Raw genomic sequence first — 72,089 nt, 5'->3', positions numbered from 1 at the left:
CCGGAATTCAGTCGACAAACATAACTGTACTTCTCACAACTATTGAACGATCCCCGGCCGCGTCATAGCAAAAGACGTTAAAATATGGTACTTGTTGGTCCCTGCCTGGCGCTCGGCATTAATTGGTACAACAAGGACTGGTCGACTCGGAGTCAGTATAATGTTTCTGAGTGGGGTATTCATGCTTTACTGCGGCATGGTATCTCAGTTGGCTAGCACTATAAAACCAGCTTAGTCTGGGCTAGTACAAGCAGCCGCACATACATACACATGCATGCACGTCGTCATATGAGCGAATTAATCTTAAGTGCGACGTTAAACCCCATTTCACCTCACCTCGCCTCTAACTGTTGAAAAGAAAGAAGAAATTGTCAGACACACACACTAACATTTTTTTAAAAATCCCAAAACATTGTTGGAAGCTAATGCTTTGGAAATATATACTCAGGCCCATAGTGTTCATTAACAAAATATGTTTTTGCAGATGGAACTGAAATATAGCTTATCTCCAGTGATGCATGGATATGGGTGACGTTTTTTTCCCTGTGGTCTCTATATGACAGATCCTACATATTGCACCCCCATACATTTGTGCATGGCACCCCCTCCCTCAACTGCACTTAGACTCAACATGTCTTTGGTACGTCTGGCAGTTTGATAACTTTTACACTAGCAGGGTTGATTTCACTTTAGAATAAGAAAGGTGTACTCTGGAAAGCTTAAGATTTATTGGTGCTACTTTGCCATAATCTAAGTATGGGAGTATATGTCAGCTATTTATTAGCGATTTTCAAGCAAAGTTTCAGACCAACTGCAGGACCACTGCAAACACCTCTCTCTGAAACAGAAGGCTCTTGATTAAGATGCAAAAAGAGGACTAACAGCAAATCGTATCTTTACCACTGATAGAATTTTCCCCAACAATGCTTTTCGCAGTACTTGAGCCTTTAAGCTAATCTGACAAATTTTAATCTATTTTTATAGCGCTGAAGGCTTAGTATATCTGTTCACAAGCGAACAAGTGTACACATAATTTATATGATGGGCACTGCCAGTTCAGTTAAGCAGTTTAGAACGGTAACTCTCTATAAAATGATGCTGGCCTTCCTGATTGTTTGATGCAGCTACTAGTTTCATGTTTCATATCGGAAACTAGGTTGGCTCATATTTGTTTGGTAAATTTGCAGAAGCTCTTTATCTTTTGAACACAGTAATGTGTTTGGTTTGGAGGCTTAACTTGAGCCTTAAGATAGATATGTTAAGATTTTGTGTTGATTCCGTGTGTGGAATAGAATCTTGAAAGTTGTCCAGATCTATACTTAAAGCCAATATGAACACGCTTGAAAATTGGAGCCATATGTTGTTTGCGCGTCCCAATCTATTATTCCAAAGGTTGGGATATTTAAAGATTCAGATAGCTACATTCTGTTATCTTTCAAGTTATAACTAGTTGCCCCTAGTTGACATTACGACCAGTTATATTCAAAACTGAAAACAAACAATGATTTGTTATTTGCCATTTGCCATGACTTCACTCATCAACAACAATGTATCGAGTTCGAATTATATTTCGTTATATTTCTTTTCCATTTCATGACACGTTAGATATTCATGAAAATGAGATCTGTGCTAGTTTTTGGAGCATAACTCCAGAGCCTTGAAATACTTCTTGCTTATACAAACCAGTCTATAGAGATGCCTGCCTGAGTTTGGTTTTACGCCGCTTTTAGCAATATTCCAGCAACATCACGGCGGGGGACTCCAGAAATGGGCTCCACACATTGCTATAGAGATGATTTGTTGCCTTTTGATAACTTGAACAATAATAACAATAACTGAACTGCACTTTTTTTTTCTTCACTGCAGTTCTAAGCTTGTAATAATTGAACCAGTAGTGGAGTATACGTAGCCAAAACTCCATTTCCGATTTACATCTAGGGTGACGGCAGCAGGCGTTGGTGTGGAGCCGTGTGCGGAGCAGCGTTTCCAAATACTTTCCTGAAGAGTTCTTCCAAGGATTACAAAACTTATAAAGACAACTTTATAAAATAACTGATTTTAAAAATTGTAATAAAACCTAATTTTGAATGCTGTTATTTACTTCGTTTTACTTTTAAATGAAAGTAAAATATACGATTTCCTCGAACCAAAAAGCGAGCATATTGTATTAAAACAAAACAGTGTTCACTAATAGTCTATATCACAACGTCTCGGCGCTTCACCAGAAGCGAGACGGCGATATTCGTGATGGGATGTGCGGTAATTGAACTCATAAACATGTATATATCAATATTGGTCAAAATCTGTGTACATGATTAGCACATTCCACACGCAGTATTACATTAGAGAACATAAGTAGGTCCTATGTCCAGTTTTCCGTATATCAACGTCACTGCACTCAGACATATGATACGCTCCTATCTAATCATGCCTAGGTTACATCATCTCGAACTACAAAAAGTTCAAAATCGGAATACACTCCAGTATGGTTACTAAATATATCTTGAAGCCTGTTTACGTGATGATTATAGTACCATTTTGGAACTGAAACGAAACGGGTTTAAGAGTTGTGGAGAATCTGTAGATCAAGGGAGGTAACTCTAAATATCTTCCCTCCGATAACATCCAGTGACATGGTTTTCTCAAGACGATTGCTTGGCTTTGGAACCCAGTTTTTGAGGGTAAAAAGAAGGACATAGGCATTTCTAAATTGCATTGGGTCTGGGTAATCACTCCAAAATTACAGAATAAGATATTACACGGACTAAACGATGCGAAAAGTGACACGGTGTCCGCCAGGTTACTAACACGTGCGCGTAATTTTGCCGGGGGTTTATGTAAATGTCTGTGATACATTTCAAATGATACTACGTTTTGGAGAGCTCCTGAAAACGATATTTGCGAACTAATGTTTGAGACTTTAACCTCCAGACACAAATATAGTTGGAACATTTGAATAATGGTTCTTTGAAGTGATGTCAGCATTGATTAAACTTGTTTTTGATATCACTTTTATCAGCTCCTTATTTGTGAATAATGTAAAAAATAAAATAATAAATAAAGAAGTTAATATCCCAAAACGTCTTTGACTTATTTGGATAAAAAAAATCAATAATAGACATATTTAGATCTCCATCTCACGTTAACATGTTTTTTGAAATGGGTAGTATACTTTAACTTTTTGTGTGCGAACACTGTCAGTTGTTTTAAGGTTTGATACTCTGATTGGATGAAATAGTTTGTGCTTGGTTCAAGTCATTCATGTTTACCGTTCATGTTTCAGTTCAGCCAATGTCGGGCTCAAAGCACAAAGAATCCTCAAGTGTTCTTTGATGTAAGTATTGACAACAAGGATGCTGGGCGTATAGTGATGGAACTCCGGGCTGATGTAGCCCCCAGAACAGCAGGTATGTAGTACTGACCTATGACTATGCTTGTCGTGAGAGGCAACAAACAGAGTCTGGTGGTCAGACTCGCTGACTTGGTTGACACATCTCACCGGTTCCCAATTGCGCAGATCGATGCTCATGTTGTTGATCACTGGATTGTCTGGTCCAGACTTTACAGATCGCCGTCATATAGCTGGTATATTGCTGAGTGTGGCGTAAAACTAAACTCACTGACCTATGAGTGATTGTATATCAACATTTCCATGTTTATTGTGGAATGTTATCTGATATGCTTTTTTATTGTGATGTTCAGTCATAATTAATTCTTTATATATACAATTATCAATTGATAATTTCTTTAAAGCCAGTTTAGACAGTTTGTTCGATGAATAAGGTCACAGCATGATACAGAATATTACCGGTAGTTACAAGTTTTGATTGATGGTAGATATGCTGGAGCATACTTGCCAGGACTAGTTGTTGATGGTGACAATCTCTAAACAGGGCTCCAGATAATTTTTTAACACCAGGAGTACGTACTCCTTATTTTGTCAATATAGGAGTACTCGAAAACTTTAAGCCTACATTTAGAGTACTGAATGGAATTTAATGATGTATCAGTAATCTTGTGTTTCGTTTCATATATGCACCACAACATTGCTAGTCTTGTGTAAACAGGTCAATATACAATAAAACAATACTTTTTCAGATAAATACGTCTGTAAATGATTCTAAGACCGTACACCATTGCCGTGGTGTGTATCTGCTACGTTTTGTAAATTATTACCTACCGTATCGTGCAATTTTTTTATCCGTGCATATGCCGATACGGCCCTTATCTGGAGCCCTGGGTGTAAGGTGTAGGCATTTTCTTCAGGACATATATTATCTCATATATTCATCAGGATAAAGAACCTTTGTTTGTTCAAGTAGAGCAATAAAAACACTATGTAAGCTTCAGATCGATATTCCTCAAACTTTCTAAAAACAGGTTTGAAATGAATTTTGTTTGCTTTTTTAAATGATGTTTTCTTTTTTTCCAGAAAATTTCCGAGCTCTGTGTACACACGAGAAAGGGTTTGGCTACAAGGGAAGCTCCTTTCATAGAATAATCCCCACTTTTGTATCCTTATTTAATTTTGATCATGTTGTTTGTTCATGTTCACACCCCACCCAGTGTTGGATACATGACTGCTACCTTGAAATGTCAAGTCAGGACAAGACAAACCGAGACTGGTGTTATGAGCAGTGCCTCAAGTTGCTGGAAAGAAAGTCATGCAGTTGCCTAACCTGACCACCCATGCCTTATACCAGTGTATAAAATAAGGCCCGTCCGACCGCCTGAAACGGGGCTAGATTTCTGACGGACAGTCTAAATTTACAGCTAGCCAGCCCGATGGTCTGGTAAAAAGTTTAGATAATATGTCGGAATTCTCTGAAAATGACTGTTGTGAATAGACTGTTAAAGAGTAGATGCATGTCTCAGGCTCATTATTCATTGTAACTGAAAACTGAGTTATTTTCTTTGGATTGTCTGGTCTGATCCGTTTTGGCTTCACTGCACTAAGGAGGCGGATGGGTAGTCTAGTGGTTGAAGCATCCATTTGTCACTAAGGAGGCAGAAGACCTAGTGGTTCGCCCAATCCACACATGGATACAATGTGTGATATTGCTGGAATATTGCTAAAAGCGACGTAAAACCAAACTCACTCCCTGCACTAAGGCCTTACAAAAGAGATGACTAAAGCTATGTTGCACAGCTGTCATCAATATTAGCAGGGATGTATTGGCAGGGGACACCAGAAGTACTCAGCAAACGTACCATATGGGGAGTCTAACCTCGGCCTTGGCTGTGACAAGCACAATCTTGGCTACTCCAACACCCCAAGGGACTATGATGGGGACCTGGAAGTAACGATGTGTGAATTTGTGTTTGTGTTCCCAAAAAAAGGAAATGGTAGAGGAACCCACACATCACCAAGCTATCATCTGATGAATACATGCCAGAGTTTTAATACAATGGATATGTCATGATTTTGTTTATGTTTTTAGATTTGCATGCACTTGTAGTCAACTGATTTTTTTTCATTTTAATTGCATAAAGCATGCCAACTGTCAAGGTTTTCAGATCCCCAGATCCTTATTTGTTTATTAGTTGTGCCTCTGTGTCTTGAATGTTCCCCTGTATTGCTTTGATCCTTAGCCTTTTGTAGGATGTACACCTGCCTTTGTGATCCTTACCTGTGTGTTAGACACCTGTCTGCCTGTTGTTGATCTGTCTTTTATCTATCTGTGTGTTAGCTGTACACCTGTCTTTGTGATCCTTATCTGTGTGTTAGCTGTACACCTGTCTTTGTGATCCTTATCTGTGTGTTAGATGTACACCTGTGCCCCTTGTATCCTTATTTGTGTGTCTGATGTGCCTCTGTGTCTGATCCTTATTTGTGTGTGTGCACCTGTCTTTGTAATGTGCACATGACTGATCCTTGTGTCTGCCTGGAGTGTGTCTGTGTCTGACCCGTATTTGTTCGCTCGTCACGCCGAAGACCCGGGTTCGATTCTCCACATGGGCATAATGTGTGAAGCCCAACTCACTCACTCACTCACTGACCCGTATTTGTGTGTCTGATGTGCCTCTGTGTCTGATCCTTATCTGCGTGTCAGATGTGCCAGGGAGGAGACTTTACCAGACATAATGGTACTGGTGGGAAGTCTATCTACGGGGAAAAGTTTGCTGACGAGAACTTTGACCTGAAGCACACTGGACCAGGTGAGACGGGAACCCAGTACTAGTTGTCTTGTAAGCAGGGTTTCACTGGATGCAAAATATTGCATCTTACAGACATAAGACCTGAAAATGGATGCAAATATTAACCTTGTAGCATCCCACCTGATGCAATAGAGAGAACTGCTGGATTACATTACATAAGATTCATCCATTATTTATTTTTGGATCAGAGGTAAAATTTTCCTGACCTTACGATTTGGTCAGGAACATCCAAATCTACACAAAGTAAACATAAGGTATTCTTCATGTATAAGTAGCTATGTTGATAAGCAAGAGTCACTTGAAGTCGTGTATGTATAGTCTACACACAAAGGTAACCCCCTGCTAAAGTATGTTAGTCATTCCTGACAAATATACAGTTGCAGAATTAAATACAAACTCCCCTCTCCTCTTCAAACAATTTCAGAATATACTGAATTATGTGCATGCAATGTTTACAGAGGCATATAGTAATGAATAGTGGAGAACAGAAAGTCCACTTGAAATGATTTGTAATCATGTGTAATAGCTGGTCATGATTCGTTGCAGGGATTCTCTCCATGGCTAATGCTGGACCGAACACAAATGGCTCTCAGTTCTTTATTTGCACAGAAAAAACAGAATGGTATGATACCACCAATTTTATGTCATATGCATTTTGTATTCATTAACAGAGCAGATGTTCATTAACATTTACAAAGTATCCCATGTACTGTATACCTGTTCATCAATCTCATGCTAGGTAACCCTGGGTTACTGCTGAACGAAACTTCGCACCCTCACAGCAGGTCATGTGACCTAAGTACAGACTGAGACATTTAGCATCATGCATTTATTGTGTTATAAGGGATTTATCTAGGTCTGCTTAGAGCTTGTTCTTCAGCCACAATTCTGCAGCAAATATCAGTAACAATTACCAAATTGGAATTATAACACAAATGCTTAGACTTATATTATGGACTGTAATGCAGATGTTAAAAGATTTCTGAATGGATGTTTTTGCAATTTTGAATAAAATAAATGAAGTTTTGCAAGGGGTCTTGTTTTTGCAACTTAGATAAATCCCTGGTCATGTTACTGTGTTGCAGGCTAGATGGGAAGCATGTTGTGTTTGGTCAGGTCACTGATGGCATGGACACTGTCAAGAAGATGGAGGTAAGACATTCTATTTTGATCGGTCTCACCAGTTCTAAGCTTGTAATAACAAAATGTTTAGATATCAATACACACTGAATTTGTTCTACCATTTCACTTGGAGATTCCTGAGTAAATGTGTTCTGTTTTTTCAAGTCAAACTGGTATGATCAACTGACTTCACAGTTGACTCAGTATCCAGGAATATATCTCCAGACTGTTCAATATATCTCATTGGCAAAAGGTATCCAAGGAGATATATCATTGTCTGATGGATGTTTTGTTGCCATTCTAATAATCTGGGTTTGAGCAGGTAGAGAACATATGGAAAAATATTTTGATGCTTCCTGTTGACATTTAATGTAGCTGGAATATTTCTGAACTCTGCAATGACCCCAACACTTGCTGATTCAAGACATGCTCCTTTAGACTGATTTAGTAAACTACCCGGTAGATATTTTTTCACAATTACTTCTTCAGGCTTGTGGTTCCCGAAATGGCACTCCAGCTAAGAGAGTTTCTATAGAAGACTGTGGGGAGGTGAAGGAGGAGTAGCAGGAAGTGACTCTAGGTGGGAATGAGTTTGTTAGATCTGGCAGCAGCAGCAGCAGCAGCAACAGCAGTAGCTTCTGGGCCTGGTCACAACGCTTGGCCCTGGAAGTAGGCCATAACAGCTTAACAGCTTGCTGTGGAAGTAACCCAGGACCAACAGCATGCTGTCACAATGCTGTAGTTGAACCAGATCGCTCGTGGAGAACGAACCTAAATACACTTCCAATGTAATCTGCAATTAACTGATGTGTTATTGAGTGAATTGTGATGATTGATCACCCTGGGAGCAAGTAATAATAGTGCTAGTGCAATCTCAGTCAAAGCTAGAGAGTATTTGTGTTTGGATCCTGTATGTGTGAATGTGCAACAGTAATCTAAAGGACTGTTCATAATTTATGGCAAGGGGGGTGATGATGATTTTATCAATGTGCATATACAATGTGACCCCCCCCCATAAAAATTAAGGTACAAAGCAAGTGACCCTCCTTGCATATCATGTACAAAATCAATGACCCCTCCCCTTCCCATATTTTTAAAGCATAATGTTGTAGTATTTTTATGTACAAAATTGCTGATCCCCCTAGTACATGTGTACAAAATTGCTGACCCCCTCCTTCCTCCCCAGAACAAACTGGTGCCCCCTTAAAATCATCATCGCCACCAAACACACACACCCACCCCAAAGCCATAAATTATGAAATTATGAACTAACTGAGTTTAGTGATTACAGCTCTGTGGTTGAGAGAAAAAAAGAATATATTTGGAATCAGTATTTGTCTTTTGTTGATGCATTTACTTGGATTGATTTGAATACAAGACATTTCTTGTACTGTCAAATATTTTCCAAAACAAGGAGTATGTGTAGGAAACTTCCTTAAAGTTGAATAAATATGCTTTATACAAGTTTGCATGCAGTAATTGGAAAATACAGGAAATTACTTTACTACAATTCAACTTAGAATGCATAACGGGAGAATTGCACTTGATCATTACAAACAAGGTAAAGAAGCGTTATCAGGGGTGGAAATAACCCATTGCCCGACGCCCGAGTCCAGTGTTTTTTTTGGTTGGGCAAGCAAATTTGTATATCACACTGTACCGGTGTCCAGTTGACTTTCCAATATTAATTATGTTGTTTATTTAAAAAATCAACAATCAGTATAGTGGAAAAATTATCAGTGCAAGTGATTTTACATGTGCCAATGTACCGGAGCTCACTAGCAATTTTAAAGTTATTTCCACCCCTGGTTATATGGAGCATGGTGTACACAGTCTTGCAGAAACAGCACTTAGATATGAATATTGATAAATGTTAATCTGCTGAAAATGTGGAGACATACTTTGTGTTTGTGAGGAGGAAAACATTGCACTTGTGGTCAAAATGTCTCTGTAATTTCATTTAATATGATGGAGTTTGGTGTGCTGGTGCTATGATTTCTTTCTCTTGAGGAGGGTCTTTTCCAGCCCCATCATCGGAGCCTCAAATGCAAGAGATGTCACATATGCTATGATGTAGGTAGCTGTCAGGTTGCCAAAGAACGTCCATATCTGAAACAAAGTAATTTAATATTAATTTTACGTCACTTCAGTCAAAGATTTTTTTATGTTGGAACCCGAGTCATTGTTGTTTTATTTCCATGCTAAGACATTGTATTGATTACTTTTTTACCATATTTTGTCCCCCCAAAATAGGTTTATTTGTCGAAGTATGTGAAATGAAATCATGTTTGTTTAAGCAATTTCTGAATGAAACTTGTGATTCTTTCCTTAGTTACACATTGCTGCCTACAGTGATCCATTTCGAAGGTCTTTTTAAGGGGTGTCGTTTACATGTTTTCGGTCCAATGATCAGGATACTGAATTGTTTCAGCTAAAGGTATTGTTCGCTGAAATAAATGCCCCCTTCACAATGTTCTTAAGTGAACACTACTTCATTCTGGGTTGGACAGGCAGCTAACCTTCATGGCAAGGTGTCTGAAAGAGAGCCTAGCACGGCTATATACCATTAAAAAAAAGTAGGAGATGCTCCATTTTGCGAGCATACCACTAGCCAATGCCAATGCATGTGAGAACAGTAACAAATATCCATACAGATGAAACATTTCCAAATGGAATGGAATAAATTGTCACATTTTCCCTTAATTTCTCTTCATCATCTGTTTCCTCCTTGGCTTCATCACTTGCATTTTATCAATCTTGTAAATCTAGTATCCCCTACTTTTTGTGGATGGTATATGAAAAACAGATAATATCCGGGTATCTACAGCACAAGAAGATTTAGAACAACTGAAGTGTTTCCCACAACTGTCACAAGAAGCTTCACACATATGCCACTTACCACATCTAATGTAGAGAAGGAATAGAGCTGCTGTCGACCGTAGTAGTAGATGTACATCATGACGGGGTGGACAAGGTAGCAGGTGTAGGTGAGACGACTCAAGGGGATGAGGGCACGCCAGGACAGCAGGGTGTTCACGAAGCCTGAAAGACAAGTGTACAAATAAGCCAGACTGTTGTCTATTTAACGTAACGATTTGCTGATCAGCAGAATGGCCTATATCCTATGAATTTGTGTCCCGAATCTTCCTTTTGCCACATTGCCATAACATGACGGGGTTTGAGATTACTTGCTTCTCTCCACACATAGATACTTGGACATGAATGATGTTACCAACAAGAAGGGGCAGGCAAAGTTCACGTTTAGAGGTTTTGATACATTCATTGAGAACGATCCCAAGCTCAGTTAAACACAGGCAGAGTATTTGTTGTTTAACGGCACACACACGACTACTGGTTTATGGTGGGGGACTGAGTAAATAAGTTTGGACCAGACCATCCAGAGAGAAACAATTAGACCAGACAATCCAATGAAAAACAATCGACAGCACCAGGGTGCATTGACACGCTATCATCCAAGTCCCAATGTCTGCCTTCTACCAAAGGTTGCTGGGGACATTCTAACCGTAGCGTTTACAGCCATGGTTGTCCTGTCGCTGTTTAACATTTGACAAGGCTGTCCTTGAACAACACCAGTGAGAGATCCCTACCTCCATTCCCAGTTGCACATGCAAACACCACCCACGCTACACATCCTCCCCAAGCAGTCCTGTGCATGGCGTTGTAGAATGCGGCTTCGTCGACGGTGAGAGGGTGTCCATTGGTATCGTTGTAAAGGCCATACAACACCGCAAGGGAGACGGCCGTCGCTGTGGCCCATCCTAACAAATTTACAGCCTGTAACAACGGTAATGACGTTACTGAATACCACTGTGAACTCCATTTTGGTCGGTACAAAATATTGTAAATCTAAAACACAATCCCACAATACAAAACCAAAACGTCCTCAAGACGACTTCATTGATCTAATACAAGGAACGTCTGCGTGAAGAATAGAAGACTGATGGTTCCACCCACGTCCAAACGTGGGACGTAGAAGAGATAGCAGAGCAAGCATACGCACGCACACATGTATCTGTCAAAGTGCAATAAGTTTTAAGGCTAGGTGTTCCCTTGATGAACGGCGAATACATCAAACAACATGTGTACAAGCCGACAAAGCATGGCTTACAACATGGTCATTACATACAGGTTTAAGACAACATACACAACTACAGCCCACAGCAACATCTACGACAAAAACCGTATAACGAGACCGCCTCCGTGGTGTAGTGGTTAGAGCGTCCGCCCGGAGAGCAGAAGGTTGCGGGTTCGATCCCCGACCGCGTCATACCAAAAGACGTTAAAATATGGTACTTGTTGGTCCCTGCCTGGCGCTCGGCATTAATCGGTACAACAAGGACTGATCGGCTCGGAGTCAGTATAATGTGTCTGAGTAGGGTATCCATGCTTCACTGCGGCATGGTATCTCAGGGGGGCTAGCACTATAAAACCAGCTTCAGTCTGGGCTAGTACAAGCAGCCGCACATACACACACACACACGCATGTACGTCGTCATATGAGCGAAATATTCTCAAGCACAGCGTTAAATCCAATTTGACCTCACCTCACCATATAACGAACAACACGTGTGCAACAAATAACGCACAGGCGCAGACCAACACGGACAACCATTACCTATGAAAAATAGCACATGTACTTCACTTAATAAGTGTTCGATCTCTTGTTTCGAGAACGGTGATGGAATCTTGCTTAAATATGTCGCACAAATATAACCAAATGTATTTCATTACTTAAAGCCGGCGAAAGCGTGAATATGTGAGGATGGGAAGGGACAAAGTACAGGGTTGATAAGTGTGAGACTAGTCAAGGATTGTATCCTCTGATGAGTGTAGATATGTAATCTTTTCACCTGATGGCCGTCAACGTGTATACAGACATGAAGGAGAGATTGTCATACGAGTGAGTTAAGTTTTACGCCGATTTTAGCAATATTCCAGCAATATCACGTCACCAGAAATGGGCTTCGCCCGTGAACATTTTCTGCCTTGTTTTAGTGTATTTTTTACCCGCCTAAACACATCTCTCATTATTTTAATATCTTGAGCCGGAAAAATGTGTTGTTGTTTTCTTCACCAGTTTCATGCAGTATCGTACAGTTCCGTGGGCCTTACAGACTACTTTGACTCACCTTGGACATTTTATACTTGCAGTCGGTCTTGTAGAGCAGGTAGCCAACCCACAGACCCACGATGTAGGGCCCGATACGGGTGTAGGGTTTGAAGTAGTATTTGTCCATATACACCAGAGTCTTACTGCGTGGAAATAACATTATATGTAGTATATGTCTGTATCAGTTTGACCAATGAGTTGAATGACGTACGCTTGGTCAATATATATCATTATCACACAGACCAGAGACAATTAACACTATTCTGTATATGTCTTATCTTTTTGACCAACGTCATATATCGTTGTTCTGAATATATCTTTATTATTTTTACCAACGACAAATATATTTGGTCCGAATACATCTATCAGTTTGAGCAATGACAAAAAGCATTAGCCAGTAGATGGCTGTATCACTTTGACGGACGACACATATCATTGTTTTGTTCACACCTTTAACAAAAACATCTACAAAGTAATCAACATTAAATCATTGTTTTCACTTCTATTAAATATATTTATTAAGGTACATAGTAGGGGTGCATTTTGTATTTTATATCAGTGTTATCTAGTTTCGGCCCATCGTCCTGTAAACCAGCAGTAATTACAAACCGGTACAAATCGCATTCAGCTATTATAGGAATGACTTCGGAATGCTACCCACCCAGGGTTGGTTAACATGCTGGCAGGGAGGCCGTAATGTTTGGAGGTGATGCCGGAGGTGATGAACGTCGTCAGCAGGAACGTCATTGCCGACGCAGTCCCTGCCGTCCAGGAACTAGAACACGCAGTTTGGTGTTTACTATACTGATGTTTGGGATGATGTTAGTTGATGAAAACTTAAATCATATTCGGGCGATATAATGGTTTCAAAATGTTGGCTCGTCTTAATGCCTACATTGGTATAACGCGTAAACCCAGTTGTTTGTAAGTCCCATGTGTCTGGAAGGGTTATACATAGTTAAGTTCCACTAGACACTTGACACAGGGTTATATGTGACTTACTGGAAGAACGGCATGAAGACGAGGGGGCTGAGGATGTAGAACTGCATGTCGTTCGACAGGTACCAGGACCAACCCATGCACTGGAACAACACAGCAGGCATAACAGAAATAACGCTACACACGGGTACCCAGAATACGACGAGGTCATACGCTGAAAGAAAACGTAGCTAAAACATAACCGAAGCATCACGTGACACAAGTCAGTTTCAGCTCATACACTGAAACATCGCCAGACGCACGTCAGTACAAATTCATGCACTGAAACACGAAACACGTACCGGGACTGCACGCCTTTAAACCCAGGGCTTAATTACCAATTTTTGCCTGTTTTAACAAGGTAACATTTGACTTGAACTTAAGCCCAGGGCTTAAAAACGAAAAAAAAACCTTCAAGAAGGTTTGAAGTAGACACAGTGTGTTTGCCATAATGGTTAAGATGATCGCACTGAGATTAAAATTTGGCTGTCCAAAAATTCACCTATTTTAGATGTCTAACGTGTTTTGTAAATATGAAATCCCCTAGTAGCACTAAGTGTGCAATATTGATTGAAACTTTCCATGTAAACACGTTTCAGTAATCATCCGGTAAGGGAGATCACTCCATTTTCATAATCGTATTTACGCCCATGGGCTTAAAAACGTTATGTGTTTTGTTGATAAGCCCACGGGCTAAATAAATACGAGCAGTCCCGGTATGTCGTAACCAGTTAATGCACTGAAACATCTGCATCAGCAGACGCCAGTCAGTACTAGTTCATGCACTGAAATAGCACCAGACGCACGTCAGTACTAGTTCATGCACTGATATATGAGCAGACGCACGTCAGTACTAGTTCATGCACTGAAATATCACCAGACGCACGGCAGTACTAGTTCATGCACTGAAATATCACCAGACGCAGGTCAGGACTAGTTCATGCACTGAAATATCAGCAGACGCACGTCAGTACTAGTTCATGCACTGAAATATCACCAGACGCACGGCAGTACTAGTTCATGCATTGAAATATCAGCAGACGCACGTCAGTACTAGTTCATGCATTGAAATATCAGCAGACGCACGTCAGTACTAGTTCATGCACTGAAATATCAGCAGACGCACGTCAGTACTAGTTCATGCACTGAAATATCACCAGACGCAGGTCAGGACTAGTTCATGCACTGAATTATCACCAGACGCACGTCAGTACTAGTTCATGCATTGAAATATCAGCAGACGCACGTCAGTACTAGTTCATGCACTGAAATATCACCAGACGCACATCAGTACTAGTTCATGCATTGAAATATCATCAGACGCACGTCAGTACTAGTTCATGCACTGAAATATCAGCAGACGCACGTCAGTACTAGTTCATGCACTGAAATAGCACCAGACGCACGGCAGTACTAGTTCATGCATTGAAATATCAGCAGACGCACGCCAGTACTAGTTCGTGCACTGAAATAGCACCAGACGCACGTCAGTACTAGATCATGCGCTGAAATATTACCAGACGCACGTCAGTACTAGTTCATGCACTGAAACATCACCAGACGCACGTCAGTACTAGTTCATGCACTGAAATATCACCAGACGCACGTCATTACTAGTTCATGCACTGAAACATCACCAGACGCACGTCAGTACTAGTTCATGTACTGAAACATCACCAGACGCACGTCAGTACTAGTTCATGCACTGAAACATCACCAGACGCACGTCAGTACTAGTTCATGTACTGAAACATCACCAGACGCACGTCAGTACTAGTTCATGCACTGAAACATCACCAGACGCACGTCAGTACTAGTTCATGCACTGAAACATCACCAGACGCCGGCTCAAGCCAGTTCAAACAACGCAATAAGCATGTAAGTACAATTCCACTACAAAATGGAAAATACTAATTTTTCAAATCGATGTTCAAGTATTTCTATTAAGATGAGCAGTAAACACCCACTGAGATATCCTTACCAGATTCTCTATGTCGAGGATATTGTTGATGTAGAGGAGGTTGCCCCACCATTGTTTGCAGTTGGTAGGTTCAATGCCGGCCTGAGGCCACAGTGGTCCTTCTCCCCAGTGATTGAACAGTGGGACGTACACCATGATGACCAGCATATACGCAGGGGTCAGCCTGCCACCAAGGACATAGGTCAACATGTTGCCTGAACACTAATCTAACAGTCTATGGGGTGGAATAACTTGGATTAAAAGCCTTCGGTTCCATACCTTGGTACAATGTATAAACCCATTTCTGGAGTCCACTGCCGCGCTATTGCCGAAATATTTCTAAAGCTGTGTAAAATCGTATTGGTTCACGTGTTGTATAGTACAGTGCTTACCTCCAGAATCTGTGGAAGTAGAACATGAACCAGTTGATTTTGCCCTTGTTGCGGGACAGCTCCTTCAGCACCAGGTAAGCTACCAGAAGACCGCTGCCAGAATACAGCATGGAACAATTACTGTTATACTATTAAAGACTGACATGATAAGACCTTTTGATGCAAAGCTAACATAATATACCTTTTGATGTGTTCAACAATACAGTCTCACTCACCCTGTGAAATGGTGGACCGTCTGTTGTATCATGCCATCAGTCAAAGAGCAACGCGTCATGATACCATAGGTTTACCGCACGCTCGTTACGTTAACCAGGCTTCATATGAAAGGGTGGGATATCCTATTATACGATAAATAGATGAAGGAGCTTCTACCTCTTAAAGTCTTCCAAACTATCGTAATACTCAAGTAGGTGGCAGCGTTTATTGCCACGCACCATGAGATACAGTAACAATCACGTGCTTAGAAAGGCAAGGCCTGCGTTTTTCCAGGTTATGGAAGTTTATGAACCGCGCCGAGGACATTTCGAGCTACATAGCGATGTTTGTCTATTCTCTGTTTCTATCAGTATTTATTAGCTATATGAAGATATACTGACAGTATGTAATTATGTTTTTATCGGTTGTTAAGTGCAGTGGGAACTGAAATGAGGAAGGTGCTTTGGAGCTCGAAGTGTCTTACTTGTTGACATATGATGTGACTTACCTGGGATATGATGTGACTTACCTGCGTTATGATGTGACTTACCTGGGATATGATGTGACTTACCTGGGATATGATGTGACTTACTTGAGATATGATGTAACTTACCTGACATATGACGTGACTTAAGTGGGATATCATGTGACCTTCCTGAGGTATGATGTGACTTAAGTGGGAAATGATGTGACTTAAGTGGGATATGCAGATAGCTGTCCAACTTAACAACCCCGAGTGAGCCCGTTCTGATCTAAGATCTGATCTAAGCAGGGCTTACCTGAGAGTGAAGAAAGTGTCTACAGCCACGGTGGCGTTGGCAATGGCTTGGAACGACCAGTGCTTTAAAGCCCTTGGAAGGTAGGAAGCCGCATTTTCTAAAACAGGAAGACAAAAGTTACATATGATATATAAGGCGCAATGTGCACGCACGCACGCACGCACGCACGCACGCACACACGCACACACACACACACACACACACACGTCACGCCACACATATACAGAGATGCCAATGTTCAGCGATGTTTCCTTGACACCAGCTTGAGCCGACAAACCAAGGATCATGTTTTGCTCGATCTGGGATTCGAACCTCCGACCAGCAGATACAGAAGTTAAAGGAGGGCACAACAAATGATATCAACATAACAACTATAAAGTAAAAGAGTTGGACGCACGTGAGGCTCCAGTAGCGAAAGCCAAGGAGTGTCCGAGGATGACCCAGGTCATGCTGAAGAACCTGATCCCGTGGATGCTGGAGATGGATCCCGGGGGCTGGGACAGGGACAACAGTTTGACGGTGTTGGTGTACACAGAGAAGGACAGCAACATCTGAGCGGCAACACCTACAACACAATCACCGTTTTTAGCAGCTTTTAGCAATATCAGTAATATCAATTTAAATAGTATGACGGTGGGCACACCAAAAATGAGTTTCACATTTTCGACGGATATTGAGAAACCAGCTTTGGCGGGTCGAGCGAATGCTTTCCCCACTAGGCTACCCCACCGCAACAGACATTTATAAGTAATATTATCACCGTGACATTATAACTTGATTCTTTAACCGTAACATTCTTTTGCATTATGATGACCATAACAGTATGATGTAATAATATTACCGTAACATTATGGCGTTCATTATCACCGTAGCATTAACATGTAATTCTGTAAGCGTTACATTCCTAAGATATACTATGACTGAGTACAATCTTCATCCTTTACCTTAATGCAATACAACTGAATAAAACATAACATTCGCAAACATTATCGACAGCTGTAATAGGTGAACAGTGAACGCACACACACGAAGCAAAGATTTCATCTTCTCTGGGCCTACCTGTTGTCCGAGACAGTTGCTGCGACGCTGTTTGTCCTTCAACAGAGGTGTCGTCTCTATGGACTGCGATGTGTCCTTGATGTTGACCGTGGTCCCCACATCTCCTGCTGCTTGTTGTTTCTCCATCTCCCATTTCGGCATCTGCACCCACACGATGTCGTACATCGTGGCCGTTACCATCACCGTCACAAACAGTGACAGGACCAACCTGTAGGGAAATGATTGTGACGAGCTTTACGAGGGTATGTGTTACTTCCGGTATACAAAACAGAAACCAAACTGGGAGATTCCCGATATGACGTATTTCCTGTTTACGCTACAGGAGATTCTGCAGCCCACTGATGGTGTCACGTCCAGATGTCTGGGATTTCACCCTGTGCTGTCAACCATTGGTGTACGAAGCTAGATTACATATATATATATGGTTGGAATATGCACCGTAACATAACATTAAGTCAGGATTCAGCGTACTCACAGTACAATGATGGCGTTGGCGTTGTAGTCTTGTGTCTTCTTCTGGCAGACGGTGGATCCCACCCTGAGGCTGGTATTGGCTGTCTCCAGCACTGGGGACAGATCACCATGATATTGTACAGACAACTCGCCATACAGAATTACAAGCGACTCACAATATGTACAGTTTTACAGTGAATTACTATACAACACTGAAGGCTCTCAGCTTGAGGCTGGTATTGACTCTATCCAGCACTGGGGACAGAACGCCATGGTATTGTACAGGCGACTCACCATATCGCCCTTAAAGGCCAATCACTACACAGTCCTAAAGACGACTCACTAAACATGAAAAAAAACTTGCAGGTAGCTCACTATACAGCCTTACAAGCATCTCAACAAGACAGGTTTACGTGATCTGAGAGAGAACGAAGTTGACATTCCTACCTGCATTGAGAAGGGCAGTGACATCAGCTTCTGAGCAAGTGCTAGGAAAACAGACGCCGATCTTGATTCCAGGACTTGTTCCTCCAAACCCCGCGGTCTGGAGAAGATGTTAAAGGTTTTTGTATACAGTGAATATCTGGGTAGTCATAAAAGTGATTCATTACACAGCCCTTGGGCAAATAACTACATCTTGACAGCAAATTAGTTATACAGCCCAAGCGGGATAACTAAACGGCCTAAGGCAAATTACTATGCCGCTTTACTGGAGACTCAGTATACAGCTTTACTGGAGACTCAGTAAACAGCCTTACTGGAGACTCAGTATACAGCTTTACTGGAGACTCAGTATACAGCCTTACTGGAGACTCAGTATACAGCTTTACTGGAGACTCAGTAAACAGCTTTACTGGAGACTCAGTATACAGCTTTACTGGAGACTCAGTATACAGCCTTACTGGAGACTCAGTATACAGCTTTACTGGAGACTCAGTATACAGCCTCACTGGAGACTCAGTATACAGCTGTACTGGAGACTCAGTATACAGCCTCACTGGAGACTCAGTATACAGCCTTACTGGAGACTCAGTAAACAGCCTCGCTGGAGACTCAGTATACAGCCTCGCTGGAGACTCAGTATACAGCCTTACTGGAGACTCAGTAAACAGCCTCGCTGGAGACTCAGTATACAGCCTTACTGGAGACTCAGTAAACAGCCTCGCTGGAGACTCAGTATACAGCTTTACTGGAGACTCAGTAAACAGCCTCACTGGAGACTCAGTAAACAGCCTTACTGGAGACTCAGTATACAGCTTTACTGGAGACTCAGTAAACAGCCTCACTGGAGACTCAGTATACAGCTTTACTGGAGACTCAGTAAACAGCCTCCTGGAGACTCAGTAAACAGCCTTACTGGAGACTCAGTATACAGCTTTACTGGAGACTCAGTAAACAGCCTCACTGGAGACTCAGTATACAGCTTTACTGGAGACTCAGTATACAGCCTCACTGGAGACTCAGTATACAGCTTTACTGGAGACTCAGTATACAGCCTCGCTGGAGACTCAGTATACAGCCTCACTGGAGACTCAGTAAACAGCCTTACTGGAGACTCAGTATACAGCTTTACTGGAGACTCAGTATACAGCCTCGCTGGAGACTCAGTATACAGCCTCCCTTGAGACTCAGTAAACAGCCTCGCCGGAGACTCAGTATACAGCCTTACTGGAGACTCAGTATACAGCCTCACTGGAGACTCAGTATACAGCCTCCCTTGAGACTCAGTAAACAGCCTCGCCGGAGACTCAGTATACAGCCTTACTGGAGACTCAGTATACAGCCTCGCTGGAGACTCAGTATACAGCCTCACTGGAGACTCAGTATACAGCCTCACTGGAGACTCAGTATACAGCCTCACTGGAGACTCAGTATACAGCCTCACTGGAGACTCAGTATACAGCCTCACTGGAGACTCAGAATACAGCCTCGCTGGAGACTCAGTATACAGCCTCGCTGGAGACTCAGTATACAGCCTCACTGGAGACTCAGTATACAGCCTTACTCGAGACTCAGTAAACAGCCTCGCTGGAGACTCAGTATACAGCCTCACTGGAGACTCAGTATACAGCCTCCCTTGAGACTCAGTAAACAGCCTCGCCGGAGACTCAGTATACAGCCTCACTGGAGACTCAGTATACAGCCTCACTGGAGACTCAGTATACAGCCTTACTGGAGACTCAGTATACAGCCTCGCTGGAGACTCAGTATACAGCCTCACTGGAGACTCAGTATACAGCCTCACTGGAGACTCAGTATACAGCCTCACTGGAGACTCAGTATACAGCCTCACTGGAGACTCAGTATACAGCCTCGCTGGAGACTCAGTATACAGCCTCGCTGGAGACTCAGTATACAGCCTCGCTGGAGACTCAGTATACAGCCTCACTGGAGACTCAGTATACAGCCTTACTGGAGACTCAGTAAACAGCCTCGCTGGAGACTCAGTATACAGCCTCACTGGAGACTCAGTATACAGCCTCCCTTGAGACTCAGTAAACAGCCTCGCCGGAGACTCAGTATACAGCCTCACTGGAGACTCAGTATACAGCCTCACTGGAGACTCAGTATACAGCCTTACTGGAGACTCAGTATACAGCCTCGCTGGAGACTCAGTATACAGCCTTACTGGAGACTCAGTATACAGAAGGTTGTGGGGAAGGGGGTAAGGGAAGGTCAGATTGTTGTTGCGTAGTCTCAACAGTACTGGGCAGGGGGTAAGGGAAGGTCAGATGTGTAACGGCATACTCTCACCTGTGGTGTGCCGGGTGTTAGGGGCAGCGCTGAGGTGCAGTATTGACCTTCATACAGCACCTCCGGTTCAGTCTCATTTTCGGGCCCGGGGTAGACCGTAGCTCGTGTCTCAATGCATTCCCAGTAGGATCCTACCCACATCACCTGACCTCCAAGTATGTTGCTGTCGGGCTTACCCGCAGCGTCTAGCACTGGTGTAAGAGCATTCAGTTAGGAGACAGACAAATAGACAAATTCGGCCTTACGAGAACGGACAGACAGTCTGGCAAAGAAAGGACCAGCCAGACGCATTCAGCTGAGCTGTAGCAGGTTCCCGTGGGAGACATATCACTGTGTCAGGAATTTAAATCAATGTATGACAGAGTGAATCATTTCAGTACATAGGCTTTAAACGTTTCTAAAGTATGTTCTAACATGTTTAAACACTGAGATTCGAAATTATAAACAGCGGATCCTGGTGTATCTAAGGGATGCCATGCATGCGACAAGCAGAGTACGAAAGAATAAAACGCCTTCACAACGTTCGCACATTCAGAATTTCTGAATTGTATGGAGGTTCGATGATAATTTTATCCATAGATTTTACACAGTCAATACGGGTAACACAATTGGATGTTACTGCGAGGCCCGACGTGATTCGTCTCCATTCAGTCAAGACACAACTAACCCATTCCGTTTAGACACATCTAACCCACTCCATCTAGACACTAACCCATTCCATCTAGATACATATACCCTATTCCGTCTAGACACATACAACACATTCCGTCTAGACACAACTAATCCATTCCATATAGACATAACTAACCCATTCCTTCTAGACACAACTAACCCATCCGTCTAGACACAATAACCAATTCCGTCCAGACACAACCAACCCATTCCGTCTAGACACATATAACCCATTCCATCTAGACACACATAACATATTTCGTCTAGAAACAACTTACTAATTCCGTCTAGACACATATAACCCATATTACAACTAACCTATCCCGTCTAGACACAAATAACCTATTCCGTCGAGACACATATAACCTATTTCGTTTAGACACAACTTACCCATTCTGTCAAGACACATCTCACCTATTCCTTCTAGACACATGTAACCCATTCCGACTAGACACAACTAACCCATTTCGAATAGACACAAATACCTCATCCCGTACTATACGTGCTCTTGTAATCTCTGCCCATTTCTGGTGTCCCCCGCCGTGATATTGCTGGAATATTGCTAAAAGCGGCGTAAAACTAAACTCAGTCTGTCAGTCAGTCTTGTAATCTCTACTCTAATAGAATATCAAACACTGCAGGTTTCTGTAAACAAATTAACTTAACTGGTTCTCCCAAACATACCGCCCACATAGTCTAACATATTAAGTTATTCTGTGGAGACTCACTGCATCTCCCTGAGAGATGACGTTTACCAAACAAAAACACGATCCATTCACAACGGTTCGAATCCCGACATACGGACCTTGGTTTATTAGAGTGCCCGTGGGTAAACGCCGACTGGAGCCCCTACCAAACCAGAGTAGAGCAGAAATAGTTTGTGATCTGGCGTAAAACTAATTCCCCACTCTCTCAAAATAGTCGAACATGAAGCTTCACATACTGGCTAGTGCCCATCGATCTCCCGCGGCCGCCTGGGTCAGGATGAGCCCAGTATTGTTAGAACACAAGTCAGAGGGCACCTTCTCTGTCTCGTTCTCTGGGTCAGCATCCAACTGAAGCAGATTCATCACAGACACGTCCTCATCTTGAAGGTATTGGCCAAGGTGTAGAAGTCGATCAGGCTTTATCGAACGAACTAGTTCCTCTACTGTCGTACGGTAGAGATCACTGTTGACGATCTTCTCTCTGGAGGGAGAGTGAGCTCTTACCAGAACCTCTGTGTAGCCGAGCGGACGGCTGTTGTCACCATATACTGATGTTACAACACTCAAGCATATACACAATAGTAGAAGCATTGTGGAAGTGATCAGCAAATATCCTGAAACCCCACAGGAGCTCTCATCAACTGATGAAACTTTGCCGACGTTCGTCCTTATTTAGAAGATGAGACAGCGAAGTGTGGCTTGAGATAACACGATGATAACGTTTACATGCCCGTATGAGGACAATACGCACATATGTTCAGATAGCAGCCTCGTGTCACTCGAGTACACACGAACGTCACCAATGTGAGGTCACTCATATAATTGGTGTATTTTTCATGTACATTTGCAACTTTATAGAAAGTATGTCCGAGAAATAAAATAAAATAATTATTTAAAATATTTTTTTTATGCAATAAAATAAAATGAATAAGGCAGAAAAATAGACAAACGTTCCTTCTGTAGCTCTGTATGCTGATGACCACATGACACACATTACATGCACTTTTGTTTTCATATCACTTACCGTACACTCTACACACATGCATCACACCACAACATCGACCACGACCACGACTCCTTTTGTTGACGACCAAGTGGGACTCACCGCCATCTATTAAAAAGATTTTTCTTCAACTGTTTTGATTATATCAGTGAACAGATGTGTATTGAATAATAGGACAAGGAAAAGGAATGTGTTGGAGATGTTTACTCGGTGAAAATAATGTCAGTGAACTGGGAATCGAACTTGGACCAAAGTACCGGAATGTTTTGAAAGTCATCACCCTCAAAAATTATAATCCGGGTACTTCGACCCGCCATTACTTACGTTCACGGGACTGTGCAGTCTTCGCGCCAATAGTGTCTACAATCAACTGTGCAGAACGTACCCCTCCCACGGCCAGTATAGGAGTATTGATGGACAGAACACACACAGGTAGAACTATTTTCCTAACAACATAATCGATTCCAAATTTACGAAATGATTTGGCTTAATCTTGGATCTGTCAAGCTTGAAGTTTCAGTCTTAACGTCTGTTGCCAGCAGACTGACCAAGTTTATATCTAGCTATCCCTTATAGTTTTTATCATCCTTTAACAACATGTAAATTGAGACTGAAGGCTTAAAAGATATGATGATTACTGAATTCATAATGAAATGCATCAAGGTAGAATAAAATGACGTCATCTCTAGCATGTGCCCATATTTGGGTTGATGGCCGTTTAGAGTGACCTCCCTTTACGTTCAAGGTCTGTATCACGCAACCCAAACTCTCATGTTACCAAACCAACACGAATGCAACTTTGATTTATTTCACAACTGAATAGAGTGGCGGATCCAGATTTTGTGTGTGTGTGTGTGTGTGTGTGTGTGTGTGTGTGTGTGAGAGAGAGAGAGAGAGAGAGAGAGAGAGAGAGAGAGAGAGAGAGAGAGAGAGAGTGAGAACCCCACCCCCGCCCCCCTTTGAATTTCTGGATTCGCCTATGGTATACCGTAGCCTCTATGAATTATCGATACAACAAACACGTCATTTATCCGCAATTGTGTCATTTCCCAATACAAATACGTAATTTCCGGTAGATTCCTATTTAACAAAAACATGTATATAAACTGGCGATCAAAAGAAACTATACCCATAATTATTTTCAAATTTTCGAAAAAGTACAAACACGAGCTTAATAGAATCAGTTTATTCTTGGAGCGCAAACATTTAGTCAATATTATCAGTTACGAAAAATAAGCTTACTGGTAAGATTTGGCCACTACGCTCATCACAAGTCAAGTAACAGTTCACATCAATCAACACACAATAACTGTGGTAAATGTCATACACTGGGTAAGCAAATTCAATATCGAGTATGTCCACCATGTGCGTTTATGCAGGCATGCACTCGACGACGTACTGACGTCAGACGTCTGATGACACTATTGGGAATTGCTCTCCATTCCTCTCTCAATGCCTGTACTAGTGTTTTCCTGTTGACTGCATGCTGAACTTCGCATGTGCTATGCTTATACCATGAATTGCACGTGCATCACAATTTTCTCAAACAAATTAGTGTTTTTCCATTTAAGTCATTTTCACGTCGCCATTAAGCTAAGATTTGCATTTTATGCTATTTTTGTCAAACATTTTGTTTAGTTTAACAGTTGTATATGTATCTTGCATTATAGCAAGGCAATTAAGATGACTATTTTCGCAAAAATCATCGGTATAGTTTCTTTTGATCGTCAGTTTAGATCAGGGGTTGATGTTTTTGTCCAAACTCCACTGGACACAGGTCCTGTAAACTTTCAAATCCACTTGACCAAATATTAATTTCACTTGACCACAATTAACAATTTGGTTTCTTTTGCAAATAATCTTTATCAATTGTGGCAATATTGCATTATTATTTCACCATCAAAATACATATATCAACACATTTCAGTAGTTTGGCACTATTGTACCCACCCGGCGTCCTGCAGTGGTATGTTTCAACCCTGTAAATGCTTACACCCTTATCAAGCACTTACTGTGTTAGGGTCAACACAAACACGTCGCATCCATTGCAATGAAAAAGTTGTCAATCCATAAAGAAATGTTCCTGTTTTAGCTTGTCAGTGTGGTGGGGTAGCCTAGTGGTTAAAGCGTTGGCTCGTCATGCCAAAGGCCCGGGTTCGATTCCCCACATGGGCACAATGTGTTAAGCCCATTTCTGGTGTCCCCCGCCGTGATATTGCTGGAATATTGCTAAAAGCGGCGTAAAACTAAACTCAGTCAGTTTAGGTTGTCAGTGTGGTATGATAGGGTGCATATCCATGACATATCAGCTACATTGTGTTGTTCGCAGAGACGTTCATTCAAGTGTAAAGATAAAGTGTTCGCGAATCTATGTAAGGACAAGCTATGTTTGGGTATACTTTGCTATCTGGCCACCCCATTTTGCGTCCATACGTACGCAATGGTACATTACTAGGGTCTGAGGGTTCGAACTCAGACGGGATTCTTGGGTCATTAGTTATTCATGCTTGTCGCAGGAGTCGACTCGAGCGGATCGAACTCTGACATGACTTGTAGTAGGTTATCGTAGTCAGTGTCCCTGCTGTCAACTACGCTAAAGGCCAAAAGAAACGCTACCCTCCTTTCTTAATGAATTTCTTAAAATCTACTTAAGTGATGGTGAAACTTTCTGCTGCATTGTGATGCGTGGACGTCCACTACTTGGTCTGTCTACGGTGAGTCCCGTCTGTCTGTAGCTCTGAACAAGTCCTATAACCGTGATACGGTGGCACCCGGTGACGTTGGCAACAGTATTGTAGTCGACCCCATCTGCGCCATCCCTTCTCTTTCTCTCTCTTCAGCTGTTAATCGTGGTATATTTCATGTACTTATCATGCATTCCAGGCTATCTTCATTCCCGATAGAATAATTCTACACGTGAAATTGATGCAAATACTGCAGGAATATTGCTACGATTGATATTGCCATGTGTAAACAGAAACTGGAAAAAAATGTTACTTTGCAAGTAAAAATGTTAACAAAGTTAAGTTAAGGTGTTCCTAAACACTTTTTCACAACATGCTTTCACCAATGCAAATCAGCAGAAAATGTTTTAACAGACTGAAGTCATAGGAATGATTCTTTTACAATTTTACACACTCTACAACAGTTGTTTCTTGTTTTAATAGTTGAAAAATGGTGACTTTAAATGGTTTATCTTTGTCTTAAAGCAGAATTTTATTTCAACCTTTCTTTTGGACATCTAAATCACAGTTGTTGCAACTTATTGGTTTATTTCAGCATGGTCGAAAATAGGACATTTTCACTCTTCTGAAAAAGATGCTTTTCACCTAAATATGAATGCATTTGAGAATTCTTTTTCGTGATTTGCATTAAGCTATGTTGTTACGCTTTCTCGTAAACCTTTTAAGAAATTCATAAATTTAGGAGGGTAACTTATCTTTTGGCGTTTAGTGTATTTCCTTACATCGCTCGTGTACAACCGGACGACTCAAAGCGTCATCGAACCAACTCAGTCAAGTATGATTAAGCGCGTACAGGCATGGGCAGAACAAACTTTATGGCTTTTCAAGCCGTAAGACAAAGGCATATGAAGATCACAATGATTTTATACATTTTGGTGACGGGGCCGGTAGACTGAATATAAGACATATAACACAGACATGACAAGTAGTAGTACATAGTAGTTTCTATTACACAGAGGGCAAACAGACAAACAAGCAGTCCGTGATTACTTTGTTCCCATTCCCAAGGAAAACCAAATAAAGTAATCTAACACACCGTGTCATTTGTATGTTTATGTGTCAAGTTGCTGTCTGTAAGAATTGACGTACATGTATAATATTTTTGTTATGTTGCAGACATGAACCCTTTGCCACAAGTTATGTTCAACGACCAGCTGTGTCCTGTTGACGTCAGAACAAACTCTGTTATTGTTCCCATGAGAATACCTCTAGAATCTATCTCCCTGCCAAGCCGACAGCAGCCAACAGTCAGTCCTCGCTATGTATCTGACAATCCCGTCTACCAGCTTCCTTGGTCGAAGAAGCCCCAGCAGGCGTGCAAGGACAGAAAGAAGAAGAATGAAGTGAATCCTTTCCGGTTGTTTGAACCCTCTCAGCCCACGAGGCCCAGGAACACTCGAATCAGCCGAAAATCTACGAGGATCAGCCAGACGATCAGTCCAGGGATACATGTCGCATCACCGATGGGTATGCTGAAACATCTGCATTTAGCTGATCCCCCAGCTTCCGTTCCACCAACCGTAGCCACAAGCATCAATAATCCGGTACAGACTGCATTGCCACCTAGGAGGGGTTTCCGGAGGCTAAAACCCTACCAGAAGTCAGATCCCTTCACCATTCACAAACTTTCATCGAATCAACAAATAATCTCTCACCAGGGACAGCTGGTGGTTAGTCCAAATCGGATCTTTAACCAGATTCCACATACCAGACCCACCGTGCCGACCTTTGTACCAGTAAACCAGCAAGGGGCAGCCATTCAGTTTTTCGAGGGACGAAACAAGGCCTCAACATATCACCCTATTCAAACACACCAGGAAAAGGCAGTTGAGTTCGAAAATAGAAACGTGTTTTCAGTAAAGTCAGGCTACGGCTCCGACACATGTGGTTTTGAGAGGAATTTTCTCCCTGTCAAAGTACAGCCATACTATCATGGAATTTCTCCTGGAGAAGATGCTCTTGTTCTTCCCCTGACACCCCAACAGCCTACTGAAGGCACCACTATTAGTCAGCAATGGAAGGCTCCACCCGTTTACCCGTCTTCTGGGTGGGAGCGCATGGCTCCATCCATTTACCCTTCTGAACGGGAGCGTATGGCTCCACCCATATACCCTACTCCCGCCTGCCCACCCACCGAGGGGGAGAGTGTGGCTCCATGCATCTACCCTTTTACAAAGTGGGAATGTGCGGCTCCACCAGGCTGCTCTGCTAATGATTGGAAGCAACTAGTTCCATCTGTCTACCTTCCTGATGAATACAAGCCTGTGGCTCTGACCTGTTCATCTGCTGAGTGGGGAGGTTTTTCTGTGTCAGATGCAACTCACCGGACAACAACTGAGCACATGTGCGTTCAGGATCAACTTATCGATGTAATTACCGAGGTGAGAAAGGACACTTTGGCAAGCTCTTCTGATTGCTCTCGACCCGTCCCTTGTCCTATTGAGCAGTTGTCGCGTGACCTTGACCTCGCCGAGGCCACATCAATGGCTCTAATTGTAGTTACCATGGGTAACGGATCCTTCATTGCAGACGACATGTTCCCGGATGAGTACAGATCAGTGATATGTGAACTGGATTCAATTGTGGAAGAGTCTCGACTAATGGAAGCATTCTCTGTAGATGAACACGACGTTAATGAGAATGACGTTGTGGTGGTCCATGACGATACTGAGTCGCCATCTGAATCGAGCATCGACAGTGATGTGGATGTGGATTCAGATAATCGCTCTGATACATGTTCCACAAGCAGGCCATGGCCTCGTAACGTAGCTGGATCACTGAGGTGGGTAAAGGGGCAACAGCATGACCCGGTTGCTTTTGGAAGGAAATGTTACATGGGTACCCGTGGGGACTTGAATGTTCCCCTCACTAGTGTGGACCACACCGTGGATTACATACTCGGACTCGACTGCCCACTGCCGCAGTTCGTGGAAACATGACTTCACGACAGTACTGCTTGACCCTACAAGAATGAATGACGGAATGAGTCGTCCATTATTCTTGGTTTACCATTTCCTATGATGCAACTACTTGCGTGTGTAATGAACACCTTCCAAATAACAACTCTCAATAAAGGTCGTTTCAAACAGGTGTATTATTTTATGTATATCTGCTTTCATAACGGTTTTCGTGGATACCTGCATAAATGTCAGTGATAGCTATTGCAAGCATGTGCTTCAGAGTGGTTCACAGAACGCTACGCACGTCACGCCGAAGACACGGGTTCGATTGTGTGAAGCGCATTTCTGGTGTCCCCAGCCGTGATATTGTGGAATATTGCTAAAATATCACACTCACTCACAGAACGCTACGGTTCTGATCCCCGCTGAGGTAAATTATGGAAGGTGTATATTAGCACATGATGTGAACACAAGTTATGGATAGTGTATCCATGCTGTCGAATGTTGTGTATGTAGACGTTTTTGGTGATCCCTAGGCAATGTGTCATATGTAGCCACGTTGTCATGTGCTGACAAACAGAAGATTGTGTTATGAGTGGTGTACTGACAAACAGAAGATTGTGTTATGAGTGGTGTGCTGATAGACAGAAGATTGTGTTATGAGTGGTGTGCTGATAGACAGAAGATTGTGTTATGAGTGGTGTGCTGATAGACAGAAGATTGTGTTATGAGTGGTGTGCTGATAGACAGACGATTGTGTTATGAGTGGTGTGCTGACAGACAGAAGATTGTGTTATGAGTGGTGTGCTGATAGACAGACGATTGTGTTATGAGTGGTGTGCTGATAGACAGACGATTGTGTTATGAGTGGTGTGCTGATAGACAGAAGATTGTGTTATGAGTGGTGTGCTGACAGACAGAAGATTGTGTTATGAGTGGTGTGCTGATAGACAGAAGATTGTGTTATGTGTTACAGAAGATTGTGTTATGCTGATAGACAGACAGAAGATTGTGTTATGAGTGGTGTGCTGACAGACAGAAGATTGTGTTATGAGTGGTGTGCTGATAGACAGAAGATTGTGTTATGAGTGGTGTGCTGACAGACAGAAGATTGTGTTATGAGTGGTGTGCTGCTGACAGACGATTGTGTTATGAGTGGTATGCTGATAGATAGAAGATTGTGTTATGAGTGGTGTGCTGATAGAAGATTGTGATATGAGTGGTGTGCTGACAGAAGATTGTGTTATGAGTGGTGTGCTGATAGAAGATTGTGTTATGAGTGATGTGCTGATAGACAGACGATTGTGTTATGAGTGGTATGCTGATAGACAGAAGATTGTGTTATGAGTGGTGTGCTGACAGACAGAAGATTGTGTTATGACTGGTATACTGACAGACAGAAGATGGTGTTATGAGTGGTGTGCTGATAGACAGAAGGTTGTGTTATGAGTGGTGTGCTGACAGACAGACGATTGTGTTATGAGTGGTGTGCTGACAGACAGACGATTGTGTTATGAGTGATGTTCTGATAGACAGAAGATTGTGTTATGAGTGATGTGCTGATAGAAGATTGTGTTATGAGTGGTGTGCTGACAGACAGAAGATTGTGTTATGAGTGGTGTACTGATAGAAGATTGTGTTATGAGTGGTGTGCTGACAGACAGACGATTGTGTTATGAGTGTGTGTGCTGACAGACAGAAGATTGTGTTATGAGTGGTATGCTGATAGACAGAAGATTGTGTTATGAGTGATGTGCTGACAGACAGAAGATTGTGTTATGAGTGGTGTGCTGATAGACAGAAGATTGTGTTATGAGTGGTGTGCTGCACAGTTTTGTGGATGGTGTAGGAACGTTATGTGGAATGTAGGCAGGTTATGGGCGGTGTAAACCTTCACGTTGTGGTTGAGCGGCTGTTTTCATGCTAGCATATAATTAATGCGATTAGCATTGAAATAAATGTATTGTGCAAATAATTTACAACGGAATATGTGTGAACTCTTCCACTAGTTCTCTACACGCACTCATGTGCCTGTTCGAGATCGTATCTGTTACTACAGCACCAGTCTAAGTTTATTCAGCACCAAACAATCAGTGACTTTTAGCGATCATACCCGTTCCCTGGTTGCCTATTGGTGGGTAGTTACCTGGGCAAGACTACTTCTGATTGGTGGATCTGGCCATGCAAAAGGGTTTAAAATGCAAGTCGATCAAGTCGTACCACCTACTGGTGGAGAGATCGCTGACGAAGACGTCCCTTTTGCCACCAAGAGCTGGTTTTCACGATGAGAGTCGTACTCCTGCTGTGTGTTCTCTGCGCCGTGACTGACGGTAAGACCTACACCCTTGCTGCATTTGCTCAGATTAAATCACAGCATGCCATCATGATGTGGGAAGGACGAACATTGGTAAAGACCCCAGAACATGGGTAAACAAACCGAGAAACAATATTGAGAATCTGGCTTCCATACGCAAAGATGAGTTTCGTATCAGCGCGATATGTGTGTAGGTGCTATCCGTGACGCTTTAATTGTTTTATTGAGATTTAAGATATAGGTCCATGGATTGGGAATTAGGCTTACGGGCGCACAACGCATGAGAATCTTTGACAGATAAGGTAGTGAGCACTAGGGTTGTGAGAAGGTCGGGAAATAGGGTCGTGGACAGTTTTGGCGAAAGGGTATTCGGCAGATCGGGCACTGGGATAAGCAAGAGATCGGGCTCTAGGTTAGTGGCAGAGATCGGGCTTGAGGGCAGTGCAGAGATCGGGCTTGAGGATACACCATAGATCGGTAGTCAACAGATCGGATTTGAAGGTAGTGCAGTGATCGGACTCGAGGATAGTGTGAAGATCGGACTCCAGAGTAGTGCACGGATCGAGCTTAGGGGTCGTGCAGAGATCGGGCTCTTGGGTACTGATGAGTTTTAGCTTTAGGGCAGTGCAGAGATCGGGCTCTTGGGTCATCGGTGAGAGTACAGATATTGGGCTCTAGGGAAGTGCAGAGATTGGGCTCTTGGGTCATCGGTGAGAGTAGGCTTAGAGGGTAGGTGCATGAAGGGACGAACGTTTTTTTAAACACATGTCTCTATTTCTAGCTAGTAAGAGAGTAGTGAAAATACTCAACTAAAGCGTTACACATTGTGTAGAAGGCATATACACTATAAACGCCAAAAGAAACGTTACCCTCCTTCCTAATGACGGAGGAACATAGCTTCAGATGGCGTTGTGATGCGTGGACATCCACTTCTTGTTCTGTCTACACTGACCCCAGTCTGTCTTTAGCGCTCAATAAGTCCTATAACCGTGATATAGTTGCATCCGAGGGCGTTGCCAACAGCATTGTAAGTCGACCCCATCTGCAACATCCCAATGGCTCTTTCTCTCTCTTCAGCTGTTAAGTGTGGCATATGTGTCGTACTTGTGTATCATATCATGCATTATTGGCTCTCTCTATACCCTATAGAAAAATTCTACACGTGAAATTGATGCAAATACTGCATGCATATTGCTCCGTTTTGGCGATTGATATTACTATGTGTAAACAGAAAATGGAAAAAATATTACTTTACAAGCAAAAATAATTTTAGGTGTTCCTAAACACTTTTTTCACAATATTCTATCACTAATGCAAATCAGCAGAAAATGTTTTAAAAGACTGAAATCATAGGAATGATTCTTTTACAATTTTACACACTCTACAACAGTTATTTCTTGTTTTAATAGTTGAAAATGGTGACTGTAATGTTTTAACTTTGTCTTAAAGCAGAATTTTATTTTAACCTTTCTTTTGGACATCTAAATCACAGTTATTGCAACTTATTGGTTTATTTCGGTATGGATAATTTTATAGGTTCCTAAACACTTTTTCACAGTATCAAAGACACGTTTTACTTGTTTTCACTAGTGCAAATCAGCAGGAAATGTTTTAAAACACTGAAATCATAGGAATGATTCTTTTACAATTTTATACTCTTTACAACAGTTGTTTCTTGTTTTAGAGGTTGAAAAGGGGTGGCGACTCTTTGTCTCAAAGCAGAATTGTATTTCAACTTTTCTTTTGGACATCTAAATCATTGTTATTGGTTTATTTTGGCATGGTCGGAAATAGGACAATTTAACTCTTCTGAAAACGATGCATTTCATCTAAATATGAACGCATTTGAGAATTTGTGTTCGTGATTTGCATAAAGCTGTGTTGTTAAGCTTTCTTGTAAACTAATACCGACTAACATATCTCTGATATGATGATAAGTATTTCATAAAGGTAGGAGGGTAACGTTTCTTTTGGCGTGTAGTGTTTGTTAGAGAATTTACAACTAACATGCCACAATATGTTAAAACGTTCTGCACAGACTATACGTTAGAAGGTATACTACTAACACGTCAGAATGTGTCAGAGAGATCTGTACGGAACTGGATGTTTCATATTCAGCTTAAGAAAGTACTATACACTGAGATACCGCACCATTGGTTGAACGAAATTGCTGATTCAGTCAATGTTAAGACACAGTAGTTGAAGTTCTCTATTTGTTTCTTTGTCCGCAAATTATAAAAGATTGGCAATTTAACCTCACATTTTGAAATTAATCTGCAATTATTAACCAAATATTAGGAAAGTTAGTACTGGAAAGGTTGTGTGAAATAATCGTCATAAAGTTCATACCGGAAAATGTGTGTAAACTTGATCAGACTGCCGAGGAGACAGGTTTATGTGTCACATTGTATTGTATAATACAGTTCTTGACAATTGCGCGTCTGAAGTAGGTGCCAGTGAACTGAGCGTAATGCGTTCATGTCAGTTTCATACAGTAGGGCACAGTGTTAACCCTATACATATTGGTTATACGGTTTATGGAAATTCATCGAGTCGTGTGAGATGCCCCACTTTGCACCTCTGACATTTGCTTAGCGCCTCTTTGAGGTGTCAATCACCTAAACGGTAATACATATTAGGTAAATGTGCCGTGCGAATCACATTTACATCGTTCTTTGCAATATGTCTGTAGTGCCCCAGTTATGATATTAATAAATGTTTCGAAAGCACTTTCACAATTGTATTCCTGAAAGTTCCACAAGGTCGTCCCTATCATACTGTAATTACACCAACAGTGCTCGGTACCGTCCCGCCTCGTATTGTGTCACTGGGAGGAGAATGTGTATCGTCGTTTTGTCAACAACAAAGATGATTGATTAGTTTCCAGGAATACATTTTGAAATGACAGTTGCAATATTAATATGGTCAATATATTCTTTTGAGATCCATTCGAAATTATATTAGAAGTTCAGGTACTTGTGTCAATGTTGATTTGACAGACTTGTCGAACGACGGATCGTACAACAGTAGAATGCCGTGAGTTGGTTACTCTTAGTTATTTTGACGACTCGAGTGAGTCGGCGCATATTCATTTGTAATTTAAACGGTCGTTTTAGTGATGATAAGTCTGGTTGTATCCGAGACCCAATGTACTTATTTGTCGGAAAACAGTATCTCAACACACACTAATGGCGGCCTACATGTCAATCGCATGTCTCGTTTTTATTAGACTATCAAAGCTTGGTGATCCCTGTATAAACTACATCATCATTGTGCAGCTACATTACTATAGTCATTAGCCATCATAGTTCTTAATTGTCACCGCGGTGGATAGGAAAGGTCATCAATATGGCAGCTTTATTCCAGCTTCCACTATTACAACAGTAACCCTAAAAAGTCCTTCAATTTTAAGAGACATTGTTGCGATACTCTTGAAATATTACATCGTGACTTAAACTGTATTTCATACATGCATACCGGTTAAGCAGACCCGAAATTAAAGGCAACATGATATTATAAAAGAACCGAAAGCCCGTAGCTCTTCTTTGATTGAAGATCTCCCTGATCTGTTTTGAATACACAATATATACTGAGTCAAAAAAGAAACTTCACAAAATGTAATTTGAAAAATAATGAATAATCTTTCTCTGATAATACATCTATGTATCCGAAATGGGATCCCTATCTTTCGACTCTAGAAAAACGTTAGCAAAACCCACTCAAACCCATCCATTCGTCGTGCAAATGATGTTAGTGCCAAATCAGGTTTTGCACGTGCAGTCGATCACGTGATCTTCGCATCGAAGTTTTCTTCATATGCACGTGTTTGCATTGGCCTCAAGAATTGAAAAAAAACACTTTTAAACCACAGTTCTAACGGTACTTGAAATTCCACGATTATCAAATTTGCAACGTGAACGTGCCGTTGGCATGTTGCAAGCGGGAAGATCAGTTATTGACGTCGCAAGAGCAATGGGGTGTAGCCGTCGTACTGTGTATGACTTGCGAGGTCGTCTACAACAAACTGGCACCACTTCTGATCTCCCAAGGTCCGGTCGTCCACGTGTGACGTCACGAGCAGAAGACCGTCAAATCGTCCTACGTCACCTACGTAGGGCTGAGATGTTTAGAGGTCGACTGTCCTCACAGACCATTCAAAATCGGTTGCGGGCTGCCAATCTCCATTATCGACGTCCATATCGTGGGCCAATATTGACGCCGTTTCATCAACGTCAACGTCTGCTGTGGGTCCAACGTCACCTCCGATGGACCCCGAGAGACTGGAATCGAGTCGTCTTTAGCGATGAATCCAGGTTTACCCTCAGATTCGCTGACGGCAGGCATAGAGTCTGGAGACGACGTCGTGAACGGTATGCCCAATGTAGTGTACAGGAAGTCGACAGATTCGGGGGCGGAAGTTGCATGGTGTGGGGGGGCTTTCTGTGGGAACAACCGTTCCCGACTTCTGGTCATCCGTGGAAACCCCACAGCTGCTGCTTACCGCGACCAGGTGCTCACCCCTGAACTCGTATCTTTCATGACGGCTCATGGCCCAGGTCTACAGTTCCAGCATACCGCGATGTTGACACGAAATTTCCTTCAAAACGCTGGAATCAACGTCATGGACTGGCCTTCGAGGTCCCCTGACCTTAATCCAATAGAGCACGTTTGGGATGCACTTGGGAGAAGGCTGCGGTCTTAGGAACCAGCCTCAGAATTTGCAGGAACTTGGCGCTGCCTTGCAAGAGCACTGACGCAGAATCCCCAACCACGTGTTCACAAGCATCAGGCAGTCGAGGAGGAGACGGTGTTTGGCAGTGGTCGATGCGCGGGGCGGCCATACACGATATTGAACTGAGAACTTTCGCATTTTTATTCTTGTGACTTGACATTCCCCATGTTGTATACCCATGTCGTATACCCATGTTTTGGAACGGCGGTGTAGCCTAATGAAACTGATTATGGCACTGTCAGTGTATCGAGTACATCACACAGATCTCAGCAATGAAATAATAACAATTTAACCATCTTACCATCTCTTGTTCTTTTATAGTGCCCCGAAGAAAGAATGTGAAGTTTTTTTGACTCAGTATATAGATTGATATTACGTCACTTGCTTGTTGACCCTGTTTGCACTTCGACAGTGAATTCTATGTCGACCACAAGGGAAACTTGTTGTTTACCGTTAGGGCTAGTAATTTAATATCCGACGTCATAACATCGTATGTGCAACAGATATCACTTTTACACACACCAGTATATATTGTGTACGTCATCAGGACGTAGGCGTCATTGTTAACGTCAATCAAATCTTATTGTGACGTAAGTTTTGAATTACATCACACCAGAAATGGAGAGAGTGTGTGTGCGTGCGCTTGCGCGTCTCTGTATGAATAAAGTAGATGGGTTCTTATTAGAGCTACTTCACGAAATCAATGGGAGGGTGTTGTTTTACGGCTAGCCCGCAATAATACCGCTTTATCGGAACAATACCGCAATAATACCGCTTTATCGGAACAATCATTATTAACCAAGCTAAACAGTTGAACTTAACATGATTGTATTTCACTTATGGGAAACACTGTGTCTTTGAAATATTGCATTGTGAAAGTTGCCTATTTTTCAGAAATACATAACGGTGTTAAACCCATCCTCGATAATCTCCAGGGTATAGTGCAGAGTGATCGTAACGTATACCCTGGAGATTATCGAGGATGTGTTAAACCCAGGCCGACGTTAAATGCAAAACGATATAAGGGAAACGAAGATCAATTAACGAGTTCAGTGTCTTCTTTGATCGATAGCAGAGTTTTAGTTTTCATAAATCATTGACCCGTGAAGATGCCGGGGTAGAATAGATCTTCAGCAACCCATGTGCTTGCCATAAAAGGCGACTATGCTTGTCGTAAGAGGCGACTAACGGGATCGGGTGGTCAGGCTCGCTGACTTGGTTGACACATGTCATCGGTTCCCAATTGCGCAGATCGATGCTCATGCTGTTGATCACTGGATTGTCTGGTTCAGACTCGATTATTTACAGACCGCCGCCATGTAGCTGGAATATTGCTGAGTGCGGCGTAAAACTAAACTCACTCACTCACTCATAAATCATTGGTACTATGAAATGTCCCTCTGAGTATTTTGGGTCAGACTAGAATCCCGGTTCTTGCCTGTAGGAGACGATTAAGATAAGGTTCAGGTTCTGTGGTGTGATTAATTGTCTGTCTCACAGTCCCTGAACCACATTATATTTTCCCTGCAGCCAAGCCCTCCCTGCAGTGCCAAAGCCCTAAATGAAGCAAATCTAGATTTCTCGAGGTTCATGAATATCTGGTCTGCCTAGGGCTCCTTTTCAATATAAATGGGTTTATTATAATATGATATATAATCAGAGTTGAGTTGAGTTGAGTTGAGTTGAGTTGGGCTTTACGTCACATCGGCATTATTCCAGCCATATAGTGACGAGAACAAGTCTGCATTAATATACATTGTCAGTACAAAGTGGTTTCGTTTCAAAGACACACATTCATTACATTGTCATTTTGGAACAGAATGTCATAGCACTAAATTGAAAAGCAGGTAAATTCGTTCGTGACATTACACAGTTACAATTTATGATATAGATCAACTTTCCTCAGGTAGTTCAGTATCTGGGTACAATGTGTGAAGCCCATTTCTGGTGTCCCCCGCCGTGATGTTGCTGGAATATTGCTAAAAGCGGCGTAAAACCAAACTCAGTCAGTCAGTCAGTTCAGTATCAGATGAGCGTTCACGCTGGAGAACAGATCTTTCAGATTGGTTGCGTGATAATGCGAGTCCCTTGCAGATGTAAAGTCCACACACACACTTTAAAGCAGAATATGTTTGACGGTGAAAGCCTCATCGCAGGAGAGACATATGGGGACCCCATCCGTTTTTAGCAGATAGTCATATATAATCAGAGACTAAGCGTTAGTCTGCATTGTTGAATGCACGTCATTGTGCCCAGGTAATATGCATCTTTGCTTACTGTTCAGTCATTGGTTTGCCCAGTTGAGTAATTTGATGACAACCGCCCTATAGTTGGACTGTGTGAGTGAGTAAGTTTAGTTTTTACGCCGCTTTTAGCAATATTCCAGCAATATCATGGCGGGGTACACCAGAAATGGGCTTCACACATTGTGGGGAATAGAACCCCTCTCTTCGGCTTGACGAGCGAACTTTAACCACTAGGCTACTGGAATATTGAGGCATTAAACAGCATTCATACAATAAATGAACGCGATGTTTCAGGTTGGTTTTTCGGGTCGAAGAAGAAGTGGGAATGTTTCGGGGAGTTCGGCTGTTTCGGCAACGAATATCCGTATGACAACACGAAGGGTTGTATTCCCCAGTCACCCGATGAGCAGGGACTACAGCTTGCCCTCTACACCCGGAACAACAGGTACTACCCTCAGTGGATCAACATCGACACCAACACCGACAACGCAGGCAACATATTCAGCATCTCCAACAGTCACTACACCGCCGGGAAACGCACCTACTTCATCATTCACGGCTACACTGACGACTGTCTCTCGGAATGGGTGGCTAACATAGAGCGCACATTGCTTGAAATAGTGAGAGTCCACCTGTCCTTAATATTATAGCATTGTTTCCATATCACGTAGATGGCATTCTTCCATTATGTTCCTGTACTGAATGTAACATCCCTTCAAATCCTTGAAGGCCATTTAGAAGTGGAATGCATAAGAAAAGCAAGATTATGGACGTCAACTTCTGTATTGTGAATAACACGACGTTTCGGAGTGTATGGTTGCTCCTTCATCATAATCTGATTATCTCCTTACCTGACTGGTATTCTACCCTTATCTTCTTGTCACCTAAATGTTGTTTTCGCATTATCTCCTTGTACATACATGGCATTTTCCCGTTATCTTCTTGTCACCTAAGTGGTATTCTTGCATTATCTCCTCGTCACCAGCGTAATATTCTTGCATTTTTTCCCTGTCACCTAAATGGTATTCTTGTATTATCTCCTTGTCACCAAAATGGTATTCTTGCATTTTCCCCTCGTCACCAGCATAATATTCTTGCATTATCTCCTTGTCACCAAAATGGTATTCTTGCATTATCTCCTCGTCACCAACATAATATTCTTGCATTTTCCCCTTGTCACCAGCATAATATTCTTGCTTTATTTCCTTGTTATCTAAATGGTATTCTTGCATTATCCCCTTGTCACGAAAATAATATTCTTGCATTATCCCCTTGTCACCAAAATGGTATTCATGTGTTATCTCTTTGTCATTTACCTGATATTATTACATACTGTTTTGTTAACGAAGTGATACTCTTCCATTATCTCCTTATCATCTAAATGAGTTTCTTGCATTATGGCCATGTCACGTATGTGATATTCTTGCACTATTTCATTGTCATCTAAATAATATTCTTGCATTTCTCTCCTTGTCACCTAAATAATATTCTTGCATTTCTCTCCTTGTCACCTAAATAATATTCTTGCATTTCTCTCCTTGTCACCTAAATAATATTCTTGCATTTCTCTCCTTATCACCTACGTAATATTCTTGCATTTCTCTCCTTGTCACCTAAATAATATTCTTGCATTTCTCTCCTTGTCACCTAAATAATATTCTTGCATTTCTCTCCTTGTCACCTAAATTATATTCTTGCATTTCTCTCCTTGTCACCTAAATAATATTCTTGCATTTCTCTCCTTATCACCTAAGTAATATTCTTGCATTTCTCTCCTTGTCACCTAAATAATATTCTTGCATTTCTCTCCTTGTCACCTAAATAATATTCTTGCATTTCTCTCCTTGTCACCTAAAGTATATTATTGCTTTATTGCTTTGTCACCTGAATGATATTCTTGCACTATTTACTTGTAATCACATTCGGCTCATCAGTTCGGGCATTCTGTGGTATAGTGCTGAATGTCAACATCTTGACCATTAAAATATTGACCCACGTCGTCAATTTATACATTGGCACAAGATAAACACATGACGAGCTTGAACATTACAATATGTATGTATGTCGTCGGCTTCAACATAATTATCTTAGCTATTAATGTTTTTATCTGTACAGGGTGATTTCAATGTGTTCCGTGTAAACTGGCAAGAAGGCGCATCCCCCAAGATATACGACCAAGCTGCCTCCAACACAAGACTCGTGGCATCCATGCTGTCACTGTTCATAAAGGCGTTGAACGAAATCGGCACATCATACGGTGACATCCACATCATCGGCCACAGCCTCGGCGCTCACATCAGCGGACAAGTGGGTCAGCTGCTGGGTGGACAGCTTGGGCGAATTACAGGTACACGTCAAATGTGAATTACAGGTACTCCTCAATGTGAATTACAGGTACACCTCAAATGTAGATTACAGGTACACCTCAAATGTGAATTACAGGTACTCCTCAGGCGTGAATTACAGGTACACCTCAAATGTGAATAACAGGTACACCTCAAATGTGAATTACAGGTACACCTCAAATGTGAATTACAGGTACACCTCAAATGTGAATTACAGGTACACCTCAAACGTGAGTTACAGGTACACCTCAAATGTGAATTAAAGGTACACCTCAAATGTGAATTACAGGTGAACCTCAAATGTGAATTACAGGTACTCCTCAAATTTGAATTACAGGTACACCTCAAGTGTGAATTACAGTTACACCTCAAATGTGAATTACAGGTACTCCTCAAATGTGAATTACAGGTACACCTCAAGTGTGAATCACAGGTACACCTCAAACGTGACCGTGATTCAATGTGTACAGGAAGTAGCATCGCTTCATAGTGCCGACATTTCATTCGTGCGAAACCAATTGCCTTTGATATAATGACAGCCAAATGAATTGTTAATATACTTTCGGGGCATCATTTAATTTGGAAACGCAAGAACTGTTCTTGCAGACTGAACTTATTTGTGGAAGGGGCCAATTTAACACTGAATGTAAGTACGGAAAGGTCACACCGACAACACCCTCAGCTAGTTCCAAATCAAGGCTGAACAAGGGGGGGTTCCAAAAGCTTAGGCTAAATTCTTGCCCACTGACCTGGAAACGCATACGAAGGTACCATAGGTTCTGGACTACACTCAACGGCAGCGTTCCCTGTTAGTTTGTTTGACTGCGCACTATTGGTATCCTTGATTCCAGAAAGTATAAGTTTAGCGTGCGAGATTGGTCACAGAAAGAGTCTATGTTCCCAGGCATGGATCCGGCAGGCCCCTCGTTTGACAAGGATAACTGCGACATTAGACTGGACAAGACGGACGCCCAGTTCGTGGACATCATGCACACGGATGCAGAACATCTGTCAAAGTTGGGTGGGTATCTGTACAAGCGGCATGTATAGATTAAGGCAGTTCGCTAGAGCCTCATATCGCTCCCTAACGGTTCACGCCACGTGGACCACAAACACGAGACCGTCTCCCAGGTGTAGTGGTTAGAGCGTCCGCCCGGAGAGCGGAAGGTCGCGGGTTCGATCCCTGACCGCGTCATACCAAAAGACGTTAAAATATGGTACTTGTTGGTCCCTGCCTGGCGCTCGGCATTAATAGGTACAACAAGGACTGGTTGGCTCGGAGTCAGTATAATGTGTCTGAGTGGGGTATTCATGCTTCACTGCGACATGGTATCTCAGTGGGCTAGCACTATAAAACCAGCTTTAGTCTGGGCTAGTACAAGCAGCCGTACATACACATACACACGCATGCACGTCGTCATATGAGCGAAATATTCTCAAGCACGACGTTAAACCCAATTTGACCTCACCTCACAAACAGGAAGCGTTTTGCACGACGATACAGAACCTTGAACAGATGCTCGTTCACGTCGTGTTCGATCGTTTCGCTTGCATGGCCATTGAGAATAACGACCTGCCGAATCCTTGAACATAGTGCACTATGACAGTGTCATGAGGGATAATGGCAGGCAAATCAGTAGATGATAGTGTGATGACACACAACACGTATAACATGGCAGTCAATAACCGGGAGTCGGTACGTGAAGATCCGGGTTAGATCTGATCTTCAGCAACCCATGTTTGTCGGAAAAATTGAGTAAAGGGATCTGATGATGAGCGTCGCAGACTTCGTTGATGCATGTCATCGTATCCCAACCCGATTATTCACAGACTGTTATTATTCACATTTAGCTGGAATATTACTGTCTGTGGTGTTAAAACAATAAAACAAAACATCTATATATGCTACTTAATATTTGAGATTCACTCTGTCCTTGATTTCAAACACAGATGGCGTCCGACATCTGGTGTCCCCCGCCGAATATTGCTGGAATATTGCTAAAAGCGGCGTAAACCTAAACGCACTCACTCACTTTAATAATCATAAGGATCACCGGGGTGTTCGGCACGACTCGATTCCCCATATGTGTGATGTCCATTTTTTCCGACCTCTACGATAACATTGCTGGAATAGAAAGTGGTGATACTACACCATCCCTCATTCATCTCCATCACCATCGTTTATCACCCGGCATTTTGTAGGGGTCTAGCTTCAACTATTGAACTGACTGGGTGGATTGTGTTCAAGGCTTTGGTATGATGCGACGGATGGGCCACGCCGACTTCTACCCTGCCGGTGGGTCCGACCAGGAGGGATGCCCCAAGAACTTCGGCGATCACCTGTTTTCGTTGGTGACAGGCGGTATTAAAGGTATGTAACCTCCAACCATGGGTTCGAATCCCGGGTCGCTTTGATCATTTCTTTATTTGTGGACCCGTGAAGATCTGGGTTAGAAGTGATCTTCAGTAACCTATGCGTGTCCTAAGGGGCGATTAACGAGATCGGCTGGTCAGGCTCGCTGACTTGGTCGACACATGTCATGGTATCCCAATTGCGTTGATAGATGCTCATGCTGTTGATCACTGGATTATCTGGACTCGATTATTTACAGACCATCGCCATACTGCTGGATTATTGACGAGGGCGGCATAAAACTAAACTCACCCACTCTCTATTCGTGTTAGCACGGTTTTATCGAGGAGTTAAGCGTCTATGGCCTGCATTATTACTGACATACTGTAAACTGTTTACGACCTTCCTTCTGAAACTGTCCTGTTTTCCCCAAGGGTTCATCAACGGCGCCGCGTGCAGCCACAGCCGCGCATACGACATGTTCTGGTCCTCCCTCACCCTGTGCCATTACACGGCCGTACCCTGCGCCAACTGGGACGACTTTAAGGCAGGGAAGTGCAGCTGCAGCGACGCCACGCCCTGCTCACGCATGGGCTACTTCGCCGACCCCAACCTCCACGGCACTTTCTTCCTCAGAACCACTGGGACTCCACCTTATTGCTGTAAGTAAACTATGGGGCGGCACCTCAGAGCTGTAAGTAAACTAGAGGGCGGCACCTTACTACTGTAAGTAAACTAGCGGGGCGGCACCTTAGTGCTGTAAGTAAACTAGGGGGCGGCACCTTAGTGCTGTAAGTAAACTAGGAGGCGGCACCTTACTACTGTAAGTAAACTAGCGGGGCGGCACCTTAGTGCTGTAAGTAAACTAGGGGGCGGCACCATATTGCTGTAAGTAAACTAGCGAGGCGGCACCTTAGTGCTGTAAGTAAACTAGGAGGCGGCACCATATTGCTGTAAGTAAACTAGCGAGGCGGCACCTTAGTGCTGTAAGTAAACTAGGGGGCGGCACCATATTGCTGTAAGTAAACTAGCGAGGCGGCACCTTAGTGCTGTAAGTAAACTAGGGGGCGGCACCTTACTACTGTAAGTAAACTAGCGAGGCGGCACCTTAGTGCTGTAAGTAAACTAGCGGGGCGGCACCTTACTGCTGTAAGTTAACTAGGGGGCGGCACCTTAGTGCTGTATGTAAACTAGCGGGGCGGCACCTTAGAGCTGTAAGTAAACTAGGGGGCGGCCCCTTACTGCTGTAAGTTAACCAGGGGGCGGCACTTTAGTGCTGTAAGTAAACTAGCGGCACGGCACCTTAGTGCTGTAAGTAAACTAGCGGGGCGGCACCATATTGCTGTAAGTAAACTAGCGAGGCGGCACCAAAGTGCTGTGAGTAAACTAGGGGGCGGCACCTTAGTGCTTTAGTAAACTAGCTGGGTGGCACCTTAGTGCTGTAAGTAAACTAGGGGGCGGCGCCTTAGTGCTGTAAGTAAACTAGGGAGCGGTACCTTAGTGCTGTAAGTAAACTAGGGGGCGGCACCTTACTACTGTAAGTAAACTGAGGTCAGTAAACAAGTGGGACTCCACCTTACTGAGGTCAGTAAACAAGTATGACTCCACCGTATTGAGGTCAGTAAACAAGTAAGACTCAACCTTTTCGAGGTCAGTAAACAAGTTGGACTCCACCTTATCACTGCCAGTAAACAAGTGGGGCTCCACCTTATTGAGGTCAGTAAGCAAGTGGGACTCCATCCTTTTTGAGGTCAGTAAACAAGTGGGACTCCACCTTATTGAGGTCAGTAAACAAGTAAGACTCAACCTTTTCGAGGTCAGTAAACAAGTGGGACTCCACCTTATTCAGGTAAGTAAACAAGTTGGACTCCACCTTATCACTGCCAGTAAACAAGTGGGACTCCACCTTATTGAGGTCAGTAAGCATGTGGGACTCCATCCTTTTTGAGGTCAGTAAACAAGTGGGACTCCATCTTATTGAGGTCAGTAAACAAGTAAGACTCAACCTTTTCGAGGTCAGTAAACAAGTGGGACTCCACCTTATCACTGCCAGTAAACAAGTGGGACTCCACCATATTGAGGTCAGTAAACAAGTGGGACTCCACCTAATTGAGGTCAGTAAACAAGTGGGACTCTACCTTATCACTACCAGTAAGCATGTGATCTGAATGTGTCTGTATGCAGCCGAGAGGGAGCTGGGGAAACCCAAACCTGCAATATGACAGCTGCATTAGGAAAATATATTTTAGGAAAGTCGCTTGTACCGGACACTGAGTAGACACCCACAAGATCTTAACCAATGCTGAACGATACATAATTGCAGTTTTGAGATGTAATCAGGGCGCTCAATAGCCAGAGAACCTGATGGAGTTCATGTAGCTGGAAGCACGCTGTGTCTGGATTTGTTGCTTACGATCAACAACAACACTGTATCAGGGACGTTGTTAACTTTTCTTAATAGGGGGCAATATCCACGTTGAGAGAGTGTTAGATCCATACTTTGATGTACAAAAAATAGTCTGTAAAAAATTCCCCCCTCCCACGGCTACCTACGACCCTGTTTATGTTAGCCGTATTTACAGGCCATGGAGGGACGTTGTGATGTACGTTTTCATACACTTTTTCTTATTTGTATTTCCCATCAACAGAAGACGACCTAAATGACAGAATGGATAGGGTCGTCAAATCAGAGACAGTTCCGTAATGTATATCTGACGAATCTGTTAATGGCGTTTCAGAACCGCTTCCACTGTCGTCTACCGAGGCTGTGACTTCAGACTGTGTTGCTGCATCTACTCATAGTTGTGAAGTAATTATACTGTGGCCTGCATGTCCCCTTCACTGGACATTCACCTGTACATTTCTCTCTGTTCTTTATTGCTGTTACACGTAGATGTTTTTCTGATACTAAAGCAAGGTCTCAAAAAGCCATGTTTAGTTTGTTTTCGTTCAAGATGAGTGACGGTCATCGAGCTGAACACGGTTGTCAACAGGTCTTTCAATCGCGTCCTGTCAGTCTGTAGGTGGGGAATTTTCATTCAACAGAAATTCGGCCTGTGTAATTTTTGGGTAGGGAAAGGTGTTCGGGGCAAAGTGAAATTGGATTCAATGTCGCATTCTGATTTACTGCACATGTACAATGGTATCCATCAGAGCGCACCTACGTGTTTCCAGATGCTTCTACAATTCCCGACTAGTGCGGTATTTAATAGCAAGCCTACTGAAATACCATGCTGAAGCTCAACATGGATATCACACTCTGACGTATTAAACTGACTCCATCACCACCATTCCTACCCACATCGTCTAATGCCGAGCACAGGGCAGCTGACGAGTACTTAACATCTTTGAACAACTCCTGGGTTGAATTTGTCTGGAGTGAGTGAGTGAGTTTAGTTTTACGCCGCTTTTAGCAATATTCCAGCAATATCACGATGGGAGTCACCAGAAATGGGCTTCACACATTGTACCCATGTAGGGAATCGAACCCGGGTCTTCGGCGTGACGAGCGAATGCTTTAACCATCAGGCTACCCCACCGCCCCTCATTTGTCTGGAGTTCAAATGACCAACACCCGTGAAGTTTAGGGTTTTGGTTGACACGTCATATCCCAATGGTGTAGATCGATGCTGATGGTGTTGATCACTGGATTGTCTGATCTGGACTCGATTATTTGCCGACGTCATATAGCTGGAATATTCCAGAGTTTGGTGTTAAACAAACAAAAAAATCCCCCAAACAACCCAAATCACCAACCTTCTGTTCTGTGGGCAGGCATTCTGCCAACCTGACAAGGCGGCCAGAGAACCAGGGGGATAGGGGACACCATGCTAGTGAAACAGACACATCGAAGGAGATTTAATACAATGTGTACAGTGACAATGTCGTTTTTGACAAGCTAAATTCCCAGATATCAAAAACATTTAATATGCGTTTCCAAAGATTGTTTCAGTAGATACCAGGACCCATAGTCCTAAAATTTCTTGAATGGAGTCTTAAGAAAAAACAAAAGCTACGTTTACATCAAAGAATATTCTTATGCAATATCCATTCAAAATAAGAGTTTTCCTTCAGCTAAGAGCCTCAAGATGACTTAACTCACCTGATAATTTTCTTCACCCTTCAAATTGGTAACTATTTACAGACAACAGGCTGGGACATGCCACCTGTGAACTTTCATTGAGTATATTATTATGATAAGGGTCTTGGGTCCAAGTGGTGGTTCCGGTGAAACCCCTTATCTAACTGACGTGCTGGCTAGCTATTCTCGAAACGTTCGTATCCCTACGAACTTTTTAAGCCCATTCTTAACACATTGGCTATGATCAATGTTAAGAATTCATAGGGCCACGAACGTTTGACGAACGTTAAAGTGACAATCCAGACAATCTGTGACAATTATTTAACATTCAGTCTTGGGCTCACAATGGGTCAAATCATGGCTGGGAGTCAACCACCTAAAGCACTAGAATATTCACTTCTGCAAAGTGTAATCCCCCCCCAAAAAAAAAAAAATGAAAAAAATATATAAATAATACAATAACAAACAGCAACAATGAACAAACAATATTCCATTTGACCGCTTTCGTAAAGGTATTTGTGTCTTCATAGCTATCATCTGTTGCCATGCCAATTTACACTTGTCAAAAGGGTAAAAGTACATGATCAGGACCCCTGACTCACAGACTTCCATTTTTGTGGAAGCCACGGTGACTGAGTGGGTTAAGATTGCTGATGTGTGCTGGCGATTAGGTCATCACTCTGAGAGTGTGGAACTTAACAGCAAAAGTACAAGAATCGCTACTTTACTAAGATCGAATTCATGGATGTCAAGTTGTTTGCTAAGAGGACAGCAGGCTTGCTCTTTCCTATGAACGAATACTTGGATGCAACTTACTTTTATACATATACCTACATACGTACTTATGTATCTAAGAATAACAAAAGTGAAAAAATTACAACGTTGGAACATGTTTGCTGACAGTTAAATATTGCTGAGTGATGAAGGTGGACATAATTAGCACTGATTGGTAACAGCAATGGACACTTTAATTACACAAGGTATGCCAACTGCTAAATGTCGCTGACTGGGGTAGGGGGTAATTAAACAAAGAGTTCCTCATCATAAGGAAGTTGACATCCACAAACTCTTTCACTTCTAAAATGACATTCAAAGACTTGTCTTCCCAAACTGTTCTCTGTGCTCCATTGAAAAGGCCAAAGATTCATGCTTTAAAATTTTATTATCCTGAATCATGTTTTATAATTGTATCGTTTGAGGTAATCTGTCCAGCACTTGGAGCCTGCGACCAGCAGGATAAAACAGGGGGTGCCCGCATTCACAGTAAACCTGCAACACATAATGTCAGCCATCAAAGTCTGGTACTGTGCAACCAAATATCCTTTCTAAAATTAGGTTAAAAGTGATTGCATACACAGCCCCTGACCTAGATATTACTCTTACTGTGTATATTGGACCTGAATACTGTCAGTTTTATACTGCTAACCCACAGAGACGCCATGGCGACAGGCAGACCAACATTGATGTGATACCCCACTCGGATACACTGTCTCAGGGCCGATCCCTGGAATTAAGGACACTTTAAGTTGTTCACTGGTCTTGAGGGTGACATGGGCTGATGTATCCTCGATGTTTGTTTATGCTCCCTGAGCCCAAAGGTATTTATCTTACCGAACAAGAGAAAACAAATTTAGAGTTATCTCCCTTCCATCGATTTGCAATTGCAAAAACATCGGTAATTTCCGTACATCATACGTCATTCAATGTTATTCGAGATAAAGAATTACTGCTACGAAGTACCAGTGAGTTGGCATTCCCAGCAGGGTACATAGAAAATGTTACTCGCTTGTTAGCAGGGTACATTGTAAATAATAGAAGAGTGCTCAGCCAATCAGAAAACGACATTTATGTGTGAGGCAAGATAAATGGTGATGAACGTACTTCTCATGCCTCATGGTCTGCAACAGGGAGGAGGAGGGGTCGACTTTATGTAGCTCTTCTTTCACACGATCCTCGAAGAACATCTGAAACAGAACATGTGTAAGATTGTTGTTTAATAATGAGTGTGAGCGAGTTCAGTTCAGTATACATTCAGACAAACCAGGCAAGTGTCTAGAGAAGCGCATGAGAGATCATGATTATGCCACACTTATTGCTCAGGACAAAAGGACAGAACTGTTTGATTTTGCTGCCATGGAAACACACGGCAAAGGAGTGTTCTGCAAGCAGATCACCACACTTATTTGTCATAAGTTTGTTTCTTGTTGAAGACCACACTATTCTGGCTGTATCAAAGCGGTCTGTAAATATTTGATTCTGGACATGAGATTGACATCTAGTGATTGACATCATGAGCATCCATAAACACAATTGGGATATGATTGTGACATGAAATCATCAGAGTTAACAACCCAGAGCCAAGATCCATGAAACATGGCCATAAGTCAAAGCTTGTCAAAGGGGAAACAACTACCCAACAGTATTATGTCCCATGGAATGATGTAATGTAATAATACATGCTTACTGTTTCAAGTACTTAATATCTAATCACTGCTCCAATCAAACGCCACATTTCTGCAATAGCCAATCAAATCCTAGATACTTACCTCCATAGCGTCTGGGGTGTACTTTCTGTCCTCATCCCACGGTGGTGGTTCCACTCCTGGACCAAACATGTGACACAGGTGGTCATAGAACCTGACAATACAAAACAGCAGCATCATTCTATAGCAGCATCATTCTATAGTATTCATGTCAACTTAGTAAGAGTTAGAAACGAGTTGCCCTATAAACCTTTACAATTATTTTAAAGGAGTCAGCAGACTGGTGACCTGAGCATAGGTGTGAAAATTCTGGGTTTTTGGTATTGCTCATTCAGTGAATAGTTGCAAAGTCTTTGTCAGTAATGAATGAAAAGGGTTTTACTCTTTACAATTCTTTTATCATTATTCCATCGATATGACAGCAGGGGGCACTAGACGAGGGTTTTATACATGTGGAGAAACTGAACCAAGTGTTTGGCCCTAATCATCAGGCTTCCCCATAGCACCATGAACATAATCAACATTAAATCTCTTGAGCTTGTTATTTGATTTCAGTTACTTACACATCATTCTCATTGAAGGCTTCAATGAAGTCTGTTTGTCCATGTTCTGGGTAGAAAAAACAGAACAGGCCAGAACAGGGTTCCACTCTCATCTACATGCACCTTGGCTCCAGACGGGTTGTGGCTCTCCAGACTTGTGAACAGGAGAGGGTTGAGCTTGGCGGTCTCCGCTGTCCTTCTCAGTCCACCGACTCGGATGCCACGATCCTGTATCACCATGAAAGTCATCAATGGTAGATCTGATGGAGCATATTGTTTACGACTGCCATTCAAACTACTCTGTTTCTCATCCCAAGACTTCAAACATTTGAGTTATAAGCAGGTAATACCACGACTATGTCCGATCCACCCATATTACTTGTGTCTTCCACCAAATATGTCTGACTAGCCTACAAAACCCAGAATATCTTTGTGTTGCTAAGTTCATGACAAATCAATTACCTTTTATTGAAAGAGAGATTTATTGAAGACTAAATCGTGGTTTCTTATCTCAGCAAAATAACCTTCTTCTCAGGACTAAATATCAAATGTAATTTCTCCATGAATTTTCACATTAACTGAGAACAGTGTTGTCATGGTGTTAGAAATGTTTGTTGTTGTAATAATCAGTTTTGCACACTTTATATAGACATACAACAACATAACTTGAGTCAGTACGTATTCCCTCATTAGTGATATACAGCTTTTCATAAAAATTTACCATTTCAGTCTAGTGGTATTACAATACTTTTAACACATTGAAGTGACACTTAAGCACACTGACTAGTGATGTTCGATTGATGACAACAGACTGATCTATTGTGCTACAGTGTAGTGATGTCAACTTCATCACTAGGGTGATGTTTGATCGATAAGGTCACAGTCGTGCTGGACAACATCCCTGTGATGCCATGTCACCTGTATCAGTGCTATCAGCTTCCTGTCTGCAGCCTCCTCTTTCCTGTCCTGGGCCGCTTGCTTCCTCTCATCCCGCTCCTTCACCCTCTGAAACATGGCCGTCTTCATCAAGTCACGCACACACACACACGTAACATGTCTTTATCACGTCCTGTGCCTTACACAGATGCCATCACTGCGGTGTCATAACTCAGAACATAGTACACAGCAAGCAAGGAAGAATTCCTACGAATTTATAAAGAATGTGCAGATTTACATGCATTGACCAATCAAAGGGCTTGCTTTGACCACACCTCAGTTGTTAGCAGGGTACATCCATTTGTGTCAAGATCGTTTAGTTGAGAGTCAAAATCGGGTTTCAATCGACTTGCAGAAATAACAATAAAGAGTTGGTAGGTGTCATGATTGGTGATCGATAGGCCAATCATCCATTATTATGGTTACATTCAGTTTAATCAATTGCTTGGGATGGCAGCTTAGCGATCGGCAAAGCAGGCAGGTGGGGCGCACCGAAGTGTTCGGCCCTGTCATAATGTACTGTACTGTGAAGCATTTCGAGTCAGGGGTTATCTCAAATTTAAAAAAATTGTTTTTAAATCTTTAACCCTCGCAAAGACATGAGGGCCTGTGCTCATCCCCTCCAGTACTTACCTGCTGCTTGTCAGTTTTTGCCCTCATACTGAGGAGTTCTTCCTGCCCCGGTTCCAGCTCAACAAGGTCAAGGTTATTTAATGGACAAACAGAAATGAACAAAATTTGCTGGATATGATGATTTACAGTGAAGTCCGAGTCATCCGGAGACCAATAACAGCATCTAATGTACTACAGCCTGTGTTAAGTCCGAGTCATCCGGAGACCAATAACAGCATCTACAGTACTACAGCCTGTGTTAAGTCCGAGTCATCCGGAGACCAATAACAGCATCTAATGTCCTACAGCCTGTGTTGTATACATATCGTACAAGGATACCAGCAGAGCAGCATCTATCCACGTCATGGTGTCCTCGTGCTTGTTCAGCTTCATACAGCAGTCAATACCTGCAGTACACAAGTCACGCATCTCAGAGGAAGGCACATGTTGATGGGTCGACAAAGAACATAAGCGCTTGATGACTACAGCACTACGGCGGAGCATGGTGTCAACACTACAGTGGAGCATGGTGTCAACACTACTTGGGCGGAGCATGGTGTCAACACTACGGCAGAGCATGGTGTCAACACTACAGTGGAACATGGTGTCAACACTACAGCAAAGCATGGTGTCAACACTACAGCAGAGCATGGTGTCAACACTACAGTGGAGCATGGTGTCAACACTACGGCGGAGCATGGTGTCAACAGTACAGAGGAACATGGTGTCAACACTACCGCAGAGCGGAGGAGCATGGTGTCAACACTTCAGTGGAGTATGGTGTCAACACTACAGCAGACCATGGTGTGTCAACATGGTGTCACCGCTGGAGGAGCATGGTGTCAACACTACAGTGGAGCATGGTGTCAACACTACAGCCAAGCATGGTGTCAACACTACTGGAGCATTATGTGAGGAGCACGGTGTCAACACTACGGCAGAGCATGGTGTCAACACTAGGGCGGAGCATGGTGTCAACACTACAGCAGACCATGGTGTCAACACTACAGCAGACCATGGTGTCAACACTACCGCAGAGGAGCATGGTGTCAGCACTACCGCGGGGATGGTGTCAACGCTACAGCGGAGCATGGTGTCAGCACTACAGCGGAGCATGGTGTCAGCACTACGGCGGAGCATGGTGTCCGCACTACGGCGGAGCATGGTGTCAGCACTACAGCGGAGCACAGTGTCAACACTACAGTGGAGCATGGTGTCAGCACTACGGCGGAGAATGGTGTCAGTACTACGGCGGAGCATGGTGTCAGCACTACGGCAAAGCATGGTGTCAGCGCTACAGTGGAGCATGGTGTCGGCACTACAACGGAGTATGGTGTCAGCACTACAGCAGAGCATGGTGTCAACACTATGACGGAGCATGGTGTCAACACTATGGTGGAGCATGGTGTCAACACTACAGCGGAGCATGGTGTCAACACTACGGCGGAGCATGGTGTCAGCACTACAGTGGAGCATGGTGTCAGCACTACAGCAGAGCATGGTGTCAACACTACAGTGGAGCATGGTGTCAGCACTACAGCGGAGTATGGTGTCAGCACTATAGCAGAGCATTGTGTCAACACTAGGGCGGAGCATGGTGTCAGCACTACAGTGGAGCATGGTGTCAACACTACGGCGGAGCATGGTGTCAACACTACAGTGGAACATGGTGTCAACACTACAGCAAAGCATGGTGTCAACACTACAGCAGAGCATGGTGTCAACACTACAGCAGACCATGGTGTCAACACTACGGCGGAGCCATGGTGTCAGCACTACGGCGGGGATGGTGTCAACGCTACAGCGGAGCATGGTGTCAGCACTACAGCGGAGCATGGTGTCAGCACTACAGCAGAGCATGGTGTCAACACTACGGCGGAGCATGGTGTCAACACTACGGCGGAGCATGGTGTCAACACTAGGGCGGAGCATGGTGTCAACACTACAGGAATGCATAGCACCAACATTATAGCAGTTCATGACATCAACACCACAACAGCTGTCTGCACAACACTGTTTACATTACAGCAGTGTTGGATGTAAACACTAGGATGGTGCATGAATTCAACACTACAAATGGTTTCCTGTGTTCACTCACCTCTCATAATGGCCTTCCAGTGATCAGGCTGAAACTTGCGGGCAAAAATACAATCCCTTAAGGAGGACCCATAGTTTCCTGCAACAGAAAACATCACAATGTTAAACACAAAACCAGATCAATATTCTGCAACCCAGAGGATATACAGGTGATACTGTGCTGCTTACCAAGGTGATACTGTGCTGCTTACCCAGGTGATACTGTGCTGCTTACCCAGGTGATACTGTGCTGCTTACCAAGGTGAAACACGGTGCTGCTTACCCAAGTGATACTGTGTTGCTTACCAAGGTGATACTACGCCGCTTACCCAGATGATACTGTGTTGCTTACCCAGGTGATACTGTGCTGCTTACCCAGGTGATACTGTGCTGCTTACCCAGGTGATACTGTGTTGCTTACCAAGGTACGCTGCTTACCCAGGTGATACTGTGTTGCTTACCAAGGTGATACTACGCTGCTTACCCAGGTGATACTGTGCTGCTTACCCAGATGATACTATGTTGCTTACTAAGGTGATATTGTGCTGCTTTCCCAGGTGATACTGTGTTGCTTACCCAGGTGGTACGGTGCTGCTTACCCAGATGATACTGTGTTGCTTACCAAGGTGACACTACGCCGCTTACCCAGATGATACTGTGTTGCTTACCCAGGTGATACTACGCTGCTTACCCAGGTGATACTGTGCTGCTTACCCAGGTGATACTGTGTTGCTTACAAAGGTGATACTACGCTGCTTAGCCAGGTGATACTGTGTTGCTTACCAAGGTTATACTGTGCTGCTTACCCAGGTGATACTGTGCTGCTTACCAAGGTGATACACGGTGCTGCTTACCCAAGTTATACTGTGTTGCTTACCAAGGTGATACTACGCCGCTTACCCAGATGATACTGTGTTGCTTACCAAGGTGATACTACGCTGCTTACCCAGGTGATACTGTGCTGCTTACCCAGGTGATACTGTGTTGCTTACCAAGGTGATACTACGCTGCTTACCCAGGTGATACTGTGCTGCTTACAAAGGTGATACTACGCTGCTTAGCCAGGTGATACTGTGTTGCTGACCAAGGTGATACTGTGCTGCTTACCCAGGTGATACTGTGCTGCTTACCAAGGTGATATCCGGTGCTGCTTACCCAAGTGATACTGTGTTGCTTACCAAGGTGATACTACGCCGCTTACCCAGATGATACTGTGTTGCTTACCAAGGTGATACTACGCTGCTTACCCAGGTGATACTGTGCTGCTTACCCAGGTGATACTGTGTTGCTTACCAAGGTGATACTACGCTGCTTACGCAGGTGATACTGTGCTGCTTACCCAGATGATACTATGTTGCTTACTAAGGTGATACTGTGCTGCTTTCCCAGGTGATACTGTGTTGCTTACCCAGGTGGTACGGTGCTGCTTACCCAGATGATACTGTGTTGCTAACCAAGGTGATACTACGCCGCTCACGCAGATGATACTGTGTTGCTTACCCAGGTGATACTACGCCGCTTACCCAGGTGATACTGTGCTGCTTACCCAGGTGATACTGTGTTGCTTACCAAGGTGATACTACGCTGCTTAGCCAGGTGAAACTGTGTTGCTTACCAAGGTGATACTGTGCTGCTTACCCAGGTGATACTGTGTTGCTTACCAAGGTGATACTGTGCTGCTTTCCCAGGTGATACTGTGTTGCTTACAAAGGTGGTACGGTGCTGATTACCCAAGTGATACTGTGCTGCTTACCAAGGTGATACTTTGCTGCTTACCCAGGTGATACTGTGCTGCTTACCAAGGTGATACTAAGCTGCTTACCCAGGTGATACTGTGCTGCTTACCCAGGTGATACTGTGCTGCTTACCCAGGTTATACTACGCTGCTTACCCAGGTGATACTGTGCTGCTTACCCAGGTGATACTGTGTTGCTTACCAAGGTGATACTGTGTTGCTGACCATATTCTGTGCTGCTTACACAGGTGACACTCCGTTGCTTAGCCAGGCGATACTGTGCTGCTTACCAAGATGATACGCTGCTGTTTACCCACTTGATACTGTGCTGCTTACCCACGTGACACGGTGCTGCTTACCCAGGTGACACGGTGGTGCTTACCCAGGTGATACTGTGCTGCTTACCCACGTGACACGGTGCTGCTTACCCAGGTGACACGGTGGTGCCTACCCAGGTGATACGGTGCTGCTTACCCACGTGACACGGTGCTGCTTACCCACGTGATACTGTGCTGCTTACCCAGGTGACACGGTGGTGCTTACCCAGGTGATACGGTGGTGCTTACCCACGTGACACGGTGCTGCTTACCCAGGTGACACGGTGGTGCTTACCCAGGTGTTACGGTGCTGCTTACCCACGTGACACGGTGCTGCTTACCCAGGTGACACGGTGGTGCTTACCCAGGTGATACTGTGGTGCTTACCCAGGTGATACTATGCTGCTTACCCATGTGATACTATGCTGCTTACCCAGGTGACACGGTGCTGCTTACCAAGGTTACACGGTGTTGCTTACCCAGGTGACACGGTGGTGCTTACCCAGGTGACACGGTGGTGCTTACCAAGGTGACACGGTGCTGCTTACCCAGGTGACACGGTGATGCTTACCAAGGTGACACGGTGGTGCTTACCCAGGTGACACGGTGGTGCTTACCAAGGTGACACAGTGCTGCTTACCAAGGTTACACGGTGTTGCTTACCCAGGTGACACTGTGTCGCTTATCCAGGTGACACGGTGGTGCTTACCCAGGTGACACGGTGGTGCTTACCCAGGTGATACTGTGCTGCTTACCCAGGTGACACGGTGGTGCTTACCAAGGTGACACGGTGCTGCTTACCCAGGTGACGCGGTGGTGCTTACCAAGGTGACACGGTGCTGCTCACCAAGGTCATACGGTGCTGCTTACCCAGGTGATATTGCGCTGCAGCTCTGTTTGTATAACACACTGCATTCAGTTTCTTGTCAGGACTCTTGCTCCTAATGGCCTCAGCGTAGTTTTCTATTGCAATGCGGTAGTTTTTCTTTTTGAAGTTGTCATTACCATCGTCTCTGTAGCTGTCTGCGCGAGCTGTGGAGAATAACTGATGTTATAATTACAAGACATTTAGAATGACTTACGTACGACACATGAGATATCAGAAGTCAAGGTTGTATAAACCAGTGGTCAATACTATGAAGCAACTACGACTGGGTGTAAGATAATCTCTAAATCAACTACCATGTGAGTCAAATTGCCAGGGTCCCGATCCACAAAGCTATGTCATTTGTTAGCCTATGGTCTACTATAGCCGAACGTTGCATTGGACTCCCCATTGTGAGTACATAGGATGTTTCTCCCGTGGAAACGACAGGGCAATTTCAAATGAAAATCTCAGTCTTTGACCACTGTCTGTTTCCAGGTATCATGATGAGGACATATTTGCACCTGTCGGGTTGTCACTCTCGTACTTGATGGCCATGAGTCCCTCCACAGCTGGATGCAGCGGCTTGGTCAGGTCTAAATCATCCTGGGACGTCATGAAAGCTGGGTGGCCGTCAATATCCTGCAACACAGACACTACCACTGGACATGCATCACTTCCAATCTTACAGGGGGCGGTCAGGTAGCCTAGTGGTTAAAGCGTTCGCTCGTCAAGCTGAAGACCCGGGTTCGAATCCCCACATGGGTACATTGTGTGAAGCTCATTTCTGGTGTCCCCCGCTGTGATATTGCTGGAATATTGCTAAAAGCAAAGTAAAACCTAACTCACTCACTCACTCCAACCTTACATCATGCTGCGGTCACTAGGACCGGCTGACCTGTCCAGTATCAGGTTCTGTTCATGGAGAGTTCAACTTCTGGCCCCATCAGTTTCAAGACGACAAAGTTAATAGTCGTATGTTTATCAAGTTCTAATTTATGACGTGCAAAGCACTTTATCTTGAACTTGTTCATGTGAGGCACTGTCTTCATCAGTTGAAGAGAGGCAACACAAACAGCTTCTGTCCTAATATTGACACTAACTGACAGACTGAGGTTGGTTTTACGCCGCTTTTAGCAATATTCCAGCAATATCACGGCGGGGGACACCAGAAATGGGCTTAACACATTGTGCCCATGTGGGGAATCGAACCCGGGGTCTTCGGCGTGACGAGCCAACGCTTTAACCACTAGGCTACCCCACTGCCCCATTGACACTTACATAAACCATAACAAGACAATCCATTTAAACACCAAACTTCAGTATTTATAATATAAGGAGAGCTACTTTTGTCTCCATTCATCTTTCCACCAAAAACCCCATTGGTGTTACATCCCGTAACCTATCAAAAGTCATAAAGTGGATGCTTTATTCATAGTAAATGGAAGACGCACCCAGTAAAGTTGGAAGTAATGAAGTCAAAATCAGGCTGATGTTGAAAATGAATCCATGAGAAAGTTATGTGAATTTATGCTTTAGCAAGTTGAGCATTCTCTGTTACAAGTTCTGATGGACGCTTCCTTTACATGATGAATCATGCTGATTTAATCTCTCTAAAAGGTATTTTTGTATTTGACTTTATTTTTTGACACTGAGGATTTTCCCAAAATGCAATTCTGTAACTCTCTGCTTTATTGACAACATAACACACTGACATATTAACAAGTTTCATCAGAGAATGAATGACAGCTGTGTAGTGTTCATCTGGGTGAGGTAACCTGCTACTGTCAGGATGTTGCTATGGTGTAATCAAGATGACGATCGACTTGGCCATGTGGCCACCTGGGGAGATATCAACACTACATGACTGACTCACGGCTAGTATTTCCTCTATGCTTGCTTCATGCTCAGCTTGAGACTTGTTCTTGCTCTTCTCGATCATGCCCTCAAGGTACTGTTCAAACTCAGCATCCAGTTTGGCTGCTAGCTCCTTCCTCTCTTCATCTGTCCAGTCCTTCTTCTGCTTGATCAGTGACCGGTTCATTTTGATTGATCTGGAATAATCGAGAAGAAAGATGTCCCTCTTCTAAACAATCTACAAGATTATGCAGAGAAAAAATTAACAGTTTAGATTTTCACTTAATAACCTGATTGGTATTTCAGTGTAATACCTGAACAAGTTTCCACTAAATTATATTTTTGATCATGGTAAAGGTAACAAACAAATTTCAGCTGTGTATTAACGTGTGTTATATACAGTTTTGGGTCATACAGTTTCTGGTCATACAGTTTCAAATATCATGCTTCTTGCAGATTAAACAGATGCTTGGCAGATTCAAACTAATATAACGGAAAATGTAAGCATTACTTTCGAATGTTATCCTGAGAATTGTCATAGTATTTCAAAGATTCTCAGATGACAGCTCTGCACACAGAGTATTAACAGTTATATCCACTCGACATCGAGTGAGTAAGTGGGCTGGTTTTAACAGTTCCAACTTTCAATTTTAACAGTTTTTTTCAAATCACAGATGTAGGTGGATAACCCGGAGTGATGCCGGACGTTTTCCACTCCGATGAAATCCATAAGCACTAGGCGCTTCGGTTGTGACAACAAGCAGGCGAAGGGGACCTTGTCAACACATACAAATCATGTCATGGTCATTTAAATTATCCTTGTGTCATGTAAGTTCGATCACTTAAGAACTGTCGCTGTATTTGCTAAGTTATATTCATATAATTATATTTTCAAATATCTTACCTCTAAACTTATTTATTTATGTCAAACATTCCCAAAATCCAGGTATTTTTACTGCTTTTGACCAGAAGATCAAAGCTGCAGATATCGTAAGTTATCGCTACGTATTGCGACAATTACACTTCAAAATGGGCGATCGAAGTTACATGACGATCGAAATTGTATGACTTGACGATATGCGCGTGATTACGGTCGAGAACATTCTGGAAACGTGTTATGATTTAATCAAATTTGAACAGGACACATTCTGTGACATCAGTTATTGGCAAAACCATTCAGGATCGTAGATTATACACAAATCTTGGTAAGACTTCCGCCCGTATCCCCCCTACATTTTAACGGTAAGGAAACATTTCTTTGAGTGGCATGTTTATAAGTTTCAATACCGTATGTTCATATACAATTAGCATGTAAAATGTTTAAAATTAACATGTTAAAACTCATCCTTATCAGATGAGGAATAAATACTCAGGTGATATGATTTGACTAGAATGAAATTTAAGGGGGGATACGGGCGGAAGTCTCTCCCAAATCTTAAACCCTGACTGTTCAGATCGAAAACACCGTTACACGTTATGATGAGATGGCACATGGTGATCGAAATCAGGACATATTTACAAACGTAAACACGAAAGACTGGACGATGAACCACGTTGACAGATGGTCGTAAGATGACAACAGAGCAACTCACTTGACGACCTGTTCCCTAATCTTTTAACATGTAAATCTCGGCAGATAGTTTTCGCTAATCCACATTTGTCATAACAGAAAATAATAGGCCAAGATCCTTGAGCGAAGTGCGAGGCAGCGTGAAACTGACTTCCTGTAAGGGAGTTAACTCTTCCCTTTAATGAGTAGCCTCCCTTACACCTTGATCCCCATTATTAATCGCATGTCGCAATTTTCATGGTGCGTGTTATCCGGTTGTCAATAATGATCTCTTATACAGTGAATATGTGTCTTTAGTTTTGGTTTCATGTATTTATATATATTACATCCGAACCCCAGTACCTACTTGTACCTCATCCGGCGAACAGAATGACTTCCTCAGCGCATTGTTAATGCTAATAATTGATAATTTAATTAAATCATGATGCTCTGATGATGAGGGGCATGATAAAATGACAACGAAAAGGGATTCATCACAATTTAGCACAGCTTTAGTAAAAGGGGTTGATTATGGAAAAATGTCACAGGTCTACTTTCTGAAAAATACATGAAATATTTGACCATTATCGAGGGACACAGGGGGCGGTGGGGTAACATAGTGGTTAAAGCGTTCGCTCCTCACGCCGAAGACCTGGGTTCGGTTCCCCACACGGGTCAAATGGTTGAAGCCCATTTCTGGTGTCCCCCGCCATGATATTGCTGGAATATTGCTAAAAGCGGCGTATAATCATACTCACTCACTCACTTTAGGGACACGACCTGACCCCTCACCTAACCATACGCTAATTATTGTCGCTAATTACAGTGTCTGCAACAGGGCATGGAACGGGCAGTTAAAAGTGCTGAATAGCATCAACTGTTCAAGAAAATGATCACACTACTGGGTCCTTTTGACAAGATGTCGTGTATATAAGTCAACGTCTGGTTTGCGCACACCGGGAGTGATGTATCATCAAATATATGTCAAAACGAGGCAGTCAGAGGACTCAGTATGGGGCTGTGTTTTTTCACTTTCATAGTTACATCTGAAAAAGAGACAACAAATTGATCAATAATGCATGCAGCGGTGGCTGATGACATTTTGTGAGTCAGGTTTGTTTACCGCATATATATCTATGGATTCGCGATGTACCGCTGGTACCGGCAGTTCTCAAGACGTGGCTGTCATGAAAGGTGCCAACCTTCAATATCCTTTTGGAAACAAATTACAAATATGCTGTTTCATGAAACTCAGACAATTTTGTGAATCCATAACGTTGCCTACACAGAAAGTCAGATCCAGTATAACAAAATATAGACTATTAAAGTACTGTCGGAAATAGAAAATAACTGTTATTTCACATTTACGTCTACAATTTATGTAGAGAATATGTGAAAGTGTGAAATATTTCTTAAACTAAGTGCGTCCTAACTATAGTCTCAGTTGTAGGGAGATAAGAAACGTAAAAATTGGACTTTACTCGGGAGAGATTAGTGCAGTCCAAATCGACTTATTTGGAACAGACCATGGCTTTATGCGAATTGGAAGGCGATGATATTGTATTACAAAGGACATTTTGAACTTAGACTTAACTTCATTATAAACGATAGCTGACGTAAAAAAATAATAACGTTAATTGTGAAAACAGTAAGGATGTAGCTACCATGGAGTCTCACTATCACTATAGAAAGAAACAGGTAGGAGGGGTCGTTTCAAAAGCAAAACAAGGACGTGTGTCGCAGACGGTGGTTTGGGGTCGGGCTGGGGGATACAGATATCAGCTAAGATAAGGTGATCCTTCAGGGGAACTAAACTGGGGAAGTAAACGGCATGCCATAACAATTTACATATAATATCCAGTCCTGTCGATCTTCGGGTGCTCATGCCACCTATATAGTTTGAGACATTTAATACGATGACTGAGTATGCTTTTCTATGGGTATCATACTGTTGTACATACCTGAACATAAACTTTATGAAAGAAATACACGTAAGATGTTAATCAATAGATGCGACATATTCATCACACAAGAAAAGGCATCAAATATCTTTGAGATGATCCCTTTGTGCCTTTAGGCAGCACGTGCAGTCCATGCCAGGTGACTCGATGGTCCGTCGTCATACCTGGCTGAGCGACCTAATTGCCATCTATAGTCTGATCCATTGTTTTCAGTAGCTAGTCATATTTTTTCTAAGTTTTGCCCGATTTTTACGAGTAAATATGCTTTTCTGGATATCCTATTACGCATCCCACTGAATGCCCAGTTAGACCGATGTGGGTTATTTCGACATATGCTATTTGTGTAAATGTGTAAATTTTCTATTTCCGACAGTACTTTAGAAGGATGTTTCGGTTGATGTGGGATTGGGTTTTAAGACCTATAACACAGATACAAAACATTTAAAGAGAAACTGGGTTTCTTTTGTCCAGATAATAACATTGTTTGTAATGCCGATAAGCTATGTGTGTTAATCTTTTCTGTAAGCTTTTCAATAGATTTCAACTATGTTTCTGTGTTTCACACGTTGAAGACACATACGATTTGTCTGTAAGATATTAAACAGATTACAGCAATGTTTGCGATAATTAAGAGCCATTTGTATATTTGGTTGTAAGCTATTAAATAGATTACAAAAATGAGATATTGAAGAGCCATTTGACCTGGCTGTAGGCTATTCGGTAGATTACAGCAATACTTGATAGGCTGAAGAGCTAAACCATTGAACAATTGCAACAATCCTTGGGGTACGGGGGACCTATCTGTCCCCCTGTACGGTTCAACGTTACAAGTGGAATGGGTAGATGTCCATCTGGGTGTAGACTATACAACGGATTGCAACAACGTCTGAGATACTGAAGTGGTAGATGACCATCTGGATGTAAGTTATTCCACAGAATACCACAACGTCTGAGATACAGAAGTGGTAGATGATCATCTGGATGTAAGTTATTCCACAGAATACCACAACGTCTGAGATACTGAAGTGGTAGATGACCATCTGGATGTAAGTTATTCAACAGAATACCACAACGTCTGAGATACTGAAGTGGTAGATGACCATCTGGATGTATGTTATTCAACAGAATACCACAACGTCTGAGATACTGAAGTGGTAGATGACCATCTGGATGTATGTTATTCAACAGAATACCACAACGTCTGAGATACTGAAGTGGTAGATGACCATCTGGATGTATGTTATTCAACAGAATACCACAACGTCTGAGATACTGAAGTGGTAGATGACCATCTGGATGTAAGTTATTCAACAGAATACCACAACGTCTGAGATACTGAAGTGGTAGATGACCATCTGGATGTATGTTATTCAACAGAATACCACAACGTCTGAGATACTGAAGTGGTAGATGACCATCTGGATGTATGTTATTCAACAGAATACCACAACGTCTGAGATACTGAAGTGGTAGATGACCATCTGGATGTAAGTTATTCAACAGAATACCACAACGTCTGAGATACTGAAGTGGTAGATGACCATCTGGATGTATGTTATTCAACAGAATACCACAACGTCTGAGATACTGAAGTGGTAGATGACCATCTGGATGTATGTTATTCAACAGAATACCACAACGTCTGAGATACTGAAGTGGTAGATGATCATCTGGATGTAAGTTATTCAACAGAATACCACAACGTCTGAGATACTGAAGTGGTAGATGACCATCTGGATGTAAGTTATTCAACAGAATACCACAACGTCTGAGATACTGAAGTGGTAGATGACCATCTGGATGTATGTTATTCAACAGAATACCACAACGTCTGAGATACTGAAGTGGTAGATGACCATCTGGATGTAAGTTATTCAACAGAATACCACAACGTCTGAGATACTTGAAGTGGTAGATGACCATCTGGATGTATGTTATTCAACAGAATACCACAACGTCTGAGATACTGAAGTGGTAGATGACCATCTGGATGTATGTTATTCAACAGAATACCACAACGTCTGAGATACTGAAGTGGTAGATGACCATCTGGATGTAAGTTATTCAACAGAATACCACAACGTCTGAGATACAGAAGTGGTAGATGATCATCTGGATGTAAGTTATTCAACAGAATACCACAACGTCTGAGATACTGAAAGTAGATGACCATCTGGATGTATGTTGTTCAACAGAATACCACAACGTCTGAGATACTGAAGTGGTAGATGACCATCTGGATGTATGTTATTCAACAGAATACCACAACGTCTGAGATACTGAAGTGGTAGATGACCATCTGGATGTAAGTTATTCAACAGAATACCACAACGTCTGAGATACAGAAGTGGTAGATGATCATCTGGATGTAAGTTATTCAACAGAATACCACAACGTCTGAGATACTGAAGTGGTAGATGACCATCTGGATGTATGTTGTTCAACAGAATACCACAACGTCTGAGATACTGAAGTGGTAGATGACCATCTGGATGTAAGTTATTCCACAGAATACCACAACGTCTGAGATACTGAAGTGGTAGATGACCATCTGGATGTAAGTTATTCAACAGAATACCACAACGTCTGAGATACTGAAGTGGTAGATGACCATCTGGATGTAAGTTATTCCACAGAATACCACAACGTCTGAGATACTGAAGTGGTAGATGACCATCTGGATGTAAGTTATTCAACAGAATACCACAACGTCTGAGATACTGAAGTGGTAGATGACCATCTGGATGTATGTTATTCAACAGAATACCACAACGTCTGAGATACTGAAGTGGTAGATGACCATCTGGATGTATGTTGTTCAACAGAATACCACAACGTCTGAGATACTGAAGTGGTAGATGACCATCTGGATGTATGTTGTTCAACAGAATACCACAACGTCTGAGATACAGAAGTGGTAGATGACCATCTGGATGTATGTTGTTCAACAGAATACCACAACGTCTGAGATACTGAAGTGGTAGATGACCATCTGGATGTATGTTGTTCAACAGAATACCACAACGTCTGAGATACAGAAGTGGTAGATGACCATCTGGATGTATGTTGTTCAACAGAATACCACAACGTCTGAGATACTGAAGTGGTAGATGACCATCTGGATGTAAGTTATTCAACAGAATACCACAACGTCTGAGATACTGAAGTGGTAGAAGTCCATCTGGATGTAAGTTATTCCACAGAATACCACAACGTCTGAGATACTGAAGTGGTAGATGACCATCTGGATGTAAGTTATTCAACAGAATACCACAACGTCTGAGATACAGAAGTGGTAGATGACCATCTGGATGTAAGTTATTCCACAGAATACCACAACGTCTGAGATACTGAAGTGGTAGATGACCATCTGGATGTAAGTTATTCAACAGAATACCACAACGTCTGAGATACAGAAGTGGTAGATGACCATCTGGATGTAAGTTATTCACACAGAATACCACAACGTCTGAGATACTGAAGTGGTAGATGACCATCTGGATGTAAGTTATTCAACAGAATACCACAACGTCTGAGATACAGAAGTGGTAGATGACCATCTGGATGTAAGTTATTCAACAGAATACCACAACGTCTGAGATACTGAAGTGGTAGAAGTCCATCTGGATGTAAGTTATTCCACAGAATACCACAACGTCTGAGATACAGAAGTGGTAGAAGTCCATCTGGATGTAAGTTATTCCACAGAATACCACAACGTCTGAGATACTGAAGTGGTAGAAGTCCATCTGGATGTAAGTTATTCCACAGAATACCACAACGTCTGAGATACAGAAGTGGTAGAAGTCCATCTGGATGTAAGTTATTCCACAGAATACCACAACGTCTGAGATACTGAAGTGGTAGATTACCATCTGGATGTATGTTATTCAACAGAATACCACAACGTCTGAGATACTGAAGTGGTAGATGACCATCTGGATTTAAGTTATTCAACAGAATACCACAACGTCTGAGATACTGAAGTGGTAGATGACCATCTGGATGTATGTTATTCAACAGAATACCACAACGTCTGATATACTGAAGTGGTAGATGATCATCTGGATGTATGTTGTTCAACAGAATACCACAACGTCTGATATACTGAAGTGGTAGATGACCATCTGGATTTAAGTTATTCAACAGAATACCACAACGTCTGAGATACTGAAGTGGTAGATGACCATCTGGATGTATGTTATTCAACAGAATACCACAACGTCTGATATACTGAAGTGGTAGATGATCATCTGGATGTATGTTGTTCAACAGAATACCACAACGTCTGAGATACTGAAGTGGTAGATGTCCACCTGGATTTAAGTTATTCAACAGAATACCACAACGTCTGATATACTGAAGTGGTAGATGTCCATCTGGATGTATGTTGTTCAACAGAATACCACAACGTCTGAGATACTGAAGTGGTAGATGTCCACCTGGATTTAAGTTATTCAACAGAATACCACAACGTCTGATATACTGAAGTGGTAGATGATCATCTGGATTTAAGTTATTCAACAGAATACCACAACGTCTGATATACTGAAGTGGTAGATGACCATCTGGATGTATGTTGTTCAACAGAATACCACAACGTCTGATATACTGAAGTGGTAGATGACCATCTGGATTTAAGTTATTCAACAGAATACCACAACGTCTGATATACTGAAGTGGTAGATGTCCATCTGGATTTAAGTTATTCAACAGAATACCACAACGTCTGAGATACTGAAGTGGTAGATGACCATCTGGATGTATGTTATTCAACAGAATACCACAACGTCTGATATACTGAAGTGGTAGATGATCATCTGGATGTATGTTGTTCAACAGAATACCACAACGTCTGAGATACTGAAGTGGTAGATGTCCATCTGGATGTAAGTTATTCCACAGAATACCACAACGTCTGAGATACAGAAGTGGAAGATGATCATCTGGATGTAAGTTATTCAACAGAATACCACAACGTCTGAGATACTGAAGTGGTAGAAGTCCATCTGGATGTAAGTTATTCCACAGAATACCACAACGTCTGAGATACAGAAGTGGTAGATGATCATCTGGATTTAAGTTATTCAACAGAATACCACAACGTCTGAGATACTGAAGTGGTAGATGTCCATCTGGATGTATGTTGTTGAACAGAATACCACAACGTCTGAGATACTGAAGTGGTAGATGTCCACCTGGATTTAAGTTATTCAACAGAATACCACAACGTCTGATATACTGAAGTGGTAGATGTCCATCTGGATGTATGTTGTTCAACAGAATACCACAACGTCTGAGATACTGAAGTGGTAGATGTCCACCTGGATTTAAGTTATTCAACAGAATACCACAACGTCTGATATACTGAAGTGGTAGATGATCATCTGGATTTAAGTTATTCAACAGAATACCACAACGTCTGATATACTGAAGTGGTAGATGACCATCTGGATGTATGTTGTTCAACAGAATACCACAACGTCTGATATACTGAAGTGGTAGATGACCATCTGGATTTAAGTTATTCAACAGAATACCACAACGTCTGAGATACTGAAGTGGTAGAAGTCCATCTGGATGTAAGTTATTCCACAGAATACCACAACGTCTGAGATACTGAAGTGGTAGATGACCATCTGGATGTATGTTATTCCACAGAATACCACAACGTCTGAGATACTGAAGTGGTAGATGATCATCTGGATGTATGTTATTCAACAGAATACCACAACGTCTGAGATACTGAAGTGGTAGATGACCATCTGGATGTAAGTTATTCCACAGAATACCACAACGTCTGAGATACTGAAGTGGTAGAAGTCCATCTGGATGTAAGTTATTCCACAGAATACCACAACGTCTGAGATACTGAAGTGGTAGATGACCATCTGGATGTAAGTTATTCCACAGAATACCACAACGTCTGAGATACTGAAGTGGTAGATGATCATCTGGATGTATGTTATTCAACAGAATACCACAACGTCTGAGATACTGAAGTGGTAGATTACCATCTGGATGTAAGTTATTCCACAGAATACCACAACGTCTGAGATACTGAAGTGGTAGAAGTCCATCTGGATGTAAGTTATTCCACAGAATACCACAACGTCTGAGATACTGAAGTGGTAGATGACCATCTGGATGTAAGTTATTCCACAGAATACCACAACGTCTGAGATACTGAAGTGGTAGATGATCATCTGGATGTATGTTATTCAACAGAATACCACAACGTCTGAGATACTGAAGTGGTAGAAGTCCATCTGGATGTAAGTTATTCCACAGAATACCACAACGTCTGAGATACAGAAGTGGTAGAAGTCCATCTGGATGTAAGTTATTCCACAGAATACCACAACGTCTGAGATACTGAAGTGGTAGATGACCATCTGGATGTAAGTTATTCCACAGAATACCACAACGTCTGAGATACTGAAGTGGTAGATGATCATCTGGATGTATGTTGTTCAACAGAATACCACAACGTCTGAGATACTGAAGTGGTAGATGACCATCTGGATGTATGATGTTCAACAGAATACCACAACGTCTGAGATACTGAAGTGGTAGATGACCATCTGGATGTAAGTTATTCAACAGAATACCACAACGTCTGAGATACTGAAGTGGTAGATGATCATCTGGATGTATGTTGTTCAACAGAATACCACAACGTCTGAGATACTGAAGTGGTAGATGACCATCTGGATGTATGTTATTCAACAGAATACCACAACGTCTGAGATACTGAAGTGGTAGATGATCATCTGGATGTATGTTGTTCAACAGAATACCACAACGTCTGAGATACTGAAGTGGTAGATGTCCACCTGGATTTAAGTTATTCAACAGAATACCACAACGTCTGAGATACTGAAGTGGTAGATGACCATCTGGATGTAAGTTTTTCCACAGAATACCACAACGTCTGAGATATGGTAATCGTACATTTCCATCTGTCTGTGATCTGTTTATTAATGGCATTGAAGACATCCCAGTTGATGGTAGTATATGTCTATCTGCTTGACATCCCAGTTGATGGTAGTATATGTCTATCTGCTTGACATCCCAGTTGATGGTAGTATATGTCTATCTGCTTGACATCCCAGTTGATGGTAGTATATGTCTATCTGCTTGACATCCCAGTTGATGGTAGTATATGTCTATCTGCTTGACATGCTGAACGAAAGAATGAACCTTTTTGATTGCAACAACACTTGATTCCTACAAACGGTACTGACAAATATCACTTATATTGCGACACGTTACCGTCATAGCAACTCCAGTGGACAACGGGGACTAGTTCAGGCATAGGAAATAACGGAAGAAATCAACACAAATTGGAGTTTTACTGCAGTGGCTACATTTGGATTTCCCTTTTAATAACATTTTTATTAGATCGGTGGATTCCCAATAGTATGATATAATCCTGTACGAAGATGGAGCGCCTCAGACAAGGATTTGAAGCAATTATTCCCATGTCTCCAGTAATCGACACCATGAGTGCTGCATTCGACCTACTACAAATGACGTAACTGATTCTCCGCCGTCGTGTTCACATGCCGACCTTTCTGTTAATGGTGTCTACATAGAAAAGATATCTAAGAATTACATCTCATAAGTACGTTAATTGATGTGTTGTCCCGCGACCAATGTGCTCCTCTAGGCGCGACCTGCGGCCGCTTCTATATATTGCTGGAGATGTTTCCCAGGGTCTGTTTCGGTCGATACATTTGAAAAAATAATTGAAGTTTGTAGCCCGAGCCCCGAGTGACATTGACGACGTCCGTGGAGACATAGAGGGCGCTCTCAGATCCATCGGCGTGACAGTCCACATGTACGCCTCTCTCAAACCGCGGGAAATATCACGTGGTGTTCCTGGCAGCAGACAGGTCGTGGTGGCGGGACTGTAGGGATATGTTGTCTCGCTTGTCTCACGATAATGAAACAAATCTATTGATTTTAGGTACATGGATATTACACATGACGTTGGTAGCTGACTATCAACTTGAACTGTTCAATGGTCTTTTTGGTAAATGTGATAACAGGTGTTGAAGGTTGTATACGGGAGCGGCAGTGAGATCATGCCAAGCACACATCGGGTTCATTTCCCACATCACCAATCTGTTGCAGATGTAAAAATGCTGTTAAGAAAAAAAATATTTCAGAACAAATTGAAGGGAAATGAATTCGATTTTTAAGTCACCTCACTTCCTCCTTAATTATATTGGTTGTCAAAATGAAATGAAAAAACATATCACTTATTCCCTCCTCATCATGTACAGGGATCACATCGACTAGTTTTAGACCGGATTGGAAGCTTAATGGGATAACTCTGTCATCCATCACATAGTGATTACTGTATAAAACTGGAATAATTACAGAAAACATATTTTTCCAGTTGACTCTGAGAAGACGATATTTATTGACGCAAGACGCGATATTTCTCTCATTGTTGCCTACACGGGTAAAGAAATCATGTTGTAGGTGGTAGCGGTATCCCATGACATGATCTCAGGCAAAGTGTAGTTGAAATAACCGGAAGTGACGTGTGTGGATCTTACACTAAGCATGGCCATCGCGCCAGGTTTGATAGGATCGTTATGAATTCATCCTTTAAACCTCTGTACTTTTTCATATTTCCAATAAGCCAGTGGTTCCGGGACTGTCAGGATATCTTGGAAGTACTCGGAACCTGACGGGGGATGGTGCTAGTAGGGGTGGTGGGGAATGCCGAGTGGATAACTGATTAACGGGACACTGTAAATAAAGGCCATGTCTCCACCGTAAGACAATGACGAGGTTTAATTAGACGGTTGACCCACAGTGGCCAGAGAGCCGGCAGTGGTCATCACTTCATCTTGATAATCAGCCCACGTCAGCTCCAGTTTGACTGACCTAGCCGCGAGATCACATTTCTAGACCAACGTAAACACGGACGCGCACATGTAGGAAAGACCTCCCGGCCACAGACAACACAGCCGTAAATGATCGCATTAGTTAACAATAAACGTGCCAACAGGTGTCTCCCTATTTATTTAAGATGAAACGTTTTGTGTTGGCTGTCATAAAGGTAGAACTCGGAAGAGAACTAGAAAGACCTGACAACGTTTGTATTGATAACACGAAAGATATGGTTGAAAATGAATGTTGGAATGTAGAAGTGCATAGGTTGTAAACATATATCGCCAGGCCTTAAACTGATGGGATAGTGCAGCGGTTACTGCGCAGGCGTCTCACATCGGGATCAAGGTTCCGTTCATCACATAGGAACAACGTGCGCAGTGTTGGTGTTCTCGGTCATGACACTGTTGGAATATTTTTGAACCAAAGTCACTCACTCACTTGAACTGGTGATGTGGCAATATGACCCAATCTTTCTATAATAGACGTTTTGTCAATGTTGTTGGTACCAAAGGTATCACCTTTAAACTACGATGTACAAGAACAGCCAATACTACCTTCAGAAGGAAGTAATTGATTCACGAACTAACATTTCAGACCTTTTCCTATCGAATATATATGTTTAGGGTTTTCCAAAAAGACGTTTATTGGTTGTGCCGTCAAGTGTAGTCAGGAAGTTGAGAAATGACTCGGGGCCCTCGAGACTCAGTTTCCTTAAATGTCCAGATCTGTTGAGAAATTACATACAGTGAAGACTATTGTCTCCAATAGTCCAATCGGTGTGGTGCAAGATCAATGGCAGCTTGTTGGCCATGTATCGAGTACTGCCTCCAGATTACATGTCAATGATACAACCTTAAAAAAGTAATATCGAAATAAACAATATACTGAAATACTAGAGGGTCAAGGAAGATAGGGCCCTTCTTTACATCACTTCACAGCTACAGACCACATGTGAGAGTATGGATGGTGGAGGTGAGTCTGGATGGGTATAAGAGAGTATGGATGGTAGGGGAATTATGGGAGGGCATGGGTAGATATGGTAGGGTTTGAGAGAGTATGGATGGTAGGGGAATTTTGGGAGGGTATTGGTAGGTATGGTAGGGTTTGAGAAAGTATGGATGGTAGGGGAATTATGGGAGGGTATGGGTAGGTATGGTAGGGTTT

The 72,089-nt window shown here is 42.6% G+C and overlaps 5 protein-coding genes across 7 annotated transcripts; 3 read left to right on the top strand and 2 right to left on the bottom strand.

Annotated features, from left to right (window-relative positions):
* Positions 1-2,207: 2,207 nt before the first annotated feature.
* On the top strand, positions 2,208-8,084 carry LOC124267556 (peptidyl-prolyl cis-trans isomerase-like). Of its 3 annotated transcripts, XR_006896062.1 has the most exons (8): positions 2,587-2,681; positions 3,284-3,407; positions 4,433-4,512; positions 6,054-6,159; positions 6,706-6,781; positions 7,245-7,311; positions 7,771-7,923; positions 7,955-8,084. XR_006896062.1 is itself a non-coding variant. In XM_046702512.1 (7 exons), the coding sequence occupies exons 1-7, from the start codon at positions 2,248-2,250 to the stop codon at positions 7,843-7,845; spliced, it is 540 nt and encodes a 179-aa protein (XP_046558468.1). In that variant the 5' UTR covers positions 2,208-2,247; the 3' UTR covers positions 7,846-8,084. The 3 variants fall into 3 exon arrangements, 2 of the variants coding, with proteins under 2 accessions (XP_046558468.1, XP_046558457.1); XM_046702512.1 differs by lacking the exon at positions 2,587-2,681 and adding an exon at positions 2,208-2,259 and having other exon boundaries at positions 7,771-8,084; XM_046702501.1 differs by having other exon boundaries at positions 7,771-8,084.
* Positions 8,085-9,011: 927 nt separating this feature from the next.
* On the bottom strand, positions 9,012-18,750 carry LOC124267550 (nose resistant to fluoxetine protein 6-like). Its single transcript, XM_046702487.1, has 13 exons — positions 18,676-18,750; positions 18,251-18,341; positions 17,776-17,983; positions 17,114-17,281; positions 16,717-16,813; positions 15,743-15,835; positions 15,372-15,534; positions 13,415-13,494; positions 13,074-13,187; positions 12,432-12,555; positions 10,890-11,076; positions 10,181-10,323; positions 9,012-9,390 (listed from the first exon to the last, which is right to left on the bottom strand). Exons 3-13 carry the CDS (start codon positions 17,906-17,908, stop codon positions 9,271-9,273), a joined length of 1,422 nt encoding a protein of 473 aa, XP_046558443.1. The 5' UTR covers positions 17,909-17,983; positions 18,251-18,341; positions 18,676-18,750; the 3' UTR covers positions 9,012-9,270.
* A 4,942-nt stretch (positions 18,751-23,692) lies between these two features.
* Positions 23,693-29,177, top strand: LOC124267543. The gene is made up of 2 exons (XM_046702473.1): positions 23,693-23,796; positions 27,225-29,177. Exons 1-2 carry the CDS (start codon positions 23,778-23,780, stop codon positions 29,045-29,047), a joined length of 1,842 nt encoding a protein of 613 aa, XP_046558429.1. The 5' UTR covers positions 23,693-23,777; the 3' UTR covers positions 29,048-29,177.
* Positions 29,178-31,292: 2,115 nt separating this feature from the next.
* On the top strand, positions 31,293-46,817 carry LOC124267727 (pancreatic lipase-related protein 2-like). The gene is made up of 8 exons (XM_046702720.1): positions 31,293-31,338; positions 38,595-38,920; positions 40,416-40,647; positions 41,550-41,666; positions 42,894-43,016; positions 43,433-43,660; positions 44,687-44,847; positions 46,773-46,817. The coding sequence occupies exons 1-8, from the start codon at positions 31,293-31,295 to the stop codon at positions 46,815-46,817; spliced, it is 1,278 nt and encodes a 425-aa protein (XP_046558676.1).
* Positions 46,818-48,222: 1,405 nt separating this feature from the next.
* LOC124267534 (tetratricopeptide repeat protein 4-like) lies at positions 48,223-60,231 on the bottom strand. The gene is given in 13 exon segments (XM_046702461.1): positions 48,223-48,348; positions 48,961-49,043; positions 49,626-49,716; positions 50,126-50,184; positions 50,186-50,332; positions 51,023-51,109; positions 51,674-51,730; positions 51,992-52,059; positions 53,751-53,828; positions 56,651-56,812; positions 57,170-57,287; positions 58,522-58,699; positions 60,095-60,231. Coding segments are annotated over 12 exon segments (1,215 nt in total). The 5' UTR covers positions 58,690-58,699; positions 60,095-60,231; the 3' UTR covers positions 48,223-48,251.
* Positions 60,232-72,089: the final 11,858 nt, after the last annotated feature.

This window comes from Haliotis rubra, unplaced genomic scaffold (assembly GCF_003918875.1).
Source record: "Haliotis rubra isolate DU_JTF1 unplaced genomic scaffold, ASM391887v1 Scf1005, whole genome shotgun sequence".
NCBI classification, from domain to species: domain Eukaryota; kingdom Metazoa; phylum Mollusca; class Gastropoda; order Lepetellida; family Haliotidae; genus Haliotis; species Haliotis rubra.
The sequence above is the reverse complement of the archived record's forward strand: the minus strand, read 5'-3'. Positions and strand labels throughout refer to the sequence as shown.

Coding starts and splice junctions, on each gene's coding strand:
- LOC124267556 (XM_046702501.1), top strand. CDS start 2,634: ATGGTTTTCTCAAGACGATTGCTTGGCTTTGGAACCCAGTTTTTGAGG. Junction 6,160..6,705: donor CCTGAAGCACACTGGACCAG/GTGAGACGGGAA, acceptor GATTCGTTGCAG/GGATTCTCTCCATGGCTAAT. Junction 6,782..7,244: donor TGCACAGAAAAAACAGAATG/GTATGATACCAC, acceptor ACTGTGTTGCAG/GCTAGATGGGAAGCATGTTG.
- LOC124267550 (XM_046702487.1), bottom strand. CDS start 17,908: ATGGGAGATGGAGAAACAACAAGCAGCAGGAGATGTGGGGACCACGGT. Junction 16,814..17,113: donor TTTCGCTACTGGAGCCTCAC/GTGCGTCCAACT, acceptor TTCCTGTTTTAG/AAAATGCGGCTTCCTACCTT. Junction 12,556..13,073: donor AGCATGTTAACCAACCCTGG/GTGGGTAGCATT, acceptor ATTTCCACGCAG/TAAGACTCTGGTGTATATGG.
- LOC124267727 (XM_046702720.1), top strand. CDS start 31,293: ATGAGAGTCGTACTCCTGCTGTGTGTTCTCTGCGCCGTGACTGACG. Junction 41,667..42,893: donor AGAACATCTGTCAAAGTTGG/GTGGGTATCTGT, acceptor ATTGTGTTCAAG/GCTTTGGTATGATGCGACGG. Junction 43,017..43,432: donor GGTGACAGGCGGTATTAAAG/GTATGTAACCTC, acceptor GTTTTCCCCAAG/GGTTCATCAACGGCGCCGCG.